This window comes from Amblyraja radiata, chromosome 1 (assembly GCF_010909765.2).
Source record: "Amblyraja radiata isolate CabotCenter1 chromosome 1, sAmbRad1.1.pri, whole genome shotgun sequence".
Lineage (NCBI taxonomy): Eukaryota > Metazoa > Chordata > Chondrichthyes > Rajiformes > Rajidae > Amblyraja > Amblyraja radiata.
In genome coordinates this window covers 82,296,926-82,357,873 of record NC_045956.1, presented here as the reverse complement: position 1 = coordinate 82,357,873, position 60,948 = coordinate 82,296,926, and the positions used below count along the sequence as shown (strand labels likewise).

Genomic DNA, 60,948 nt, shown 5'->3' with positions numbered 1-60,948 from the left:
CCAAAGCTGAAACTGTGACTTGGGTAACAACAATAACCTTTACCATACAGACTGTGGTTCAAGAGGTGACTCATCATCCCTTTTCCAAAGGCTATTGCAAAAAAGGGCAACTTCATCAGTACATGAATAAAAAAGAAAACTTGCAGAAGAAGCATCAATGAACAAAATAATCAGATCATTAGTAAAGCTGAATTACAGAGGCTGGCTCATCACTGGATTCATTGGATGAATTTAAAATAGAGTTAGATAGAGCTCTAGGGGCTAGTAGCATCATGGGATATGGGGATAAGGCAGGCATGGGTTACTGATTGTGGATGATCAGCCATGATCACAATGAATGGTGGTGCTGGGTCAAAGGGCTGAATGGCCTCCTCCTGCACCTATTTTCTGTTTCTATGTTTCTATGGTGAAAATAGTTGAGGTAGAAACATTAGCCAAAATAAATGGGAGATTTCCCTTCTCAATAATGCTAGGGTAAATTTAAGATACACTGAAAGAGTGCACACGACTTCTCATTAATACCCAAAAATAAACATACTGCAGTACCTCTGATTGTAGAGCCCTCCCTCAGTCCTGCATTGAAATGTTATTCTAGATTAAATTCTTGTGTTTGCTATTGACTATGAACCCACAACCTAATAAGTAGAGTGCCATCATTAAGCTAAATCTAACCCATGAAACATAGAAACATAGAAAGTAGGTGCGAGAGTAGACCACCAGGTCCGTCGAGCCCGCACCGCCATTCGCTCATGGCTGAACACTAAACAGACACACTTACCCACAAACAGTAGACACAAGACACAGAACACAAGACACTACCCTCCCCTTCATACCGCTATCACCCCTCTCCACCCCAAGAACCGCGTGATCTCCTGGGGGAGGCAAAAAACCGGATAAAAACCCAGGTCCAATTCGGGAAAAAAAATCCGGGAAATTCCTCTCCGACCCCAATCCAGGCGATCGACACTTGTCCAGGAGATCACTCAGGTCTTACTATACTAACCATACTTAGGTCCATATCCCTGCCCTCTCCCCGTAGCCCCTTATCCCCTTGGCAGCTAAAAAAACATCTATTCTAGACTTAAATATATTTAACGTTTCTGCTTCCACTGCTCCCTGGGGCAGTGAATTCCATAAATTAACCACCCTCTTGGTGAAGAAGTTCTTCCTCATCTCAGTTTTAAAAGAGCCCCCCCTTATTCTGCAACTATGTCCCCTAGTTCTAGTTTCCCCGATCATTGGGAACATCCTCGGTGCATCCACCCGATCAAGGCCCCTCACGATCTTATATGTTTCAATGAGATCGCCTCTCATTCTCCTAAACTCCAAAGAGTAGAGCTCCAGCTTACTTAACCTTTCCTCATATGTCAATCCCCTCATTGCAGGAATTAATCTTGTAAACCTTCGCTGCACTGCCTCCAGGGCTAGTACATCCTTCCTTAAGTATGGACCCCAGAACTGTACACAGTATTCCAAATGTGGTCTCACTAATACTGTGTACAGCTGCAGCAAGACCTCCGTGTTTTTATACTCAATCCCCCTAGCAATAAAGGCCAAAACTCCATTGGCCTTCCTGATTGCTTGCTGCACCTGCATACTGACCTTTAGTGATTCATGTACTAATACCCCTAGATCCCTTTGCGTTGCATTACAACGCAGCTCCTCCTCATTTAGAAAATAACTTGCCCTATCATTTTTTTTCCCAAAGTGAATGACTTCACATTTATTAGTATTAAATTTCATCTGCCAAGTTGTTGCCCACTCACCTAGCTTATCTATATCCATTTGCAGACTCTTCCTATCCTCCTCATCCCCAACTTTTCCTCCCATTTTTGTATCGTCCGCAAATTTTGATATATTACACTTGGTTCCCTCCTCCAAATCATTTATATAAATTGTGAACAACTGGGGTCCCAGCACCGACCCTTGCGGAACCCCGCTAGTTACCGGTTGCCATCCCGAGTATGAACCATTTATCCCCACTCTCTGCTTCCTATTTGTCAGCCAATCCTCTACCCATGCTAATATATTACCCCCAATCCCATAATTTTTTATTTTGAAGGAGGAGATAATTCCTCTTTTCACATAATATTACAAATATTTTCATGGTAACATATATTCTTAAAGATTACATTTTATTTGCAATTATTCAAATGTGGAAAATCCATTCTCTCATTTATCATTGAAGACTTGATTCCACGATTGAATAATAATTCTGAAAAAACCCACTTTAGTTTAGAGATACAACGCGGAAACAGGCCCTTCGGCCCACTGATTCCTTGAATAAATCATACCAGTCCTAGCTAGTCCTAGCTGCCAAAGGAAGTTTGCATGTAGAGCAAGAATGTCAGAGAATCAGCAGGACACCTATTTCACATCTGAGTGCACTGCTCCATTGTGAATCATGGTTCAGGGAATTTACTATCCTGCAACAAGCTGTCTTCTCAAGGTAAATGAAAAATTCCAAGCTATCAGTTCAAGAGATCTTAATTTGGATTTATCACCAGATTGTAAACTATCAAATCAGTTAAACAATGTCCCAGGAGGCACAAAATACTGCTCATGCTCATTTAAAAAAAAGACACAATATGTCAGGCAGCATCTCTGGAGGACATGGATAGTTGACTATAGGAGAAAATGTCTCATTGCACTCCAATGAAGTTGAGCAATGTCCCAGGCTTGAAGTTCTTCTGCAAGTTCTTCTTGAATGATGTCTACTGCTTAGATAGCAAAGACAATTTTTTAACCATGGCTTCAACAAGCTTTCTTGTGCACTGTGTAGGAAGGAATTGCAGATGCTGGTTTCAATTGATGATACGCAAAAAGCTGGAGTAACTCAGTGGGTCAGACAGCATCTCTGGAGAAAAAGAATAGGTGATGTTTCGGGTCAAGATCCTTCTTCAGACTGAGAGTCAGGGGAAAGGGAAACGAGACATATAGTCGGTGATGTGGAGAGATGTAGAGCAAATGAATGAAAAATCTGCAAAAAAGGCCATTGTTAGCAGTTTGCTAGGTGAGAACGAGCACAGATAATGCGGCTCAACAAGATGCATTGAAGCTGGTACAACTTGGGAGGTGGGGGGGGGATAGAGAGAGTGGGAATGCAGGGGTTACTTGAACGTAGAGAAATTAATATTCATACCACTTGGTTCTAAGCTGCCCAAACAAAATATGAGATGTTCTTCCTCCTATTTGCGTTTACCCTCATTCTGACAATGGATGAGGCCTAGGACAAAAAGGTCAGTGTTTGGCAATCTGGAGATCAGGTTGGTCCAGGTGGACTGAGCGAAGGTGTTCAGTGAAATGATCGCCCAATATGGGAGTCTGCATCTTGAACAAAGGATACAGTAGATGAGGTTGGAGGAGGTGCAAGTGAACCTCTGCCTAACCTGAAAAAAAACTGTCGTGGTCCCTGGACAGAGTCGAGGGAGGAGGTATAGAGACAGGTGTTGCACCACCTGCGGTTGTAGGGGAAGGTACCTGGGCAGGGGGTGGTTTGAGTGGGAAGGGATGAATTAACCAGAGAGTCATGGAAGGAACAGTCTCTGCGGAAGGCGGAAAAGGGTGGAGATGGGAAGATTTGACTAATGGTGGGATCCTGTTGGAGGTGGCGAAAATGTCGGAGGATTATGTGCTGTATGTGGCAGCTGATGGGGCAAAAGGTAAGGACTAGGAGGACTCTGTCCCTGTTGCAACTAGAGGGAGGTGCAGCAAGTGCGGAGCTGCGGGGTACTGAGGATACACATGTGAGGGCATCATCTATGATGGAAGAGGGGATCCCACATTATCTAAAGAATGAGGACATTCTTGTGCACTGTTTCCTTTTATCAAACTAAATTAGGTAAAAGGCAACAGTGCACAATGATCACCATGAACATTTCAGATAACAGTGCTGGATCACTCTAGTTTAAAAATATAGTGTATTTAATTATCAAAGACATCTGCTGTCATAAAGAATGTTGTATTCCTTCATGTTTGCAGAAAAACACAGTTAAACCTTTGTGCCTTTGCCTTTGGTGTTATGAACAGAACAATCACTGGCATTATGTACATTAGATTGAAAACACAGTTGCCAACTTTTCTGTGATGTTGTTTTATAAAACACAGATTTGCATAAAATATAACATAATTTACTTCCAAAAAAACTGTTCTATTATCAAATTAACAATGACATTAGGTCAAGTCATGGTACGTATCTGTTGGGAAAAATTAAGTTAATGACGTGGTTTTATATTTAAAGAAAAGCAAATGAAATGTTTGCAACCTCAATCGTTAGAGATTTTGCCAAATCGGCTGCAATTAAAAGAGATTAGCTGCTCCAATTATTTTTGCAGTGCAGTCCTTAAATCATAATAACAACATTCAAATAATAATAATCAACATATGTAAAATATAGTTTCCATGGAATGATATTTTAAATTTTGATTGTAACCATCATATCAGGGATGTTCACATTGACCTTGAATAGATCTGAGCTGTTCTTTTTCATTAGCCTCACTTATATTAGACACATTATATAGAAAACCCAGTTGCCAACATTTCTGTGGTATTGTTTTATAAAAATCTGGGTTGCATAAAATATAACATAATTTACTTTAAATACTAAGCAGTTCTATGCTAATATATCCTGTAGTTTTGAACTGAAGAGGTGAAGTGTCATTATCAAGTTTGATCCCAAATATGTCACTTCTAATTAAATCTACTAGTAAATGAAGGCAGATTAAAACTAATCCTAAAATCGGGTAATATTTGGTACACGGATTACATTTTAATTCCAAGATGGAATAGTCAGTCAGAACAATTTCATGTAATTCAAACAGGCCTAAATTTTACCATTAAATATTTAACGAATATCTTGACAAAAAGACTTGGAAATCAAACAAAAATATCCAATCCTTTTTGTGCTATAGTTCATCTTCTGCCAAAGCATCCAGATAGTCCGCATCAGCGTAAAGCAAGAATCCAGAAAATAAACTGTCAGTCCAGTTAGGATCAGAAAACAGACCATTTTGTTCATACTCAAAGATCTCCAGCCACACTTCATCTTCTGGCTTCAGGTACATAACAGTAGATCCTGAAGCTACGTCGTGATTCCCAGTATTGGCATCAAATGTTTTTATGCGATATTCTCCATTGTGCACCAGTGCAAGTGCAAGATGCTTATTAGCCAAGGTAATGTCATAAGAGAAGTAATAAATCCCTGGAATGGCACATATAAACTTTCCATTGGAAAGGGTGTAATGGCCACCCTCATTTAAAAGGATTTTATTGAATATAATGGGTGTTCTCTCTGTTGGGTAACTGGTGGTTATGCCAACAGAAAAGGCAGATTTGAGCACCAAACTCCCACATTTACAATAACCAGGTGGTCCAGGGTCTCCTTTCTGTCCTTTATTTCCTCTTGGTCCTGAAGATCCTATTGGTCCATTTTTCCCTTTCAAGCCACTCATTCCTTGAATTCCGGCTTTACCAGCTGGTCCTTTATCTCCTTTGTCACCCATGTCTCCGTAACTTCCAAGTTTTCCCCTTATCCCTGGAAGAAATCAGAGTGTTGAAGTTTTAGTTTGTTCACACTCTATGGAATCTATCACCAAACATGTGAAAAATCCCATACACCAACTAGTGTAAAAAGGAATTTATCTTCATTTTCTTTTTTATTTATTCCCATGGATACTCATGGGAAAAAAATATTTTGTTATTTAATCTGTTACCATAGCAGGTTTATTTACTGGAATGATTTTCAATGAAGTTCAGTTGATTTCCCATCTGTAATATATTGAGAGCTCCTTCAAGCAGGGAGTAAAACATAATCATTGGCACAAATTATCTTATTGGATTATGAATATGTCTTCAACAAATATATCCTTGTTTATTTTATTCTATTGGGCCAAGATATAAACATAAGATTACGTTAATTAAAAATTACTCCGGATACTGGAAACTTAAAACCAGAAAATGCAGGGGCAATGCAGCATACCAAGTAGCGCTTCTGGAGAGAGACCCCCCACCCCCACCACACCAGCAGATGAGGAATCACCAGCACTGTGTTTCTGTTTAGTTTTTATAACCACCTGGAATTATATTTACCATTGACCATATTTTCAGGTGCCATAGTTGAATATTTAGGGTGAAGATTTAGAAGACCAAATCTACCACGTCTTTGTAAGTGTTGAAGCAGCTTTGTGATTTTCAGAAGTCTTAAAAACTTTAATAACTGAAGACTTTTATTGTCTTAAAATCTTGAGTTTAATGGAAACCTGAAAAGGCCGTGCATTGTTTAGTTTAGTTTAGTTTAGAGATACAGAGTGGAAACAGGCCCTTCGGCCCACCGAGTCCTTACCGACCAGTGATCCCCATTCACTAACACAATCCTACACACATTAACACTATCCTACACACACTAGGGACATTTATAAATATACCAAACCAATTAACCTACAAACCTGCACGTCTTTGTAGTGTGGGAGAAAATTGAAGATCTCAGAGAAAAACCACGCAGGTCAGGGGAGAAAGTACAAACTCCATACAGACAGCACCCGTAGTCAGGATCGAACCCGAGTCTCTGGCACTATAAGGCTGTAGCTCTACCGCTTCTCCATCGTGGCTGCCATTGTCTCTTACATTTTTTGACTCATTTTCCTTAAGAGACATTGAAACAATTTTCCCCTGTCTCCTGAGGAAGTAGAGACATTGGTGTGCTTTTTAGTCTGTAGCTTCAATGTGGTTCGTCCAGCGGGTTATTATTTACACCAAGGAACTTGAAGCTCTCAACCGTCTCCACTTTGGTGCCAAAGATGTAGACAGGGGCATGTGTTCTACTATGCTTCCTGGGGTTGATAACGAGCTCCTTCCTCTTACTGACTTTAGATGGAGAGATTGGTGTCTTGACACCATGTTACTAAGCTCTTTATTTCCTTTCTGGTCTCGTCATTGTTCAAAATCTGGCCCATCACAATGGTGCTACCTGCAAACTTATTTAGAGCAGAGTTTGACTGTACTGTCGTAAGTATACAGGGAGCATGGTGGAGTATGGAAGGGGGCTGAAAATGCTTTCATACAGGAACTGGTGTTGAGAATTATTGTGCAGGATATGTGCAGTTCTGTTTAGTTTATTGTCACATTTACCAAAAAACAAAAGCTTTTTTGTTGCATGATAACCAATCAGCAGAAAGACATTACATGATTACAATCAATCCATTAACAGTGTATTGTAATCATGTAATATCTTTCTGCTGACTGGTTAGCACGCAATTTAAAAAAAAAGCTTTTCACTGTACCTCGGTACACGTGACAAACCAAACTGAACTGAACATATCCTCCACCATAATTTTCAATATGGATGCATTCTCAGCCCCCTACCATATGCTGTCGCCTATCCTTATTGATTGTGGTCTATGGGTCACAAAGTCAACGATCTAGTGAACGGGATTATGTTGTTGAAGGCTGAGCAAGAATCAATAAATTTGTTGACTATGTGATCTAGAGATGAGGTTAGGTCCAGGGAGATAGCGTCTGCTGTGAACCTGTTTGAAAGTTATTTGGACAGGTACATGCGTAGGAATGGATTTAGAGGAATATAGCCAAAATGCAGGCAAATGGGATTGGCATAGATAGACATCTTGGTTAACATGGACGAGTTGGGCTGAAGGGTGTGTTTCCATGCTGGTTAGCTAGGAATCTATGGTAAAGTGGTCTTCTTGAACCACTGCATTTCATCTGGTGAAGGTATTCTCAAAATGTTGGCAGATGGGGATTTCCGTGGTTCCAGCAATGAAAGTTCAACAATATATTTCGAAGTCATATTTCCCGGAAGATGACAGCGCGTTCAGACGCAGCGGCTTTGCGCTCCCAAGTCCGAGTCAATTCGGAGCAGCCCAGCACCGAACGCGGCTGTGGAAATAAGGTATTTAAAAACCTCAGAACCCCGAGAACCCCTAGAACCCCTAGAAATCCCAGTACCCCCAGAAATCACAGTAAGAAACAGTTCTTTTTACAAACCATGTTCTCGGGGTATCTAAGTCTAAATTTTATTAGTTATTTAAGTTATGACATCGGATGGAAGCTGCATACCAAATCTCGTTGCACTTATGGGCAATGACAATAAAATATATTATTATTATTATAATAATAATTATTATTATTATGTCATGTCAGTGCATGACTTGTAGCGGAACCTGGAGGTGGTGAGCTCCCTTTCCCCTTCCTGGTGATAAAAATTGTGGATCAGCAGGTTCTATTGGAGCAGCCTTGGTGAATAACTGCAGTGCATTTAGTGAACTGTATACTCCACAGTAATGGTGCCCTACTGGTGGAGGGATGAATATTTATGTGGTGGATAGCAATGTCAATGAAACGGGCAGGTGTGGCCGGTGTCCATCTTATAGATCATTATTGGAGCTGACTCAGCTGAAAAGTGAAGAGTATTACAAGACAATTCTGATGTATTGTGCAAATGACGCAGAAGTTTAGGGTACCAGGAGTTGAATCACTTTCTTTAGAATACTTAGAATCTGACTAGCAATGAAAAGGAGTAGAGGTCAGTATAGATAAGCTATAGCTGACTTGAAGGGCCCATGGCCTACTCCTACTTTCCTGTGTCTTGATCTTGCTGCATGGACTGATCTATTTGCTCAGGATTTGTGAATGGAATTGAACATTGTGCAATCAACAGTGAATGTCCTCATTTCTAATGTTATAACTGAAACTAAAGTCATTAATGTAGCAATTGAACATGGACTAAAGACACTCGAATTCCTGCAAGACATTCCTGGGTCTGGGGCAATGGCCACTCCTCTGCCCCATACCTTCTCATCAAGCCCCATCCCAAGAAGCACAACGATCTTCCTTTGTGCAAAATATGACTCCAGCCACTGGTGGGTTTAGCCTTGAATCCCATTGACTTGAGTTTTCCAATGGGTCCTGATGCCACTATCAGTCAAAGGCTACCTTGATGTCAAGGCAGTTAGTCTAATCTTCCTTCTGGAATTCAAATCTTTGGTCCACATTTGGGCCAAGGCTATCTTTGGTTTATACTCTCTAGAATTTAGGAGATTGAGAGGGGATCTTATAGAAACTTATAAAATTCTTAAGGGGTTGGACAGGCTAGATGCAGGAAGATTGCTCCCGATGTTGGGGAAGTCCAGGACAAGGGGTCACAGCTTAAGGATAAGGGGGAAATCCTTTAAAACCGAGATGAGAAGAACTTTTTTCACACAGAGAGTGGTGAATCTCTGGAACTCTCTGCCACAGAGGGTAGTCGAGGCCAGTTCATTGGCTATATTTAAGAGGGAGTTAGATGTGGCCCTTGTGGCTAAGGGGATCAGAGGGTATGGAGAGAAGGCAGGTACGGGATACTGAGTTGGATGATCAGCTATGATCATATTGAATGGCGGTGCAGGCTCGAAGGGCCGAATGGCCTACTCCTGCACCTAATTTCTATGTTTCTATCAAGAGGCTCATAAAAATTACTTTTTAGATGCATTAAAATACCTACTAATACAATTGAGTTAAATTAATTCTGTGTGACTTTACGGCTCAAGTGTTCATGCTTAATGAATATAATCCTTTACAAACTAAATCCTTCCTTGTAAATAGATTTATTTTCATTGGTGTTACATTATGAGCAATAATAGTTCTTCCCATTTTTGTTTTAAATGAACAACCTTAAAGGAGACGTTAGGAAGAAGCAGAGATAGATCATCCACTAGTACGTTTGAGTGAATATTACCATAAATGTTTTCCGGTGCAGCTGTCCTGCTAAAGTATAAATTATGTGAGTTAATGTACATCATAATTTTGCATTGCAATTTAATTTGGATTGCATAATTAGGATTGATTTTGGTTGTGAAATTGCATGTCTGAATGACATGTACTATTAATAAATTTCAAATTATCCAGATGCTTTGAATATTTTCAAGACAGAGGCAGATAGATACTTGTTAAACGAAAAGATGAGAAGTTACCATGGGTTGACAGAAATGTGGAGCTCAGCTTATAATCAGATGAGAATAGAGTTGGTTCATGAGGCTAAATTGCCTACTCTTGTTCATAAATTTGTATGTGTAAATGTTCTTATGTTGCTGAATAGTTTACTTTGCTGCTCTATTAGTTTTATAAAAATGGTATCTTGCATATGATGAAACCATGAGATAGACAATAGACAATAGGTGCAGGAGTAGGCCATTCGGCCCTTTGAGCCAACAATGTGATAGCAATTAATAGCAATTTGAGCCACATTCAATGTGATCATGGCTGATCATCCCCAATCAGTACACCGTTCCTGCCTCTCCCCATATCCCCTGACTCTGCTATCTTTAAGAGATTCACAATGACCTGTGTTTGCAGATTATTCCCCCCCCCCCCTTGAATAGAGGGAGTAAATCTAGGACACATTCATCATACTTGTGGGATCTCTCCATCTGCTGCACAGTAAAGGTGCCCCACTTTGATCAAGTTTGGTTTTGCTAAAATAAATGTAATAATAATTAATAATAGGTAATAATTTTGTTACTGTGCTTTTTTGGTAAAACACATTAACCATATTTCCTTATAACATAGAAGGAGGCCATTTCAGGCCTTCAAATCTTTACTCTCTCACAGAGCCACCTCATTTCCCACAAATCAATCAATCAGTTTTATTCATCACTAGACCAAGTGCAGACCTGTTGGGTCTGTTCCCCCAACATGCGGTTGTGGGGGGGGGGGGAGGCATGCAGCATCACACACACTAACTATCCCCCCCCCCCCCCCCCCCCCCGCACTCAAGCTAATTACCCCCCTTAATATTATATTAATATTATTAATTAGCTCCTTTTACCCCATAACCACCCTATCTACTGACTCATAGCCCCCAACTAGGGGGAGAGGGGGGGGAGAGGGGGGGGGGGAGAGAGGGGGGGAGAGAGAGGGTGTGCTGAGAGGGGGGTGAGGTGAGGGGAGGGGGAGAGGTAGGGAGCAGGGAGGGGGAGGGAGGGTGGAGGGAAGGGGGTAGGGGTGTGTGGAGGGGAGGGGGATTTATGGGAGGGACGCTGGGGGAGGGGATGGAGGGGAGGAGAAGGAGAAAAAGAGGGGAGAGAGAGAGAGAGAGAGGGGGGAGAGGAGAGGGGGGAGAGGAGAGGGGGAGGAGAGGGGGGAAGGAGAGGGGGGGATGAGGAGGAGGGGGTGGGAGAGGAGGGGGGGAGGAGAGAGGAGAGGCAGGGGGAGAGGAGAAGGAGGGAGAGGAGAGGGGGGAAGAGGAGAGGGGGGGAAGGGAGGGGGGGAGAGGAGGGGGGGAGAGGAGGGGGGAGGGGGGACGAGGGGGGAGAGGGGAGGGGGGGAGGAGAGAGGCGGGGAGAGAGAGGAGGGGGGGGAGAGGCGAGGGGGGGAGGAGAGGGACGAGAGGGTGGGAGAGGAGAGGGGGGGGGGAGGAGAGGGGGCTGAGAGAGGGGGGGAGGGGGGTATGGGAGAGGCGAGGGGGGGATGGGCGAGGAGAGGGGGTGGGGATGAGGAGAGGGGGGCGAGAGGGGGTGAGAGGAGAGGGGGTGAGAGGAGGGGGGTGAGAGGAGGGGTGGAGAGGAGAGGGGGACGAGGAGAGGGGGGGAGGGAGAGGGGGGGGGGGTAGAGGAGAGGGGGGGAGAGGAGAGGGGAGGTGATGGGGAGAGGGGAGGTGATGGGGAGAGGGGGGGATGGGGAGAGAGGTGGGGAGAGAGAGGAGGGGAGAGAGAGAGAGAAAGGGAGAGAGACAAGGGGAGAGAGAGAGAGAGAGAAAGAGAGAGGGATAGGGAGAAAGAGAGAGGGATAGGGAGAGAGAGGAGGGGAGAGAGAGAGAGAGGGTGCCTTTTTATGTCAACCCAAACCCCCCAAACAACCATTTGCAGGTGGTACTTTTTTCCCCTCAAACTAACCATATTTTCATTTTCAAGTGACTGAAGGACGGTATCCCCCTTACCGTACCCTCTTCCCCCATATTAAAACATTAAAAAAAACATAAAAAACACACTTCAACATAACAAAAAAAACAAAACATGTTTTATGTCTTGCTTTTTCTTTTCAACTTATACTTTGGTTCCAGGAATCTGAGCCTCATTACTCTGATTAACTTGGAAAGTTATAATGATTTTCTCTGTTACTGTTTCAATCACAAGAAGCTGTCGTGGTGGGAAGATCAACATTTGCTCCCGTCCCTAACTATTGTTGAGAAGGTGGTGATGAGCCCTTCTGGAGATAGTGCTCCCACAGTGTATTGAGAGGGAAGTTCCACGATTCAGAGCCAGCAACTCGGAATGAAAGCAACATATTATCGAGGATGCTGTATGACTTGGAGAGAAACCAAGAGTAGATTATGTGTCTGAGAAGTCTCCAGTCTGAAGAAGGATCCCATCCTGAAATGGCATTGGTCCATTCCCTCCACAAATGCTACCTGAACTAGCTGAGCTCGTTCAGCAATTTGTGTTTTGAGGTAGTTATGTTCCTTTGTGCTGGCTGCAGGGCCGGATTTAGATGAAGAGAGGCCTTAGGTTATTCCACTTGTGAGGCCCCTCCCAATCCCCCACCCCCACGACGAGAGGAAGATGGAAGAGTCCACCAGATTGACACCGATGTGCAGCCGAGCGTGGCCAATGAGATAAGGGGCTGGAATGCTGCGCTTTTTATTTATTGCCAGTGCTAGTATCGAGTTATCGGCTTAAAACACTATTATTCTGACATGGAGGGCAAGGTAAATTACTGAAGTGTTGTTTAGAGACTACAGTGCGTTGTGACATCATATGTAAGAAAGGCCTATGACAGTGTCCAAAATATTTTACACCAGGCCCGTAAGAAGCTTTTCAAAAAGTGGGGTGGTATGGCAGGATTACAAAAAATATACGTGAAATAAGTGCACGCAGCGCATATCACAAGTGCAAAGCTCAAAGACCCTTGCGGCCGGAGTCCAGAGCCCTTAAGCGGGCCCTGGAAGCTCTGGGGTTTTAGATGCTCTCTGGTGCATTCTAAGCCTTATTTTGGAACTTCTTGCACCAAATTTATGACCAATATTTCAGAAATAATTTTGGTTGAGTCAAGAGTAATGAGTGGTTGGAATGGGATGATTGGGGTGATTGTTGTATACATTTTTTTAAATCAAGAATTGAAGCTGTCCTTGTTTTAATAATCAAGTTGTACTGTACAATGTTATGTAAAATGTTATAAAGGAGCATGCAAACTGCAAAACAAACTAAGTTTTGGCAGTAAATAAATCCTTTTTTTAGAAAATGTTTTGTATGTTGATTTGATTGCCTGTTACTGTTCGACTGTGTTAGTGTGTGCACATTAAAAATATGATGCAAAATGAAAGTCGCAAACTATGGAATACATATTTTTCAGTATTGCTATCAAGGAAAAGAAAGCAGTTCCAATTGTTTGATATTATTCATATGGAGGAGAAAATATAATTGCTCTAAAACCTACCTTAATTTTGCAATTCTCAAAAAGAAATCAACCCTTTCCACCGCGACGCAACTACACGTCAACACTCCCCCGCCCCCATGCACCATCGATCTTCCCCTCTCCCCTCCACCTCCCTCTCTCCCCCTTTCTCTCTCTCCCCCTCCCTCACTCTCTCCCCCCTCTGTCTCAACCCCCCCTTTCCCCCTCTCACATCCCCCCTTCTCTCTCCCTCCCTCCCCCTCTCTCTCGCTCCCACACAGCGAGGCTCCGACTCCACGCTGCAGACACCGCAGCCCCCCCCCCCCCGGCCCGGCGAAACGAGCACTCCCGCAACGCAATATTCCACTACTTACATGGAGAGGACACCTAGGATCTTTGGTAGACACGAGGCATCGAGGTGATTGTGTGGAGTGCAAATGGAGATCTGAACCAGCCCGGGCCCACTGCGCACGCGCGGAGAGACAGCGTAATTTTGCGTCGCCACTGCGTCACCGGCTTCCCCCAACAGCGCAGGCGTGGATGGTCGCAATTTTATTTCCGAAAACTTCCAGCGGGCCGGAACCAGAATTTCGGGTCATTTCCGTCAAAGTGGAAACGCTGATAGCGCTCCAATTTTTTTTTTCTCTGGGATTTTTTTTACTCTGGAAGCCCCCTAGATTTTGAGCCCCTAGGCTTCAGCCTATGAAGCCTATAGGTAAATCCGGCCCTGCCGAGGCCCCCCTAGATCTCGAGGCCCTAAGCTTAAGCTTGTGAAGCTTATACATGAATCCGGCCCTGGCTGGCTGTAGTGGAGGTGGCAAGGTTGGGAGATGCCGTTGATGTAGTCCAGGTGAGTTCTGCGGTGCATTATGTAGATGGTGCACCATATTGCCAAGGTTTGCTAATGGTGAAGAGAGTAAGTGCTTATTGTGCCAATCAGATGGGCTGCTCTGACCTGAATGCTGCCAAACCTCATCCAGCCAAGTGGAATGTTTTCCAGTGTCTTTCAACTTGTGCTGTGGTGGAAAAGCTTAAGGAGTCAGGAAACATACAACTCACCACAGGATACCCAATCTTGGACCTACTGCTCTGGCTGCCTTCTTTACCACCCTCAGGGAGCTATAGACTTGCACACCATGAAGCCTCTGTACCTCAGTGTAGAAACAAAGAAGTGCAGATGCTGGTTATACCAAAGATGCAATGTGCTGGAGTAACTCAGCTTGTCAGGCTGCAACACTGGCGAAAAGGATAGTTGACGTTTCAGGTTGGGTCTGAAGAAGGTCCTGACCTGGAACATCATCTATCCTCTTCCTCCAGGAATGCTGCCTGACCCACTGAGTTACTCTAGCACTTTGTACCTAGCCTCTGCACCTCAGTGTGTCTAAGGATTCTGTAATTTATTGTATATCTTCCTCTTACATTTGACCTCCCAAAGTGCATTATCTCACATGTCCAGTTTACAATTACATTTCCGACGGTTTAGAGTAGCATCCCTGTGACAGATAGAACTTCCCAGAAGCCTACTGAGAACAATGCCTAAGTCCCATTACGATCAAATATTCAATCATGCACATAAAAAATGGCACATTTTATACCCTTGGCCTGCCCTACAAAAAGAGTGGGACAGCTCAATTATTTCAATTCCATGAGCCTCAGTTTCAGAGAAAATCTGTCAAATGTGTCTAGAAAACTTAATGTATATATTTTATTTTAAAATGCAATTAACATAAGATGCCTTAAAGAGCAAGTCGTATTAATGGCAAGTTCAGCAAGGTCTGTTGGCCTGAATGCAATCAGATCCGAATAAGACAAATTTGAATGGTTCTGTATAATTTCCCCCAGCTTTACTGAATAAAATAGAACTACAATACTTATTCTTGTTCAATAAAGGATTATGTGCTGACTTTAATCCAGATTTCAACGAAAACAAATACTTATGATGTTTGTCATCAGCTGGACACTAGCTGTCGGCAGTGCGGAGAAATCCCTTGCAGAGCCCCTGCCCGGGCTGTACATCTGGAAGGCGTGGAGTTAAAATCACTCCACGGCTCATTACATAAAGAGGATGAAGAGTTTAGACATGGGCTGTCGAACTTTGAGTCACTCTCCTAGTTTCAATGCTCAGCAGCCCTATTTGGGAAGCATACAGCTGAGAGAAGCAATTGGAGAAGAGGATGATTATCTCCCAGGATCCATTGTACTGGACAGTGTTCTTTCATTGAAAATGTCTGGCTATGTGTGCTACTTAGGACAAGAGGCCAGAGGATGCTGGAGACCAGATGGCTCATGGTGGGTGCCGTGCCAGAGGTCGGTCGAGGACAAGCTGCCGAAAGAACAAAATGGGACCCAGCGTTGGGGGGAGGGGGCACAGAACAAAGAGGGACCATTGATACTACATTGAACACTTTGTAACTTTGTTGCCGCCCTATACGTGGGGAATCAAGGGATATGGGGAAAATGCAGGAACGGGGTACTGATTTTAGATGATCAGCCATGGCCTACTCCTGCACCTATTTTTCTATATTTCTATGTTTCTATGACTCTTTGCATACTTTGTGCATGGTATGCAAAACAAAGAATTTCACTGTGACACGTCACATGCGATAATAAAGTATTAATCATTCATTCACTCACGAGAAAAGTGTAGACATTCAAAGGCAACCTAACACATTTGGAGATTTACCTGGTAACCTTCCACTAGGAGAGCCTGACTGTGGACCTGGAGGGTTTCAGTGTGCAATGAGCATGCTGCCTGTGGGCACTGCTTTGCAACAGTCAGAATAATTCCCTTTGAGCTCTGGGAGAATTAACTTAATAAACTCCATCTGCAGCAATGTATCCAGTTCTAGACATGGCATTTCCAGGAATGTATGTTGTACAGATTCACCAGAATGATGCTCACAAGGTTCGATTAGATAGCAGATTAACAGAGAAGCATATCCCCTTCAGTATGTAACTTTGGAGGTGGGGCTGATGTGGGTAAAGCTGGAGGGACCTAATGGAGGTGAAGAGGTTATCTCCACTCTGGGGGAGATAATCAGACGAGGCAGTGAGAGATGGGATGGCACAGTGGTGCAACAGTATATTTGCTGCCTTATAGCGTCAGAGACCTGGGTTCGATTCTGACTATGGATGCTGTCTGTATGGAGTTTGTACGTTCGTCCTGCGACCATGTGGGGTTTTCCCCGGGTGCTCTGGTTTCCTCCTGCACTCCAAAGATATACAGGTTAGTAGGTTATTTGGCTTCAGTAAAAATTTGAAAATTGTCCCTAGTGTGTAGGAGAGTGCTAGTGTACAGGGGTCGCTGGTTGGTGCGGACTTGGTGGGCCAAAGGGCCTGTTTCCGCAATTCATCTCTAAAGTCTAAAAGTCTAAAGGTCGGAACATTGGAACAATAGTGCTGGACCATTCAGGGCATTCTTCACACTGTAGGTAATAGAAGCCTATGGCTCTCATCAGGGCTGGATTTAGATAAAGAGAGGCCCTAAGCTGTTCCACTTGTGATGCCCCCTCCGCGTTGGTTTTCAGTGCTGGCGGCAAGGCAGCGACCGGACAGCAATGGCGGCCAAATCTCCCACAATTTAAAGCGAGGGAGAAAGTGCCCAGCGCCGACCAGTTGCCGTTGCAGTGCGCATGCGCAGGGCGGCCGATGATGTGCTGGCCGTGGTTGTGCGCATGTGCAGGGCGGCCGATGATGTGCTGGCCGTGGTTGTGCGCATGTGCAGGGGGGAGGACGTGCAGGCCGCAGCAATGCACATGTGCGAGCGAGCGGAGCCCGGCGGCCTGGACACGGATAGCGGGGGGAGATGGAGAGAGAGAGAGAGATAGAGAGGGGGGCCCGCCCAAAGTTGAACGGTAGGTGTCCTGCCTTGGCCGGAGGCCCCCCTAGACCTCGAGGCCCTAAGCTTAAGCTTGTCTAGTTTATAGGTAAATCCGGCCCTGGCTCTCATTCTTAATATCTCCAAATACTCAGTTAGTTTATCTTGTTACACGCATCCCAGATGCTGCACCCAAAGGATTATTTTGCAGTGCAGATTTCCAGTTAAGATGATGGCCTGTTTCCTCTTCTTATTATGCTTATTGGTTCCAGCTTGAGATACATTTATGACAAGTGAATTAAAATGTGCAATTTAGATGCATTCCCATCAAAGGAAAGAAAATGATCAAGTGCAAAGTGTAGAATGAAAAATGAAGTGGGTAAGCAATTTATTGCAGGCTAAATATATATTTGTGAGCAGACTGCTGAATAATAGACAGAGAGGAAAGGGAATTACAGTAAAAACATTAAAGAGAAGGATTGGGATGGACACAGAGCAAACACAAAGGGGAGGGATATGGTAAGAAAAGAACAAGAGAGGGAATGAGAGGAACACAGTGAGAACACCAGGGAGAGAGTAAAACATAAACTACTGGCGAAACTCAGTGGACCAGGCAGCATCAATGGAGGTGGAGGGATGGTCGCTGTTTTGAGTTGAGACCTTGCATAGGGACTGATTTGCTGATCTGCTGAGTTCCTCCAGCAATCTGTTTTTTTAACTTCTGTTTACAGCATATGCAGTCATTTCTATCTACACAAGGGAGATACACAGAGAGACATGGGGAGAACATCAGGAAAGGGGACAGAGTGTAATATTGAACAAATATCAGGGAGAGAGACAGAGGGATAAGGTGAGAACAGTGAGAGGGACAGACAGGGACAGGCAGGAGACCATGTTCAGGGAGAAAGATAGACAGAGGCACATGTTCAGATAGCCAGTGAGACGAAAGAAAGACACATATAAATCATTATTGATAAAAGACAGACGATGAATTGGAGCAATAACCAGAAAGGAACGGAGAGAATTAGTAGCAAAAAGCAATATAAAGAGAGGAGTATTAATCAAAGACATAAGGGAGCATATTGTTATAATCTTGACATACTGCTATAAAATAAAATTTGGGCATTGAACACATGTCTGAAAACATTTCTGGATGTAAATTGGCTGCCACTTTTATGTCACAACAGAGAGTACACTTCAAAAGTACTTCATCAATTGTAAAGTAGTTTGAAATGTCTGATGTTGCAACAGATGATATAAATGCATGGATTTTTCCACTTATTTCTTTAAAGTTTACAGATATTTGGATGTATCAGTGGAAACTCAGGAAGCGATGATTGCCAAATAGCCTGATGCAGCTGATGGGCTGGCGCAATGGGAAACCCAATTAAAATGGGGTGCATTTGTGGAAAATGTTAAAACGCATGTTGTTGTGGACATAGGTGTAATGGGTGTCATCAAATTGCATGTCAAAACTATCTGCTAATATCCCACAATAGTTTTGGGATGAATGAAACACAAACACAAAAATTGCATATTTCAATGCATTTAAAAATACGTATATTGAAGCTGATTACTAAATATACAAACTACTTATTTTAATCAATTGCATTGAATATGACAGCCTAAATTCACATTTTATTAATGGAAAATATAATTGAACATTCCAGAATTGCTGCCAGACTTAACTAAATAATCAGCAGAGTTCATCATTTTTTTCCTTTAAGTTTCCATTGATTCATTTCATTGACTCATTTCAATGCATCATAATCGGTAGCACCGATATTTATCATTATTTTTTTAATGCAGTTGATTTTTTAAAACAATGAAATTGTAGCAATACCTAATATAATAAGAAACTAAAGTGCCGTACCTGCTGTTCCCTTCTCACCCTTTTCGCCCGGTCTTCCATCTCTCCCATCTCTTCCAAGAAGGCCAATGCGCCCATGTGGCCCAGGAGATCCATTTGCCCCTGGTGGCCCTTGGGGTCCAGGAAAGCTGGGAGCACTACATATTAATTTGGGTGATTTATTGATATATCTTCGATCTCCTTTCAGTTTAATCAGAAAAGGTTGGCCAGTTATACAGTACATAAAAGTTGCCAGGTAAAGCACGACAAACATCTTGCAATCTGCAAAAAAAGTAACACGAGCAATTAATGTACTGCTTCAAAAACACTTGATAGTAGCACAACTTCATTTGCACCAGATAAAATTGTGCTCCAATTAAAATCAAGCGATAGAGATAGCTTGTGATAAAGTAATGAAGTCACAAGTAAAAAGTGAAAAATATGTTCCTCAAAGCATTCTGAAGAGAAAGCATTGGCCTTCTATTTCCCTAACTTTAAATCCAACTAGCTAATCCAAATAACTTTAAAGCTATTTTCATTTATTTTACTTTATATCGAACCAAAAAAGGGATATTTATAACAACAATAATATTAATAATAATAGTAATGATAACAATACTACTACTACTACTTCTACTACTACTACCACCACTACTACTACTGCTACTACTACTACCTGTACTACTATTAATAATAATAATAATAATTTAATTTTTAATATGCCTTGTTTTGATTTGTTTTAATCGTATTATTATTAATGGAGGAAGTGAGACCATCTACAAATTTACTGCAAATCCCTGTAGGCGATTTTTTTGTTGTAAAATCCTAGTAATTTTCTTCCAAGTCCATTTGAAACATGTGCTGGAAGAAGGAGAACCAGTGGAATACATAATCCTCCAAAATCTCCACCACCTCCAACGGGATCCCACCACTAGCCGCATTTTCCCATCTCCACCTCTTTCCGCCTTCTGCAGAGACCGTTCCCTCCGCAACTCCCTGGTTAACTCGTCCCTTCCCACCCAAACCACCACCCATGTACCTTTCCCTGCAACCACAGATGCAACACCTGTCCCTATACCAGGGACCCCAACAGTCCTTTCAGGTTAGGCAGAGGTTCACTTGCACCTCCTCCAATCTCATCTACTGTATCCATTGTTCAAGATGTGGATTCATACATCGGCTAAACCAAAGGCAGGCTGGGCAATTGTTTCGCGGAACACCTTCGTTCAGCCTGCCTGAACCGACCTGATCTCGCAGTTGCCAGATACTTTAATTCTCCTTTCCATTCCTATGCAGACTTTTTTGTTCTCGGTCTCCTCCATTGTCAGAGTGAGGCTAAACACAAATTGGAGCAACAGCATCTCATATTTTGCTTTGGCAGCTTACAGCCCAGTAGTATGAATATTGATTTCTCTCACTTCAGGTAGCCCCGGCATTCCCTCTCTCTATCACTCCCCCACCCAAGTCGCATTAGCTTCTCGTTTTCACCCGACAAACAGCTAACAATGGCCTGTTTCCTTTATCATCATTACTTTTTTGCATATCTTTCATTCATTGTTCTTTATCTCTCCACATCACCATCTATATATCTTGTTTCCCTTATCCCTAACCAGTCTGAAGAAGGGTCTCGGCCCGGAACATCCCACATTCCTTCTCTCCAGAGATGCTGCCTGTCCTGCTGCATTCTAGCTGTGAGAGGACAGTTCAGTTGCCTGATTACAGCTGGGAAGAAACTGTTCCTGAATCTGGAGGTTGCAGTTTCAAACTTCTGTAGCTCCTGCCTTATGGAAGAAGGGAGAAGAGGGAGTGACCGGGGCGTGACTGGCCCTTGATTGTGCTGGTAACCTTGCCGAGGCAACATGAAATGTAGATGGAGTGGATGGAAAGGAGGCTGGTTTATGTGATGGTCTGGGCTATGTCCACCACTCATCCACAACTATGTCCACAACCAGAAGCCCGTTAACGGAGGGGTAGAGTCTGGTGGCACACGCTTTCAAACGTATATACTTTCTGCCAGCCAGGAGCAGAGACAAGAAGAAGGAAGGACTGGGGTAGGGCAAGTGTTTGATTATGTTGGCTGCTTTTGTGAGGTAGCGTGAAGTGTATACAGAATCAATGGTGGAAAGTCTGGTCTGTGAGATGGACTGGGCTAGATCTACAGCTCTCTGCAATTTCTAGTGGTCTTGGGTAGAGCTGTTCCCAAACCAAGCTGTGATGCAACCCAACAGTATTCTTTCTATGTTGCGTCTGTAGTTTGTAGAAGTCACATGAGACATGTCGAATTTCCTCAGTCTCCTCAGGAAGTAGAGGCATTGGTGTGCCTTCTTGGCTGTCGTATTAATGTAGTTGGTTGACGACAGATCATTGGTAATATTATTGCCAAGGAACTTGAAGCTCTTAACCATTTCCACATTCGCACTATTGATGCTGATTGGAGCATACTTCCTGAAGTCAATTACTAGCTCCTTTGTCTTGCATTATCATGTCACTAAGTTCTCTATCACCTTCCTGTATTCTGTCGCATCATTGTTCCTGATTCGCCCCACCACAGTGGCTTTCCCTGGAAACTTGTAGATGGTATTAGAGCCGCATTTGGTCATACCATTCGGAGTGTAAAGGGAGTATAGAAGAGTCCAGGAGGAGCTGACTCTTAGGTTCAGGAGTTTGGAGATTAATTTGGATGGGATTATAGTGTTGAAGGCAGAGCTATAGTGGATAAGTAGTAGTCTAATGTTGGGGTCCTTGTTGTCCATGTGTTCCAGAGATGAATTTAGGGCTAGGGAGATGGTGTTTGCTGTGAACCTGTTGTGATGATAAGCAAACTGCTGTAGATAAAGGCTAGCTGGGAGGGAGTAAAAACTGTCCTACAAAGTAAAATTAGTCTTTCATAAACTCTATCTTTCTTAGAAACTCCACTGACATTTTGAGTGAAAGAAAAATTCAAATGACTTTAGTGGTACCAAATGTGTGGAGTCAAGTATAATATTCTCATGGGCAATCTTTCTTCGGACTGAAGAAGGGTCTCGACCCGAAATGTCAGTCATTCCCTCCCTCAGACGTTGCCTGTCCCGCAGTTATTCCAGAATTTTGTGTCTATCTTCGGTTTAAACAAGCATCTGCAGTTGCTTCCTACACATAATATTCTCATGCACATTTACTGACCAAGGACACATTTATCTCTCTTTGAGTCTTATGTTTTTTTATAACACATGATTTACTCAGCTTTGCACAAGTTATAGATTCTTGGCATATGCCAAGCTGTTCTGAAATTACTATTAATTCTTCAAAAATAATACTGACATGAAGAATAATTTAACACATCTGCTACTTCTGGGTCTACTCTGGGAAATACAATAATTTTAATCCTTTGTAATGATTCATATTGAAATCAGGTCCCAACATGAAGCAGTTGTGCAACGTTTTCACAGAGAGATTATCTCATGCTGAAACAAGAACCTGCAGATGCTAGTTTACAAAAAATAATACAAAGTGCTGGAGTAACTCAGTGGGCCAAGCAGCATCTTAGGAGAAATGTATAGGTGACGTTTTGTGTTGGTACCCTTTTTCAAATACACGCTGCTTGGTTTTGGCAAATATTAAGTTAGGACTGAGTATGTTCTCTGGGGTCTTGTAGACATTTTATAACTTAATGCTGAATCTAGTTCTAATATTTTGAGTAATTGTACTCTCAACCATACTTCTGAACTTCTTTAAAATTTCAATTTGAGTAGTGTGATTCTGTTTGTGTCCTTCACGACTCTCTGCAGGGACCAATATCAGACTACTAGCACAACGGCAACACAACAATAGTCATTTCCACCGACACCATATGTATAACAATGTGTCGATAGTCATCTTAACCTACATGTATAGAAACCCCTCAATCAAATTTCCGCTAACTACATACTGTAACTTTCCTTTGAGGCTCTGATGTTCGCTGATATTGGCAACAGCTTTCTTTCTTCTGGGACTGCCCTGTCCTCTTGAAATCTGCCCTCGCCAAGCTTCTCCTCACAAAAAAAACAACACTGGCGGCACGCTAGCACAACATTAGAGTTGCAGCCTTACAGCAGCAGAGACCCGGGTTTGATCCTGACTACGGGTGCTGTCTTTACGGAGTTTTTACGTTCTCCCCCTAGTGACCTGCGTTGGTTTTCTCCGTTTCATTATTGGTTTCATTCTTACCTACAGGGTCACAGCCAGAGAATTACCAAAAATGGCTACTCTTCCCAAAGCAACACAATGACGATAGGGTTTCCTATTTCTCACCAATTTACTGTCTCTTATCAACATCCTCTGAATATGCATTGATCACACCCAATCCTACATTCACATATCTTGTCCACTCCACTATCTCTAAATTGCCATACTGTTTATCTAAAAAACTTTATGTCTCAGCAGAAATTTCCTTCCATTAAATATTGGGAGTATCAAAGTTGTCATGGTACATAGAACATAGAAAAATACAGCACAAGAACAAACCTTTTGGTCCACAATGTCTGTGCTTAAATGATGTCAAGCTAAACGAATGCCATCTGGCCTCACATGAATCATACCCTTCCATTCTCTGCATAGCGATGTGCCTATCAAGAAGCCTCTTAAATGGCAAAATCGTATCTGCCTCCTCCACCATCCCAAGCTGTACGTTTGAGGCACCTACCACATTCTGTTTAGAAAACATGCTCTGCACATCTCTTTTAAACTTTGCCCATAAAGCGATACCCTCTAGTTTTTGACATTCCCACCCTGGGAAAAAGGTTCTGACTGTATGTCTATGCTATCTGTGCCTCTCATAATTTTCTAAACCTCAATCAGGTATCTCCTCAGCCTCTGACCTTCCAGAGAAAATAATCTAAGTTTGTCCAACCTTTCCATATTGCTATTACCCTCTAATTCAGGTAAACCTGCTGCACACTCTTCAGCTCCTGTCAAAAGCCTTTCTCTAGCTACTGACTATGCCAAAGCTGTTTGGTCTACTTCACTCCACTTCTCATTGACATCAAGTCACCCAAAACTCCATTGCTTGTGTCCTAATTCACATCAAGTACAGTTCACCTGCTCCCCCTGCTTGTTGACGTATACGATCTGTTCACCTCATCATCACCGATATTGACCACTCTATTGTCCCTGAATTACCATGCAGTTTATCTGACATACATTATTTTGCCATCTTAAATAATGCCTCATATTTAAATTTGTCACCCAGATTCCTAAATTTCCCCAGGTGTCACAGCTTCCTAATTCTGTAACTCCTCTTATTCTATAACTGTTTTTATTCTTTTATAACAATTCCAGACAGATGGAGAGAACACTCTAGAAACATAGAAACATAGAAAATAGGTGCAGGAGTAGGCCATTCGGCCCTTCGAGCCTGCACCGCCATTCAATATGATCATGGCTGATCATCCAACTCAGTATCCCGTACCTGCCTTCTCTCCATACCCCCTGATCCCTTTAGCCACAAGGGCCACATCTAACTCCCTCTTAAATATAGCCAATGAACTGGCCTCAACTACCTTCTGTGGCAGAGTTCCAGATCAGTTAACTCTACATTGTTGAGTTGACTGATTATAAAGACGAACAATATAGAAAACATTTAGCACACAATCTTTTATCCACTGATGCACTTTGTTACTGTTTTCTGTTCTTTAATGATTCATTTGTATTTTGCATTTTTTTTTCCAGAGGATAAAATAAACTAAATGCACAAGGTTCATGTGGAATTTGTACAGTCCATGTGTAATGGTCCTTAGACCACAGGGAAAAGAGCATAGGGATGGGTTAATCAGGCCCTCTTATTTTGGACACAAAGTATTGGCTGACTTGCTGAGTTACTCCAGTTTACTCTATTTTGTAAACCAGCACCTGTAGGTCCTTGTGATACCTCTTGTTTTTTGATTTTAGTTCAGTTTAAAAATCCATTATGGAAACAAGCCCTCGACCTTCCGAGTCCACGCTAACTATCAATCGCCTGTTCGCACAAGTTACGAGTAATTCCACTGTCTTATTCACTGCCTATACAGTGGGGGCTTTTACAGAGCCTAATTAACCTATAAACCCACACGTCGTTTTGCGATGTAGGAGGAAACCGGAGCATTGGGAGAAAAACCATAAGGTCACAGGGAGAATGTGGAAACTCCATGCAGGTAGCACACAAGGAGGTCAGGATCAAACCTGGGTATCTAGAACTGTGAGGCAGCAGCTCTACCAGCTGCACCACTGTACCACCTGTATTCATATTACAGGCAAGAGCTTTCCCAGTGAGTTGATGATGCTTTTCCAATAAGCAGCTGAACTACTGGATATGCACCAAGAGATTTAAGCCAAATCGGAGGTATTATTTAAGCTGGCAAAATAATGTGTGCCTAATAAATAGCCCCATAATTTACAGACAATAGAGTGGTCAATATCAGTGATCAGAATCAGAATCACACTTTATTCGCCAAGTATGTTTTGCAACCTACGAGGAATTTCATTGGCCAGGTCAGTCATGCGACTAAAAGCAACAGATCACTCAAAACACATTTTAACATGAACATCCACCACAGTGACTCCTACACATTCCTCACTGTGATGGAAGGTGAAATAAAGTTCAAGTCTCTTCCTTTTGTTCTTCCTCGGTCGTGGGCCTCGATCCCCCATTGATGGGATGATCTTGACTCTCGTAACCGGCGGCGTTCGGGCCCTCCGCGTCAAGGCGATCAAACTCCCGCATCAAGGGGATGTCAGCTTCCCCGCGCCGGGCGATCGAAACTCGCATCAGGGCTGGTCGAACTTTCCGCGACGTTGGAGCTCCTGACTAGCCTCACCCGAGACTGCGAGCCCTTCATGGTGATTCTGCGGTGGTCACGGTGGGAGTGATCCCAGGCAAGGGATCAACTCCGATGTTAATGGGGCTTTTTCACGGGGCGAGTTGACGCAAGATGTCACCAGAGTGAAGTGGTCGTGGTCCAGCACGAGTTTCGCACGATATAATGGGGGGTAGATAAAGAGTTCCCACGGTACTCGGCATTTCTGTTATTTGTGCGAGTGACTTGTCCGTCTCCCGAGCTTTCCCGTTAATCTTGAATGAACATCGTGAACTGTAGTGTTGTTAATCACGTGGCACAAATGATGTTACTTTGTTTTCACACACTATATTGGTTTTTTTCACACACTATATTCCTCCCTTGGTTGAATTGGCTCAGTTGGAGACATGCCTATACTAACTATGTGCATCGAAAACGCTTGCGTGAAGGCAGAAGGGTGAGATTAATTAAAAAGAGAATTAAGAGGAAGTCTCACTGGGTGAAGCCCATCTTTCAACGGAGACCTCAATTTGGACAATATGATCAGCTGCTTAATGTGCTGTGCGAAGAGGATAAAAGTGCATTCACAAACTTTGTCAGAATTTCACCCGAGCTCTTTAATGAGCTGAAGAATAATCTGTTTTTTTTAGACAAATGTTGTTTGGTGTGATGCACCTTCTCTCAATATGTGCCAGAAGTCGTCTTTTTATTTTGTCAAATAGGAATAAAGACTTTGTCTCACATTGACCGTGATGGTTGTCCTATTTTATTATCTACTGAGAGGTGAAACTTTCAAACGTTTAACCAGTCAGTAGACAGACAATAAATAGTAACAATCGAGCCATAAATGGTGTATACATGGTGAAGGGAACAACGCTGTGTGCAAGATAATGTTTAAAATCATGCGAGGAATCGATCGGGTAGATGCACAGTCTCTTGCCCAGAGTAGGCGAATCGAGGACCAGATTACATAGGTTTAAGGTGAAGGGGAAATGATTTAATATGGATCTGATTACATACTGTCAGTAGTAAACCCGATCAAAAACAACATCAGGACGTCTATTAAACACCAGAGATCCCAGTAAACACCCAGCCGAGACTTATTACAGGTCTAGTGGAAAGACACAAAGCACTGGAGCAACTCAGCGGGTCAGGCAGCATCGCTAGACAACATGGATAGATGATGTTTCGGGTCGGGACTCTTCTTCAGCGCTGAGTTACTCCCGCATATTATGTCTTTCCAATGCAGATTAGCGTCTGCGATTCTTTGATCCTGCATTACGGGGTCTATCTCGATTCCCGATAAAGTCTAAAACCCATCCTCCAGAGTTCTCAGCCCAGGGCGCCCATAAACAAGCCCTTAACTCCACACTGGGGACAGAGGCTGAGAGGTGTACAAAACCATGAGACGAACAGGCAGGGAAATAGACAGAGTCCAGGGTAATATATGTCCTTTGCCCACAGAGGGGATTCGAGGACCAGAGGGCATAGGTTCAAGGTGAGGGGGGAAGATCTAATAGGAATCTGAGTGAGGGGTAACATTTTCGCACAAAGGGTGGTGGGTGTATGGAACAAGCTGCCAGAGGAGGTAGTTGAGGCTGGGTCCATCCATACATTTAAGAAACATTTAGACAGGTACATGGATAAGACAGGTTGGGAGGGATATGGACCAGACGCAGGCAGACGGGACTAGTTTCGATGGGACATTTTGGCCGGTATGGGCAAGTTGAGCCGAAGGGCCGGTTTCCACACTGTAACTCGATAACGCCAGTGAGTATACGATCTAAGATAGTCCGAGGGTCTCGAATGAGGTAGGTAGTAGTTCAGGAATGGTCTGTGGTTGGTGTTAGGATGGTTCAGTTACATAAGTGCTCAAATGTAGGCACCGTTTTCGCAGTGGAAGCTCCGAGACTGCAGCGGGCGATTGACGTGTTGGCTGGGACTCCTGTTATCCATTGACCTCAGTCTGAAGAAGGCTCTCGACCCGAAACGCCACCAGTTCCTTCTCTCCAGAGTTGCTGCCTGTCCGGCTGAGTTGCTCCAAGCAACTGGTGTCTATCTTCAAAGGACTGACCACCGGGCTGGATGTCGGGGTTGGCGTGTTGCGTTTCACAGACCGAACTGTCCAATTAATGGTAACAGATGGGCACTGAGGGAAGTCCCCCCCCCCTCTCTGTTTATCTGCCCTTTCTTTAACTTTTGTGCCTCCATGCAAGTATCTCGCGAGCCATCCCAGACTGCCCATTTCTGCTCCCCCTCGTCTTTAATAACTACATTTCCCTAACAATTACTATCTTTGTTAGTTATAGGAGCAAAATTAGGCCATTCGGTCCATTAAGTCCACTCCGCCATTCAATCGCGGCTGATCTATCTCTCCCTCTCAACCACATTCTCTTGCCTTCTCCCCATAACCTCCTGACAGCCGCACTAATCAGGAATGTATCTATCTCTGCCCCTATTCTTCACCCTTTTGACAGTAGTTTTGTTTTATTGGAGACGCGGGAGACAGCGGATGCTGGAATACTGAACAAAACACGAAATGCTGGAGGAACTCGGTGCATTTGTGGTTAAGAAGGAACTGCAGATGCTGGAAAATCGAAGGTACACAATAATGCTGGAGAAACTCAACTGGTGCAGCAGCATCTATGGAGCGAAGGAAGTAGGCAACGTTGCCTATTTCCTTCGTTCCATAGATGCTGCTGCACCCGCTAAGTTTCTCCCGCTGAGGTTGGGCAGGCGAGGATTATGTTACTTGGAGTGCAGGAGGCTGAAGGGTGATCTAATGGAGGTGTATAACCGAGGGGAAATGCACAGACTTTTACTCAGGGTCGGGGCATCAAAAAGTAGAGAACACGGGTTTAAGGTGAGAGGGCAAGATTTAATAGAAAGCTGAGGAGCAGCTTCTTTACACAGAGGGTAGTAGGCAACGTTGCCTATTTCCTTCGTTCCATAGATGCTGCTGCACCCTCTGAGTTTCTCCAGCATTTGTGTGTGTGGGTGGGAGTAGGGGGGAGGGGGTGGGGGGGGGAGAGAGATAAGGCAGCCTGAAGAAAGGGTCGCCTGTCCATTTCCCTCCGTAGATGCTGCCTGGCCCGCGGAGTTCCTACAGTCTTAGAAACTGCTTTAGACAAAAAGAGACACAAACTGCTGGAGTAAAATAGCTCAGCAAGTGAGGTACCTGAACACTCAAAAATGAAAAAGAATGAAAATGTGATTATTTCACCTCCCTTCAACTATTTTGTGTTTCAGCATGAGAGGGATTATAACATTAGAAACATTCATCTTGTAGTGATGTGTTAATGAAGAATTGCAGACATCAATCTGATAGTAAAAAAGATATTTATTTAACAATGAGGTAAAACAAGCACTGACAATCAAACTGCTCAGTTACTCACCGTTCGCAGGAGTTCCCACGGTACCCGCAAGAGTTATTACGGATATCGCACGGATATCGCACTGGCCACTTGTTCATACAATGTTGCACTTGGAGAAATTCAAACTTTCTTGAATTTTCTCCCGAGTGACCAAGTTACACGATTACCTGCCATTAGCGCCACGGTGGTCCACGGTGGTCCATGAATGCCGTACTGTTATCGCACGAGGTTCCCACGATGTTAAACTCTGGTTCACTCTTGCGTCAAGTCGCCCCGTGAAAAAGCCACTTAAGTCCGCGGGGCTCACGACAGTCCGAGGAGGCTTCCATCTCCATCGATGGTAGGCTGTAGAGCCCAGAGAATGTGATCCGAAAATTGATCACATCTCCGGGAAGGTAAGAAAAAAGGATTCCCCCGATCCCTTCCCCCCTCCCCCACATAAAACAAACTGAAGAACATTAAAATAAACTTTTAACGTACTAAAAATAATAAAAAGAAAGAAAAAAGGAACAGACTGCCAGCAGGGCAGCCATCTCCACGGTGCCCCTGATGATGAGGTAAACTGTGATCAGTTTGTATCAAATTTACTAAACTTAACTTTGGAAAACACGAGGAACATTGAAATTGAACTAGCAGATTCAGAAAGAGGAACGCCTCCATACTTCATACATCTGACCACTCTCCGTGTTACTCTTCATATAATTCATCACTGTAAATCTGCATAACACTCCAAATGTAGACCAATGATGCACAATAAAGGCATTAGTGATATGAGCCCAGATTTTTCTACAGTCCAAAATATTTGAAAAAATTAAAAGGTGTCCATTGAATTTCACTTGTTCCTAGGGCATTCCCAATTTCATGATTATAAGCTTCCATTTAATCTTCTTATACCATGTGCTATCATTTCTCCATTGTTGCCTTCAAGAAAGCCTTCGAGGGTGGCATGGTGGTGTAGAGATAGAGCTACTGCCATATAGCGCCAGAGACACAGATTCAATCCTGACTATGGGTGCTTGTCTGTACGGAGTTTGTACATTCTACCCATGACCTGCGTGGGTTTTCTCTGAGATCTTCGGTTTCTTCCGACACTCCAAAGACGTGCAGGTTTGTAGGTTAATAGGCGGTATAATTGTAAATCGTCCCTAGTGTGTGTAGGATAGTATTAGTGTGTGGAGATTGCCAGTCAATGCGGACTCAGTGTGCCAAAGAGCCTGTTTCTGCGCTGTATCTCTAAACTAAACTAATCTAAAAAAAAGCATAACGATGTGAATGGTTTGAAGATTGGTAACTGTGCTCACTCGATTGCTTTATCTCTATCTGTCTGTGCCACGACCAGTTTGAAGCATTTTGTGTTTGAGGCCAAAGTTAGTGTTCCATCAAATTCAGAATCTAGCAGTTATATTTATGCCGTCGGAATATTGTACCTTGAGTCACTTATGTACTTCTTCGTTTAGGCAATCCATGAGAAGTTATCAATCAACTACGAGCTAAGATGATTTGGGTGCACTGCATGATTAAACTCATCTGCAATGATTATGAATGTGGCCATCAGAATCTTTTCAAATTTATTTATTGACAATTAAATTCACGAATCTGAATATCTCGTGGAAAGTGGGAGAAGTCAAGTATATCCAAGACTTGAAAGGCTTCTCCATGATGCTTGCTTTTGAAATAGAAATTATTGCATTTTGTGTCAAGTGGCATCAATTATATGCAAGTGACCTTGAAGGTACCACTGGAGAAGGGGCAATACTGGATCTAATCATAAGGTGTAGCTGGGTTAGTAGTTAAAGTGTCAGAGAGAGAGAATTTTGGAGAAAATTACTGTAGCTGTGTAAATCCCCTAGATAATTAGTTTAGTTTATTGTCACGTGTATCGAGGTACAGTGTAAAGATTTGTTGTGTGCTAACTTGTCAGCGGAAAGTCAATACATGATTAGAATCAAACCATCCACAGTAGACAGGTACATGATGAAGGGAATAGCATGCATGATGTTTAGTGCAAAATAAAGTCCAGCAATATCTGATTAAAGGTAGTCAGAGGAGTAACTATATGATATAAATTAATATATATATATACATTTATCTTTTTTATGTTATATATATAATTATGGAAATGGATGAAGATGGCTGCAAATAAATGTTCTAATTGGAGAAAGGCCAATCTCAATATTATAGGACAGGACCTGGTAAAAGCACTTTGGGAGCAGCTGCTTGCAGGTAGTCTTCCTTCTTCTACCTTCTTGCCACCTACAATATTGGTCATATCTTGCCACCTACAATATTGCATACAGCTGAGGTGCAGGAGGAAGAGGAGAAGACAGAACAGCGGGAAGGCAGAAAGCAGACTGCAACTCATTTCTCAAATAACAACTTATACCACTGTGCTACCAGCAAACACACACAATCTCAATTCCCATTCAGCAACAATCTTGTGCCTTAACTCCACCTCCAGCCATTGCTACCTGTTCTGTAAACACTCTGCATCATTGACTCTTCAAGTAAACACCATCAAAAAAGCAAAAAAAGAAAAGCAGATTTAATAATCAAAAAATCCCCAATATTTCAGAATTGTCCTGATGCATTCCCTTGGCCTGTTCCTGTCAGTCTTTGCCTCTTGCACAGTGCCTGCCCATGAGCTGCAGCAAGGGAAAGTAAGCCATTGGTTTCTCACTGCACGAGAATATTGATGATCAGGGACCTTGACCATGAGCAGATCTAGGCCTAAAAAGCTCAACTTTGGAATACAACCACTCACCCTGAGAGGCAGCCACCTTGGCAGCAGCAAGGGTATTGCTAGCAATGCGGTGATGAGCACTAATGCCGTCCTCTTGACAATAAACAGTTGATATACCACCATCCAGCAGTAAATCTCAACAAGCCTTGTTGTAGTTGATATTGTACTCGGTAGTAGTTGCTGGGGTGCCATTATACCCTCTGCCATCTAGAACTGCTTTTGAGGCTATTTGACCTTTCGTCAGATACAAAATTTGGCGGTCACTCTGGTACACACAAACAGCTGGAGTAACTCGGCGGGACAGGCAGCATCTCAGGAGAGATGGAATGGGTGATGTTTCGGGTGGAGACCCTTCTTTACTCTGGTAGTTTTCTTTTGCACAACCTGCTGCACTTGCATATGGCTTGATTGTCCTCACAGCCAGTATTATCTGATTTGATTGGATATCATTTAAACAAAAGCTTTACTCTGTACCTCGGAACACATGACATTAATATACAAATATCAGAGCTAAACCTTTAAACTCTCATCTGAATCCTCACAACAGAACTCATGTTTGTGTGCACCTGTGCCATCCTTCACTACTAACCTGGCTTTGGGATTGTTATTAGCAAATACAAATCCCATCTCTAATTTACCTTATGATTATGGCAACTCTGTTTCTGAAGTAGTGGTATCAATTGTAAGATCGATCAATTGTTAGATCAATCCATTGATATCTTTGTTTTCTTGCTGCTGACCTGACCAGAACTCAATGGAAAGAGAATCTCACAGGGATAAAGGTTGGAAGCAGAAGGTCGATAAAGTGAGTAGAACATGCTCGTACCATTTGCAATTTGGAAATCAGAAAAGATTACAGAAATATAATGTGTGAAAGGGGATTGAATATGAGACATTGTTATTCCATGCCCTTATCTCCACAGTTACACACATACTCTAAAATGGTTGCCTCAATTATCTCAGTACTCTTTCCTCTCTGTAGTCATGCCTGGCTCTAGTATTAGGGGCCTGTCCCACTTGGGCGTCATTTGCGCGTCACACAGGTCTCACCACGTCATGCGCGCATCACGTGCGCGTCACGACACGTAAATGATGTTGCGTAAATGACGCCAAGTGGGACAGGCCGTTTAGGATCACTTTTTGGCAACATGTGCTGTGCGAGAGAGGGAAGTCTTTTGATGGACCTGCCATAATTAATTTGCTGGGTATCTGTATAAGCTGTGAGGTGTGATGGTACGGTTCAGATAAGTGATAGGTATGCGAGTGTGTGGTGGTGGTTGTAGGTTAACATTTCTGACTAAGAGCATGGATCTGAGCAGTAATTTAAAATTGACTGCCTTTGTAGGGGCACGTGCACACATCCTCAACATGTTTTACGTGTCCAGTGCATTTTTAACTACACGGAGCACTTTTTATCTGATTAATAATGAGATTGTTCTTCTCCATGACCCAGTCACCCATGTCCTTGGCTGATAGAGATTATCAGCAGTGAGGGTCGTGGATGTGGTGCACTGTACAATATCTGTAGCTCATAGTAGAATGTGGAATTTGGAGGAGCATTTGCTAATTGTGTGGCATCATGGAACTTAAAGTACTGGACGAATTCCAGTCAGGTGAGGCAGCATCTTTAGACTTTAGACACTGCCTGCTGTACCTGCATGCTTACTTTCAGTGACTGATGAACAAGGACCCCGAGATCCCATTGTACATTCCCTTTTCCCAATTTGACACCATTCAGATAATAATCTGCCTTCCTGTTTTTGCCACCAAAGTAGATAACCTCACATTTATCCACATTAAACCGCATCTGTCATGCATCTGCCCACTCATCCAACCTGTCCAAGTCACCCTGCATCCTCATAGTATCCTCTTCACAGTTCACACTGCCACCCAGCTTTGTGTCATCTGCAAATTTGCTAATGTTACTATTAATCCCTTCATCTAGATCATTAATGTATATTGTAAATAGCTGCGGTCCCAGCACCGAGCTTTGCGGTATCCCACTAGTCACTGCCTGCCATTCTGAAAGGGAACTGTTAATCCCTACTCTTTGTTTCCTGTCTGCCAATCAAATTTCTATCCATGTCAGCACTCTACCTCCAATACCATGTGCTCTAATTTGGCCCACTAATCTCCTATGTGGGACCTTAGAAAAAGCTTTCTGAAAGTCCAGGTACACTACATCCACTGGCTCTCCCTTGCCATTTTCCTAGGTACATTCTCAAAAAATTACAGAAGATTAGTCAAGCATAATTTCCCCTTCATAAATCCATGCTGACGCGGACCGATCCTGCTACTGCTATCCAAATGTGCCGCTATTTCATCTAGAATTGATTCCAGCATCTTCCCACCACCGATATCAGGCTAACTGGTCTATAATTCCCTGTTTTTTTCTCTCCCCCTTTCTTAAAACATGGGATAACATTAGCTACCCTCCAATCCACAGGAACTGATCCTGAATCTATAGAACATTGGAAAACGGTTCCAAAGTGCCTGTTCAACTCCTCTGCCATTTGCTTGTTCCCCATAATAAACTCACCTTTTTCAGTCTTCAAGGTTCAACTTCAGTCTTAACTAATTTTTTCCTCTTCACATATCTAAAGAAACGTTTATTATTCTCCTTTATATTCTTGGCTAGCTTACCTTCATACCTCATCTTTTCTCCCCGTATTGCCTTTTTAGTTATCTTCTGTTTCTCTTTAAAAATTACCCAATCCTCTGGCTTCCCGCTCATCATTGCTATGTTATACTTCTCTTTTATTTTTATACTGTCCCTGACTTCCCTTGTCAGCCACGGTCTTTAGACTTTAGAGATACAGCACGAAACAGGCCCTTTGGCCCACTGAGACCACACTGGCCAGCGATCACCCCGTACACTAGCACTATCCTACGCACTCGCGATGCTGTAACCATAGCCAATTAACCTACAAACCTATACCTCTTTGGAGTGTGGGAGGAAACCGGAGAAAACCCATGTGGTCACAGAAAGGACAATACAAACTCCATACTGACAGCACCCGTAGTCAGGATCAAATCAGCTCTCTGGCGCTGCAAGGTCGCAACTCCACCACTGCACCACTGTGCCGCCCCAATCAGTGGAGGGAATGGATAGGTGATGATATGGGTTGGGATTCTTCTTCAGTCTGACTCTGAAGAAGGGTCCCGACCCGTGTCACCTATCCATTCCCTCCACAGATGCTGCTCCCCCTGCTGAGTTACTCCACTGCTTTATGTTTTGCTCAAGATTTCAGCATCTGCAATTCCTTGCGTCATCATTGAACATTTTCCAGATTAACATGCAGATACTCAGAAGCACATTCCTTTCATTCAACTTCACATTTGTCCCCTGTCCCACAGTGTCCGTGTGTACACAGAGAGCTTTTGGACTCTCTTCTGGTAACAGATCCCTTTCCTCCATACTAACACATCAACCCAGGACACTGAAGTGGGATGCTCACCCTTACCTGTGATCTACTTTGACTTTCAACAAATTGCAAGACCCGCTGGAATAATCTCCAGCTACAAAGCAACTTCTAAAAGGGAAGACTGTTTTTAATGAGCCAGCTAGAACTGGTGATAATCAGTCCTGTAGTTACTAAGGCAATCACTTAAATTGCAAAGTCAAACAGGCAGCATGAATTTCCATGCATGGCCTGCACTGGATCAAATAGGCACTGGGTTGTTACACACTGTGATCCCAGAACAACTTTCCTCCTACTATTCAATGTGTATTCCATGTGTATATTGCTGTCCCTTGTTCACAGCCAAGAAACAGAAATCAATTCTGGTATCCTTGTGGAATCTGCTCACCATTTTTGTTTTGTAAAGTTGTTGAAACCTTTTCAGCATCTTAATTAACTTCAATTGTTTGAAGAGAAACAGATTTTCTGAGATGGAACAATGCCTAAGATTTTAAACTCCTCGGAACTTACTTAAATTGCTCAACAATTCACTGTGTATACAAGGTATAATTGACAGATGCCAGTAACCATCACATTAATGCTCAAGCTGGAATCTAGAATAAAAAGCTTACAGAAATGCAAGATGCATTGAATATTGCTGCTGCCTATAGAGCAGATTATTTCTGCATTGGTTCCTACTTGTATGCAGCTGCACATTCGCAACATAAATGTTCATTTCTAGCAAGTAAATTCCAAAGATCAAGCATCAAGATGTTGGAAAGTGAACAATGTACAATTCAAAGGAAATAAAATGTTGCCTTGCCAAGTTAATTGCTGCCATAAGAAGTTGAAGTATTGTTTCAATTGCTGAAGTTTCAAAAATAGCATTCAGTGATTCCTCAAATTAAAGATATGACAGATAATGTCTCCAATAAAAATAATATTAAGTAGGTTAAAACTATTTTCTGGAATGTGTAAATACCTTTTTATTGATTTAATCTTATTAGATCAGACATATAATGGTGGATCTTTGCTATATTTGAGTATCACAGGAAAGGGTATACAGTACAGTATAAGGCTATTTGGCACAACAGTAGCTGTTTACGTGGCATCATTCATGTGAGAGTAAATTGGAGTAAATTTTAGAAACTAATTAAATTTAAATCCAACTGAATCTGAACTCCCTCATTTCTTTATGATAGTTTTCAACAACAGAGTAAGATTTGAAACAACATGGAGAAAAACAAGCATGAAGAAAACAACATATATTGAGAGGTGAAACTCTTTGTGAAGTTTGCTCAATGTTAATCTTTCTGTAAAGGGTGACTACTGAACAAAAGTTTCATTAGTGGGTCAAAAACGGAAAGTTTATTTTGTTGTGCCACTTGGTCAAGATGGAGACAAACTTTTCTTCGATAGAGGGGCATTTTTCTGTGTCAGAAAAATATCCTGCAGTTGAAGAAAAAGTTGTCGCTGGAGCCTGCCAATATGGCTCAACATGTATTGCGACCAGCAATGAAAGAAAGAATTTCCATTCAAAAATTGCCTTCCATGACCTTATGGTTCCTAAAGCATTCATCAGTTTTGATGAAGGGTCACAGACCTGAAATGCTCACTGTTCCTCTTTCTGCTCAATTTCTTTTCCAGCGATTTCTGTTTTTGGCCCAGTTAGTGACTACTTTTGTTCCGTTGTCACCCTTTATAGAAAGATTAGCATTGAGCTAAGTCTGAGATTAAAGTATAAATTGGGGGGGAACCTGTCAGAAGTGGCTGCAAAGATTTTCCTAGGAAGCACCAGGGAACATGCACAATGTTCAGGGAAATTATATCATAATCCTTTATCTGCTTCTAAGCCGAATTCCACCATAGCCTCCTTTATGACGTTTCAGATAACTGTACAGGACAACTTTCTAAAGTTAATGTCAGATGTTTTTCTCCAAATGTCATGGCTTCTGTTCTTGAACACATTATCTTCCAAAAGTGCTGCTTTTGTTGCTTCCAGAAATGTAATTTAGTCTCAATGGTATTTTCCCCACACGGATATTTCAAACAATAAAGCGAGTGACATATGAACATATGAACTAAGATCAGGAATAGTCCACTCAAACCATTGACCCAGCTCGGCTGATCTGTTTATGACCATAATTCCACATTTTTGCCTACCATGGTAACCTTTCATTGCCTTGCTTATCAAGAATGTATCTACTTGTGCCTTTAGTACAATGTATCATGTCAACGGGTTGAAAGGTACAGCAGGAATGGCTGCTCCTTTATTTAAGGAAGATATTGTTCTTCAGTTGCCTATCACTACTCCTCAAAGAAACTGCACAGCCTTTGATGGGACATGCTTCAACAAATGATCTCTCCTTACAATGACGGGCAGAACAGGAGTAAATAAATCTGTGCTGGAAACCATTGCTCCAAATATTGGCGGCTTCTTTAATCTATGCTCAACTTTCAATTTCATTAGCTGCTAGAGTATTTGAACAGGACATTTTGGGGATAAATTCAGATTCAGATTCAGATTCAATTTTAATTGTCATTGTCAGTGTACAGTACAGAGACAACGAAAATTGAGCATAACTTGCCAGGATTCCATCAGCACTCCTTTCAACACTTGCTTCAAACAATCTTCTGAGGGCTTCACCTGAAGTTGGTGGGTGTGGCACCAGTCCATCTTAACAGTTATCTCATAGTGGTCACCATTGTCCTCACACGCAACTCTGTTGCTCTCTGCCAAGGGGGAGGGAGGTAAATTGTGTAATTTTGCAATAAAGGGTGCCATGAGCTCCCTGGACCAGTACAATGCTGTAGATCATAAGATGTTCCAGATCTCCAGCCTGAAGAGATTGAGGTCTGCGCCGTTTCTGGCCCCCTGGATCTGGGCCTACTCTTTGGCAGCAGTACAAGGCATATTTCTGTGAGGGAAGTGGAAGCACCTGCGAGATTTGCACCTAAGGTCAAAGATAGACACAAAGTGCTGGAGTAACTCAACGGGTCAGGCAGCATCTCTGGGGAAAAAGGATGAGTGAGGTTTCAGGTCGGTACTCTTCTTCAGGCTCGCTTTACTCTGCTGTTCTCCACCAAGGGGGCACAAGGTGAATTCTGAAATCCTGCATTAAAGAGTGCCTTGACCTACTTGGGCCCGCACTATGTTGCAGACAGTGAGATGTTCCAGATCTCCAGCCTGAAAGGATTAGATAAGGTCACATGGGGATGACCTTTCTTCCCTACCTCTATTTCCATGTCATGTATGCCTTATTCACTTGACCATGGAACTCTCCTGGGAAAATTAACCAGAACTAATATATCTGTGTCTAACTGGGTTTTTATATGGTTGAAGCTTTAAAGCAAAGACACATCCTTCCTTCTGCCACAACACTTCTCTTCAAACTTCACAAAATGCCTCAGGGCCCAGAAACATTAAACAGTGCCTTAGTCCAATAAACTCTCTGTAATTTATTTGGCAACTAGCCCAAAAAATAATGGATGATCCTTTTTAAACAGCTTAGTTGAAGGCAGGAGAGAGTGTTGTTGCTGCCAAATGCTCGGTCCTCTCTATATATTGAACACATGGCATTCACTGCATTATTGAGGTCTAATTTGGGTGGACTAGTGATCAAACAACATTGCAAGCTGATCGATGCCCTGACCAGTGCATGTAAGTGCCATGAAATAGTGGCCTTGTTGATTGGAGCTGCAACTTAATGTGAGATATTGAAACCAAACCTGCACCCACATCAGCCAAGTAGCAGGGGCTGCTGAGCGATTTTGTGCCAGAGACTTTGTAATTTTCAAATTCCATAGAAAAGCTTCATTTAGTAATTATGCGTGCTGATCAATAAAAAACTTTCTCCAACTTTATGGAGCTCACCCCCTCCTCTCATTTGAAAAGTAATGAAATCATTGACAGAAAGGAGGCAAATTAAATAATTCACGTGGTGTGGTTTCAACATTTCTCAATGCATGCAAACATGGTGAAAGGTACATTAAACTTCAATCATGGAAGTCTATTTCACTGCCTGTGGCACACACAGAGTATATTCCTTGTGCCTGAATGGTGAGCCCCAAGGTTCTCTGCAATATGTTCTCTGACTTTATTTCAACAGAGCCAGCGTGGAAAAAGCTGTCAAATACACAGAATAATCCAAAACATTGCTGTGACCCTCGGGCAAAGGGGGACTGCTGATTGAGTGATTGCGAGTGGGGAGAGGGAATGGGGTTGGAAGAAGGGAAGTTGAAGGGTTACAGATAGGATGAGGATTTAAGGCTTGATTGTGGATAATAATGTTAAATGGGACTGAGCAAACTAGAATCACAATTTTTACACTGAGGAACAAAACCAGAGAATATGAGGGCCATTCAGCAAATCAGATCACATCTATGGAAAGAGAAAAACAGAGAAAACATATCAAGTCCATGACCCTTCATCAGAACTAGGAAAGTAAGTGGCAACTGTTTGAGAAGGTTTACTGATGATCAAAAATATTATTTTCCATTCACAATTCTTCAGTAGGTATCTGCATGCAAGCAGTCCTGGATAGTCAGTATTGGACTAATATCCGGTAAACAAACTGCCTCCTGCAATGAAAGTGCCAAGCAATGAATATCTTAAACAAAAGAGAATCCAACAGTTTCCTTAGCATCAAATGATAATATTATCACTGATTCCATCATCTACATTCTGGGAAAAAATATATAACTGGACAACAAAATCATATGGCATGAATCAGACCCTTCCAACTCAGCAATGCCGACCAAGGTGCTCATCCAACTATTCCCATTTGCCTGCATTTGACCCATCTAAAGATCCCCTATGGTGCAGTAAAGAATGCAGGGAGTATGCCTAGTATATCTGAAAACGAAATACCAACTTGGTGAACACAGGACTACATGAATGCAAAACAGTAAAAACAGCATGCAGTAAACCTAAGCATTGTCACAACCCATATATCAGATCAAAGCTGTGCAGTTCTACCACATCTAATAGTGAAAGGGTGGATAACAAAATACCCAACAGAAGGAGTTTCCAAGAATTTCCCTAACCCACTGTTGCAGAAGACAGTCATAAATTACTTTGCTTCACTGAACATACTGTTGGCTGAGAGCACTGGATGCAGCAATAGCTATGGCACAAGATAGCAATCTGGCTCTTGGAGATCTATGTTCCTCTAAACAAATCCAAACCAAATAATCACTGCCGAATCAACCTCTCTCAACCTGCTGCACCATGATGGAAGGTGTCGTTGCTAACGCTATCAGGTAGCATTAACTCACCAATAACATGATCACTAATGCCCAGTTTAAGCTTCACCAGGATTGGGTCTACCTCATGGAAACCTACTGAATAGTGAGAGGCATGGATAGAGTTGATGTGGAGAGGATGTTTCCACTAGTGGGAAAGTCCAGGACCAGAGGCCATAACCTCAGAATTAAAGGGTGTACGTTTAGAAGGAACATGAGGACTATTTTTTTTCGTTAGAGAGTGGTGAATCTGTGGAATTCATTGCCACAGAAGGCTGCGGAGGCCAAGTCAATAGATATTTTTAAGGTGGAGTTTGATAGGTTTTTGATTAGTAAGGGTGTCAGGGTTTATGGGGAGAAGGCAAGAGAATGGGGTTAGGAGGTGTAGATGGTTTATGCATGCAACCTATAATGTAGCTACCTCATCACCACTAACCACGCCCCATCATATTAGCATAACTGTAGTATCCTCCCTTTGTTCCTCCCACTAGGTCCCAGTACGCCTGAAGGCTGGATGCAGTCAGTGCTGGGACGTGTGTGCCATGTGCTATATTAAACTCCTAGTAAAGGTTACAGTGTGTCAGCCATCACTCCTTTACAGGAGGGAAAGTTAGATCAGCCATGATTGAATAGTGGAGTAGGCTCGATGGGCCGAATGGCCTAATTCTGCTCCTATGAACTTATGATATGCCATCATAATCATGATCCAATCATGGACAAAGGAGCTGAATTGCAGGTGAAATGAGTGATTCCACTTGACATAAAGGAAATCTGATAACATTGAAGTCACTTGACATCAAGGGAAAATTCCAATGGTTGGAATCACAGTTCTCAGAAAGGTAGGTAAAAAAAAATGCTGGAGAAACTCAGCGGGTGAGGCAGCATCTACGGAGCGATGGAATAGGTGACGTTTCGGGTTGAGACCCTTCTTCGGTTCAATTTTTACAGCATCTGCAGTTCTTTCTTAAACAGTTCCCAGAAAGGAAGATGGTTGTGATTGTTTGATGGTGATCTTTCTGATCCCCAGACATCATTGCAGAGGTTCCTTATGCCATGTCCGAGGGCCAATCATCTCCAGTTGTATTAACCAGTAACTGCAGATGCTGGTTTACACAAAAGGCCCCAAAGTGCTGGAGTAACTCAATTGGTCAGACAGCATCTCTGGAGAACATGGATGGGCAATTTTTCGGATCAGAACTCTTCTTCAGACGGATTGTGAAGGGGGTGTTGGGGGGGGTGGTGGGAGAAAGCTGGGAGAGAAGAGATGCTGGATAAAGTGTGGCAGGTGGAGAGGAGTGGGGATGGGTAGATGTGACTGATGGTGAACATGATGTTGAAGGTGGTGGAAATGCCTAACAATGATGTGGCGGATATGGAGGACAGTGGGGTAAAAGGTGAGGACCAGGGGTACTCTACCCGTTCCTTCTGGGGGGAGGTGGGAAGCAAGAGTAGAAGTGCAGTACACAGAGGAGACATGGGTAAGGACTCCATCCAAAATAGCAGAGGGGTAGCCATGTTTACTGAAGAAAAAAGGACATCTTGGATGTGCTGGAGTAGAGATTCTCATCTTGGGAGTAGATGTAAAAAATTGAGAGTGGGGATGGCATTGTTGCAAGAGGCAGGGTGTGAGGACGTGTAGTCCAAATATATGTGTGAGTCTGTAGGTTTATAGTAGACATCAAGCGTTAGTCTGTCCCCGATGGAGACAGAGAGATCAAGATGGGGCAGAGAGGTGACAGAGATAGTCTAAATGAATTTCAGGGTAGGGTGAGAGTTAGTAGTAAAGTTATGGGAAAAAAAGTGTTCTGGTGCAGGTGTAATCAATGTAACGGAAGAATTAGGGACTGGTGCTGGGGAACATTTGCACCAAGGAGTGTTCAACATGACCAATGAAGAGAAGACATAACTGGGGCCCATGTGACTGCCAGTGGCTTATCCTTTGACTTGAAGAAATGAAAGGAGTCAGAAGAAAAGTTGTTAAGCAACTCAACGTTATTCCCTTTCTCGTGTACTCTATCTGTACATGTCTTTAATTTATTTTTATTAGAAGCAATTGTACAAGGATAAAACGATCGGCATCACAATTAAACAATTATTGTACAGCTTCATTTTTAACCATAACCTAAATTTTTAAAAAAGAAAAAAGAAAAAAAAAGGAAAACAAGGAAAGAAGAAAAGAAAAAATGAAGTGATAAAGTAGAAAAGAACAAGAAAAAGACCGCTAAGCTACCAGAGCAGTGCAGAGGAAAGAAAAAGAAATAATAAAAAAAAAGATGGAGATATACCTTCCTACATTTACAATACCCTTTTAACTGCACGCATCCCATCTTTGCACAGACTGTAATAGAGTCTGTGCAGTATTTAAAATTGTATCAGGGAGTGCCTAACATTAAGAGAGCAGTAATGTATGTATAATAGGCTTTCCTCCCAACTATCCTTTGAGATTAGTAAACCCAATTCATCTTCCCATGCTCACCTAATAATTTCAAAAGATGGGATGTGTGCAGTTAAAAGGGTAGTGTAAATGTAGGATATTAACTTACTTGTATCCGCCTTTCTATTCATGCATTCGTCTAATAAAGACAGGCCATCTCGGCACGGACTCGAAGGGCCGCGATGGCCTGTCTCCGTGCTGTAATTGTTATATGGTTATATCTGGGCCCATATAATGACAGTCTTGTGTGTGTTTTCACATAGTCTCGGATTTGAAGGTATCTAAACAAATTACTAGATTTCAAATGATATTTCTCCTGTAATTCTTCAAACGAGAGGAAGATCCCCTTCTCGTAAAGATCTCCCAGCGTTTTGATTCCTGAGTTTTCCCATTGTGAAAACGCCTTGTCTAAGATAGACGGTTTAAACAAGGGATTGTTGGCGATTCATAAAAGGAGAGAGAAATTTCTCAATTTGAGAGTTGATTTCATCTGTTTCCAAATTCGTAGGGTGCTATGAATTATCGGATTTTTCTCATACGTTGATTTATTCACATGTATTGGAGAAAGAAGAATCGTACATGTGAGTGGCTCGATTGTAATCATGTATTGTCTTTCCACTGACTGGTTAGCACACAATAAATGCTTTTCAGTGTACCACGGCACATGTGACAATAAACTAAACTGTACTGGACTGAACTGAGCATGAGGACAAATCTCCCAGGTGAAGAAAACTATTAGTTGCAGGGTGTGCCATAGGGATTGGTGCTAGATACATTGATGTTTGTTATTTATATCATTATTTGGATGTAGGGACCATGTTTGGTAAGTATGCAGATGATAGTAAAATTGATAGTATTGTGGACAGTGTCGAAGATTATCTATGATTACAATGGGATCTTGATCAACTGGTCCAATCAGCCGAGAATGAGGAGCCGAGAAGTTTAATTTAGCTAAATGTGAGGCAATTTGTTAAGTCAAATCAGGTTAGGCTTATACAGCAAATGTACAGCGAGACCTAGGGATGCAAATACATAGATCCATGAAACTGGCAACATAGTAACCGGGTGTTGCAGAAGATGCTTGGTACACTTACGCTTCATCGGTCGGTGTATTGATTACAAGAGTTTGGATGTTATGCTGAAGATGTTGGTGAAGCCACATTTGGAGTGTTGTGTGCATTTCTGATTGCCTTGTTATAGGAAGGATGTCATTAAACTTGTAAGGGTGCAGAGGACATTTACAACAATGTTGCTGGGTCTGAAAGGTTGAATCAGATTGTTTTTTTTCCCAGAAGCTTCCCTGAGGCATGGGAAATTGAGGGGTGATCCTATAGAATTGCACAAAATTATGAGGTGAATAGCCATAGTCTTTTCCAAAGGGCAGAATGCTCTAAAAATAGTGGGGATAGATTTAAGGTGAAAGGGACCTGAGGAACAACGTTTTCCCCGCAGACTATCACCAAATTGTTATATCCACATGATAGCTTATTTGTTAATTTTCCTGAATTTTGAACATATATTAAAGATTGAATAGTTTGATTTCTTAATTGTTGTGTATAGTTCAAGATTTGGTAGCTTCATTATTGATTTTTGATGAAGAGTGACGTAATGTAGAGATATTGCCTGTGTCCTATACTTTCCTCAGGGCCTGTTTGTAACACTGATCTTTGCATGTTTATGCCAATTTTACATTCCTGGAAAGGATAATAGCTTTTTTTGGAAAACTTGTAGGTAAGCACATCATGCCTGGTCTGTGTCTGATATCACCATCCTAATAGACCGTCTCCGGTACGGGCTTGGTATTGATGGCTCTGCGCTGAGCAGGTTCACCTTTGAGGTAGGAGTTTCTCTACTAACATAGGCAACTCTTTCTCCTCCCCAGCTAGCCTCTGCTGTGGGGTTCCATAAGGTTCCATCCTTGGCCCCATTCTCTTCTCCCTGTATATGCTCCCCTTAGGCCAAGTCATTCAAAGGCTCGGCATTTCCTTCCATTGCTATACAGACGATACGCAACTCTATCTCCCCCTGAAGCCCAAAAAACGATCAAATCTACTTAACCTTATCCAATGCCTCGAGGATATAAAGTGTTGGATGGCCCAGAACTTCCTCCAACTAAATGAGAATAAGTCCGAGGACATCCTTCTCGGCCCCTCGGACTCAATCAAAACGATAGCAGGCAGCCTTGGAAGCCTTACCCCATTACTGAAACCTCACGTCAAAAACCTTGGCGTGATATTTGACTCAGCATTGAAATTTGACAAACAAGTCAATGCCGTGGTAAAAGCTAGCTTCTTCCAGCTTCGGACGATAACTAAAACAAAACAATTCCTCCAGTTTGATGGTCGAAAAGATCATCCACACATTTATCTCCTCCCCCCTCGATTACTGCAACTCCCTTTACACTGGCATCAGCCAATCATCCCTATCCCGCCTGCAACTGGTCCAAAACGCCGCAGCGAGACTCCTGACAGGCACCCGAAAAAGGGACCACATCACCCCGATTCTGGCCTCTCTCCACTGGCTCCCTGTGCGGTTCCGAATAACTTTCAAGATCCTTCTTTATGTTTACAAAGCCTTTTACGGGCTTGCCCCCACCTACATCAAAAGTCTGCTTACCCACCACACCACCTCCAGGTCCCTCAGATCGGCTGACTTGGGGTTACTGAACATCCCGCGGTCTAGGCATAAGCTCAGGGGCGACCGCGCATTTGCGGTTGCAACTCCTAGACTGTGGAACAGCATCCCTCTTCCCTTCAGAACTGCCCCCTCCATCGACTCTTTTAAGTCGAGACTTAAAACTCATCTTTACTCTCAAGCCTTTCATGACATCCTCTGAGGGAGGGCTATATGTATGTATTTATGTATTTACTTAATCTATGAACCAATGTTGTATAACGTTAGTACCTCCACCAATGTACTAACGAGAGTTGTTTTTTAAATGTGCTATAGAAATAAAAAGGACTTGACTTGACTTGACATCTGGAGACAGTCACAATTCATCCAGTCTTTTCTATCCTCTTTGCTTCTGGTATTCTCCCCAAATGGTCAGGTCCAAGGGTGGCTTTGGAGTGTCAAAATATACTCCCTCCAGAGATGACGTGATTCCCATCAGGAACAGATACAGGAGTGGTTTGCAGCACAATGGCAGCAACATTTTAATCAGATGGGCAGACAAAATGATCAAGTGATATCTTCATTGTCAAACATATGAGCAATTACACTGCATAGATTTGATTGTTTTTCCAGATTAATAGGCTTGTTGTGTATAACGTTGTGCTAATAAGAGTTCAGCCTTCATCGCCGCTGGGGTAGCCTGATTTCCATTGATTTCATGAAGAATGTTCCATATTTGTGGATTAGCTGGAGGAGGTCTTGTGAACAGATAAGCTTCAAGCTTGTTAAAGGAATATAAATCACATGTAAATGAATCATCAATCCTTCATCTTTGCTTGGCTTCAATCCTGAAACTCCCTGAGTAAATGCAAAGAGGAAATGCTTTCACCAGGCAGTCTGCAATGGATCAAGAAGGCATTTCAGTTTCAACCATAAATTCTGGCCCAGTTGCAATGCCCAAATCTCAAGAATGAATGAATAAATGGACAGATTCTTGATTAGTAAGGGTGTCAGGGATTATGGGGAGAAGGCAGGAGAATGAGATTGAGAGGGGAAGTTAGATCAGCCATGATTGAATGGCAGAGTAGACTCAATGGGCCAAATGGCCTAATTCTGCTCCTGGAACATATGAACTTATGAAATAATCCATTTTATGATTTCACATCTTGCAGCCTGTCCTTCCAAACTGAAAGGGCCAAATATAAATGGGTTATTCCTAAAGGAAGATGAAATGGGCACCTATTTTACCTTATTTTAATTATCTATATTACTAAAAGTCTGATCTTGACCACTTCCTGTTGTTCTGTATATTGATTTTAGAAAAAATGCTGCCACTTACGGCTGTGATTTTTGGCCATCTTACTCAGAGTCCCCCTCCACTGCGCGGGACAAGAGGATTTTTCCCATCGACTAAAAATAAAAGAGTTATTAGTGTTTAAAAATGTTGAGATTCTCTCTCCTGAAGGCCCGCCCCTTCCGGAGGGACTATAAAACCCGGAAGTGTGGAGGTGCCTCAGTTCTCTGCAAGATGGGGGAGGGAGAGGTTGCAATTCTCAGTCTGAATAACACTGAACACGTGTCTACTAAACTGTGAGTGGTTTTACTGGCCTGTCAGTGCCCTTAATGTGGTTTGAAAATGTAGTTTGAAAATGCAAAAGTGTGTTTTGATTTGAAAGTGTTAAAGCTGCGTTGTCTTTGGTTTTGAAAGTGCTAAAGCAAGCTGTGTTGCCTTTGGTTTTGAAAGTGCTAAAGCAAGCTGTGTTGCCTTTGGTTTTGAAATTGCTAAAGCAAGCTGTGTTGCCTTTCGTTTTGAAAGTGCTAAAGCAAGCTGCGTTGCCTTTGGTTTTGAAAGTGCTAAAGTGAGCTGCCTTGCCTAATTAGAGCTGCCTTGCCTAATAAGAGCTGCCTTGCCTAATTAGAGCTGCCTTGCCTAATTAGAGCTGCCTTGCCTTCTATATAATTAAAAGCACTTTATATTGATTTTAGAAAAAAAAGCTACCACATACAGCTGTGATTTTTGGCCATCTTACTCAGAGTCCTGTTCCGCTCATCAGGTGCCGATGAATTTTTCCCATCGATGAAAAATAATGTTTTGATGCTCTCTCATGTCAATCACGCCATGAAGGCCACGCCCTTTCTGGTGGGAGGGGGAGGGACTATAAAACCCGGAAGTGTGGGCGTGGCTCAGTCTCTGCAAGATGGAGGACAGAGAGGTCACGACTCGCTGTCTTGAGTGGCTTTGCATCCTGCTTGAAATGGCATGAAACTGCACTTGAATTTGATGCCCTTGCACCCTGCTTGAAATGGAATTTCAAGGAATAGCCGTGAGTCAACTACGAGCCCACCAGCCGTGAATGAGTGAGCTGCCAGCACAACAGGCTTGAGTGACTGAGCCGCCACCCCAACAATCCATTCGGCCCACAATGTCCATACTAGCCTTCTGGAAACCAGTCCATTCAGCGCACAACACCCGTACTAGCGCTCCAGAAATCCCCCCGCTCCCTCTGGCCACCAATATTGGAATTGGTGGAGAGGTGGAATATTGCGTTGGGGGGACCAGCCCTCCCGTGTGATGCTGGGACCCAACGGGTCCCACTTAGTCTAGTAATATCATACAAATTGTGGACACAAACATTCTGCCCTGACAGAAGAAAACAGGAGAGGAGTTAGAGACATAGCTCAAGATTCTTCCCCAGGGACGAGGGGCAGAGATCCAATTCTACCATTGCACTCAGTAGCTGCATGTTGGTATATCTCATTTAGATCATTACTAACAAGGTTGCAGATTTGCCCTGCCCACATCAGGTTTTTTCCCAGAGCTTCCAAAATTAGAAGGAAAATGGCATGGAAATTTATTTGCACTTTGCCCAAACTGGAATAAAAATAGTTTTAACCATTGCTTCACTGAAGTGTGTAGGGAGGAACTGCAGCTGCTGGTTTAAATCGAAGTTAGACACAAAATTCTGGAGTAACTCAGCATTCAGGTCGAGACCCTTCTTCAGAATGAAGCGGTGACGTCTCAACCCAAAAAATCACCCCTTCCTCCTTACTCCAGCATTTTGTGTCTAGCTTCACGAAAGTGGCTGTCTTTTTTCACCTGCTTCCCAAGACACGGGACACACACAACCCAACCTTAACAAATCACAATTGGCTGCAAGCTGAATATAATTGTTAACGCATTAAATATACTCCGTTACTTTCAGTTCAATAACCTTGTGTCTATTCTCAAGAGGATTATATCTCAGGGCCTCACATTCATGGGGCTTCACTCTAGTGTTGTAAGTGCAATGAAATAATCTCAGGTCAATTAGGCCGGGTATAAGTTTAGTTTCTTGTCACGTGTGCCGAGATACAGTGAAAAGCTTTTTGAAGCGTGCTAACCAGTCGGCAGAAAGACTATACATGATTACCATGTTAAAGAAGGAACTGCAGATGCTGGAAGTTCGAAGGTACACAAAATTGCTGGAGAAACTCAGCGGGTGCAGCAGCATCTATGGAGTGAAGGAAATAGGCGACGTTTCGGGCCGAAACCCTTCTTCAGACTGATGGGGGGTGGGGGGAGAAGGAAGGAAAAAGGGGAGGAGGAGGAGCCCGAGGGCGGGCGGATGGGAGGGTGGGAGGAGACAGCGATTACCATTGAGCCATCCACAGTGTAAAGAAACATGATAAAGAAAATAATGTTTAGTGCAGGATAAAGTCCAGTAAAGTAGAATTAAAGATAGTCTGGGTGTTTCCAATGAGGTAGATAGTGGCTCAGGACTGTTCTCTAGTCAATGATAGGATGGTTCAGTTGCCTGATAACACCTGGGAATAAAGTGACTGACTCTGGAGGTGTGCATTTTCACGCTTCTGTGCCTCTTGCCCCATGGAAGAGGTAGAAGACAGAACGACCGGGGTGAGACTTGTCCTTGATTATAAGGTAATAAGATTATAAGGTAATAAGGTCATAAATGATAGGAGCAGAATTAGGCCATTCAGCCCATCAAGTCTACTCTGCCATTCAATCCTGGCTGATTTATCAGTTCCTCCTAGCCCCATTCCCCTGCCTTCTCCCCATAATCCTTGGTACCCGTGTTAATAAGGACTATATACCCTCGTCCTTGCGTATAAGCAGGAGACCATGCTATAGCACAGAGAAGGAAATCTCTTGAAGAACTGAGTGTATTGCACTGCACTAGTAAGGGTACATATAAGGTTGTGCACTAATTAAAACATGATCAATTAGCCATTTTAATCATGACTGGGTTGAAGAGAAAGTTTCCTGTTACTACTTGCTCTAAAATCTTGTCTGGATTAATCCTTTCTGGAATTTAATGATCAATGTTAATCAGGAGGAATTTAATGATCAATGCTAATCTGGAATCAAGAGAATCCAGGTTTCCTGTCAATCAGGAAACCTGGATTCTGCCACAAATTTCTGCCTTTGCTAACTGGAGATCATGCTTATTGCTGTCCCTGAGCATGGAAATTAGAGACCTTCGTACTTTGCATTTCCCAACTGAATAACTGGCTTTAACCATGGTACTAGTTGCAAGGGTCAGTTGGAAGTAAAGTTACCATGTCTTGTAACTGAGGGATAAAAATCACAAGGTCATAAGGTCATAAGAATATGAGCAGAATTAGGTCATTCGGCCCATCAAGTCTACTCAACCATTCAATCATGGCTGAACTATTTCTCCCTCCTGACCCCATTCTTCTGTCTTCTCCCCATAACCCATGACACCCTTCAATCATTCAATGCTTCCATAAACTCCAGAGATGCGCAGCCAGGAATCCAATGCCTTCTAAAACACATTTGAATACAAACCACAGTGGAATTGTTACCCATGCTTTTTCTCAGCATGTTGTAAGTCTGAGCTTGTGGGAAGGATGGTGGAAGCATGTGAAGGGAGAATCGGAGAATTGGAGAAGATCAGAAGGAAGAAAAAAATCAAGGCTGATGTAAATGAAGTAGGAAGGAATGAGATTAAGGGATGGCAGAGGACTGCGGCTGACAGGAAAGATGAGGATGGGTTGGGGAAGAGGTGGGTGGAGGTGGGAATGGAAATGGTTGGGAAATAGAAATAGGAAGATGCCAAGGAGAAAAAAAAGTAGGAGTACCAGGGAGGAGATTTTGGAGAAGGTGTGTGGAAATAATGGCTGGGATGCAGGTAGGTAGAAGAAAAAGCAGGTGAGATACATATAAGTACATGAGTTAAATTGAGTTACGAATTGGTATTTCCAGGTCTTATAGTCTCATACGTTTGATTGCTTTGTTGATTCACAGATGCTGCTGGACCTGCTGAGGTTCTGTTTATATTCCATTCTCTGATATTTGCATTCTGCGGTGAGATCAGTAACTGTAATTTGGAACTAGACGTTTTTAAACCCATTGACCCAACACATTGGGAAACAAGTAGAACTTTGTTATGAAAAGCCTTCGAAAACTAATTTTTCATGCATCTGTACAATTTCCAAACATGCAGGGACATGCAGCATCTGGTTAGCTCACTGTAGTGTTAGCTAGGGGTGGATTGCAGCTTAGTTTAACAACTGCTCTGCCCAAGATTGCAAGAAATTGTAGAGAGTTTGGAACAAGCTACACACTCCAGCCTCACCTCTATCTATTGACTCCATTTATACTTCATGATGCCTCAGGAAGGCAGCCACTGTAATTAAGGTCTACTCACAACCCAGTCAGTCTCTCTTCTCTCCTCTCCCATCAGGCAGAAGATACAAAAGCTTCAAAGCACATACCACCAGGTTCAAGAACAGCTTCTTCCCCGCTGTTATCAAATTCTTAAATAGAACTTCCATCTGTTAGAGATGAATTTCCCAATCTTCCAAACTACCTTGTTGTGGACTGTACACCTCTTTTTATCTGCACTTTCTCTGTAGCTGTAACACTCTACTCTCCACTTTGTTTATTTTGGATTACCCGATGTATGCCTGGATAGCATGCAAACAAAGTTTTTCACTGTAACTTGGTACTCATGACAATAATTAACCAGTACCAAAATTATGGAAGGATGGTAATCCACCTGATCAGAGTTAAAGAATGATCAACATAATCTCGCAATGTAACAACAGCAAATACATTTCCTGATCCTATTAGAAACAACGCTATTAGAAATGTAGTAGAATATGATGAAGAAGAATAAGATAAAGAAGAAACATGTTTGTCAATTTGGAACAATTTCTGATGATGCTTAAACTTTCATTTGGCCGTAAGCTGTATGTTTATGTGATGCAGGTGAAAAAAAGGCACGCGGTTAGCCTCAAGTTTGCACAAAATTTGTTGTGGGCTGTGGCAGTAACTAGTGCTTTGATGCAGCTCACCAGTTGACAAAACTTGGATAGGAAGTGTTGGGTGTGGAAATATCAGTTAGATCTTATGCATTGCAGACCTCTAGTTATTAGCCAATTTCAAATCAGGGATCTGGATCACTTGTGGTTCTCATTGGAAACATAGAAATAAAAACATAGTAACATAGAAAATAGAGAACATAAAAAACATAGAGAAGATTAGTCAAGCAAGATTCCCCCTCCATAAATCCATGCTGACTTTGACCCATCCTCTCACTGCTTTCCAAATGTGTCGTTATAAAATCTTTAATCATCGACTCAAGCACCTTCCCCACCACCGATGTAAGGCTAACGTCTATAATTCCCTGCTTTCTCTCTTCCTCCTTTCTTAATAAGTGGGGTTACATTGGCTATCTTCCAGTCCCCAGGAACTGATTCAGAGTCGAGAGAACATTGGAAAATGATCACCAATGCATCCACGATTTCTAGGGCCACCTCCTTGAGTACTCTGGGATGCAGACCATCAGGCCCTGGGGATTTATCTGCCATCAGTCCCAGCAGTTTGCCTAACACCATTTTCTGACTAATGTGGATTCCCTTCAGTTCCTCCCTCCCACTAGATCCTCGGTCCCCTAGTATTTCTGGGAGATTGTTTGAGTCTTCCATAGTGCAGCCAGAACCAAAGTACTCATTTAACTGTTCTGCCATTTCCTTATTTCCTATTATAAATTCACCTGTCTCTGACTGTAAGGGATCTACATTTGTCTTCACTAATCTTTTCCTTTTTACATATGAGATGTCGCCAAACGTCAAGCGGAGAATCTGATCCCAGCAGAGGAGAACTCCTGCTGTGTCCCAAACACACCGCCATCGCAACGCCCCCAGCTCCAGCCCCTTCCCCTCTGATCCCCCCTCGCTGGCTCCGGCCCCCCTCCCCCGTGATACCCCCCTCTCCTCCATGGCTCTTCCCCCGTATTTTCTCCGAGCTCTCCACTCCCCCACCCCCACCCTGGCGCGGCCGTAGCTGCTGGTGCTTCCGGGCTGAACCGAGGATCCGCGCCGATGGCTGATGCTCCTCCAGGGCACGCAAGAAGCGAGGGGAGCGGCAACCTCAAGATCCTGGGGAGGGAGAGTGGATAGAGGGAGAGGAGGGGAGTAGGGAGGGGAGAGGAGTTATGGAGGGAGGGAGGGAGGGAGTGACTGAGGGTAGGGGAAAGGAGAGGGAGAGAGAGGTGAGGGAGGGATTGGGGAGGGGAGGAGAAAAGGGGAAAGAAGAGGGAGGGTGAAGAGGAGGGGGAGACTGCTAGGGATGAGGGGAAATGAGCTGTGCCTGTGCAGTTGGGGGCTAAAGGGTGAATGGTGGAATATTGTGTTGGGGGACCAAGCCTCCTGTGTGACAGGGACCCAACGGGTCCCGCTTGTCTAGTCTGATCATAAAATCCAGGGACTGCTCACAACTGATATGAAGTAAGTTTTAGTCCTTTTCTTTTCCTTCATTCATAAATAACAGTGAAACTTTCATAATTCCAACCTATCCACAATTATAATTCCCAAACTAGATACATTTGGAAAGTTTTCTTTTGTAAAAGATTAGGCTTTGGAGATCATACGAAGTCTCATAATTTTCAACATTACCATTTTGAAATTAAAGTCCTCCAGGTGACCTTTTTAGATTTTCTTGGTAACTTGGAGACATGCTAGAAGTCAGACCAGCACCATAATGTTTTGAATTCCAACCCACTTGTCTTCAGATATCCTAATCCATAAAAACATTGAAGTAGTCTTTAAACTGAAAATTCATTATTAGATGGTGTTTAGTTTTTTCATTTTAGTTTAAGAGTTTTACTATCACAATGTTTAAGAAATATTTAGACAGGTACATGTATATGATAGGTTTAGAAGGATATGGGCCAAACACAGGAAGGTGGGACTAATATAGATGTGACATGTTGGAAACAGGCCTCTTGCCCCTCTGAGTCCACGTCAGTCACCCATTCACATTAGTTCTATGTTATCCTGCTTTCTCATCCACTCATTACCCACAAGAGACACATTTCAATGACCACTACACCTGCAAACCAGTGTGTCTTTGGGATGTGGGAGGAAACCAGAGCATCTGGAGGAAAACCACATAGTCACAGGAACAATGAACACCTGAGGTCAGCATCGAACCTGGGTCTCTAGAGCCGTGAAGAAGCAGCTCTACCAGCTGCGCCACTGTGTTCATCTGATCAACCCACTGTCCATATTTATTGGGGTGCACAGAGAAGTACCTTACAGGTAACAGCTAAAGGTGAGAAATATCGGAAGGTTGCAAGGGGGAAATAATCCAGTAAACACTTAACGAGAGGCAATTATATTGTTTTACATTACTGTCAATGTTTTTACTTTCTGTCATTAAAGGAAAGTGCAGTAAATTTAACTAATGGGAATAGATGTAGATGTGAAATGATGAAAATGGCCTGAGATTTTTACATGCCTTCCAGTGCAGCCCAGCGAGGGTTTCCACAGAAGGTCTGATTCACATCTTCTGGCTTCTGACAGTTTCCACCAGGTCTCATGTGCGTGGAGAAGGGACGGGCTGCGAGTGAGAACATCAGAGTGGGAATATTCTTGTTCCAACCTACGACTTGTTAACTGCCTTAATATCAAGGGAGGAAATCCAGCTTGCCAGCTGGTGAAGTGATGACATATGGGCTGGGGTAGAAAGATCTTACAATGCAGGGTATAGCAACCGCGTCGAAAAGAAAAGTCACAAAATACACGTGAAAATGTGTACTCTACAAGTCTGACTTTAACTGGTAGGAAATCTTCCAGTCGTTGCTATTCACTACGAGATCACACATCATATTTTACACGGGAATTGCTTAGCAGTTCCAAACATTCATTATTTCACAGAAGGCTAATCTGGTTTAGAGAAGTTATTATCTTGAAAGATAATGAGATTCTTCAAAGGCCTCTTGTTGCTGAATATTATTGTTCCAAAGAAAAAAAAGTAAATAGCAAAGCAGTTAAATCAAATTTGCTCATAAACTTAAATGGGGCATTTGGCCTCATTTCATCACAAATACATTTAATGTTAAACTACTAGAACAATTCACCAAGTGATTTTGTGCTAGTCATAATTTTTGATTCAAAAATGGTTTTCTTCAAAAGGTGTAGAAATGCATTAAAGATTAAATAATTTCCATCACTTTGGCTGATTTGCATTGTCACTGGAGGATCCAGTACATACACAACGTTAAAAACATACTGATTGGATTGGCATATATAACAGGTCCACAAATATATTGAGGATCTATTCTTAATATTTATAAATTGTAATCAATCTCCTTAATGCCGTCAATTCTTTAGATTGGATTTTACAATGTCTGCCCAGCAATATTCAGCAAAGCTTTATTCTAGAATTAACATTAACAATTAAGGGTTATGTTTAAATCATTGCACTTTCTTTGTCCCTCTGCAGACCTCTTGTAAGAATTCCAAACAATATTACTTGCCTTACGTCTTCTTGGTGAAAGCACATTCTCCTGCAGACATGCATTGACTAATCATCGGAAGTATTAAGAACTCCAGGAATTACTATCACCGATAATTACTTCATTTCTGTCAGAAATGTATAAATTATTCATCAAAACAAGAAAACAGCCCAGCTGTGGTATGTACACCGAGAAGTCGCATCTGGACTTTTTTCATTTTGCAGCTTGCCAAGAAACTCGAGCATTAAAACATGAATTTATCAGATTTCTTTAAAGATTTTATATTGAAATGGAATATATGTTTTGTTTGCTAGACTCCTTAAAATCACTTACCACCTTTAGGCAGCTGCCCAGCTGCCGCTTGCAAACGCAATCACAGCAAACTCCTGGTAGATTGTTCACGAGTTTCGCTTAATAATAAAGATCATATCGAATACTTCCTTACTCATTTCCAAACATGCTTGTAAAAGAACATGATTTGTTGCAGGTTGTAAAGAACTAATGAAAACGACAGACTATGCACACCTACTGTCTAAAATGACCACATGCATTACTCACAGCGGCTACAACCAGACTATCCTTTCTCCTTCCCTTCCAGCATCTCCACCCACCCTCTGCTTCAAACTAAAAACATTTCCACAACCATTCTTGGCAGATTATTCGGTTGCATAGTTTAAGAATAACATAATGGGCCAGATAATTTTATCAAAGGATAGCATGTCATGTCAGAAGAAATTAGGGTTGCCTGAAATAGTACAAATAAACCATAACAATGGGATAAAATTGCAGACACTGTTTAGTTCACAGCCATAATCAAAGTTTATATGCAGAACACTGAAGATTTTATTACTTTTTTCCAATATGCTCAAGAGAAAACGTATTCTTCTGTAAACTAGTTATGCTGATCCATGTGTGCAAAAGTGACAGGTTAATCAAATTTACCAGCTCCAACATGTAACACATATTCCCCTGAAATAGACACAAAAAGCTGGAGTAACTCAACGGGTCAGACAGCAAATCTGAGGAAAAGGAATAGGTGACGTTTTGGATCGAGCCCTTCTTCAGACTGAGAATCAGGAGAAAGGGAAACGAGAGATATAGTCGGTGATGTGGAGAGATGTAGAGCAAATGAATGAAAAATTATTGCTTGGTGGGAATTCAAACGTGCAAGGAGCAATTAAATAACAAGTTACAACCCAAAGTCTGTCATGCTTGTCTTTAAAAACATGACATCAAATCATGACAGAATTATTGGGGCCCAAATGTCCTAAAGTGCTGGAATTAAACTGTAAATTCAAGGACAAAACACAACTTTCAGCAAAAAATCTGACATTTTTTATTACTTGTAATAACTAGACTAAGTGCAGACCCATTGGGTCTGTTTCCCCTACGCAATATTTCACCATGCAATCCGTTCCCCCAACACAACCCGTTCCCCCAACGCAATATTCCACTGTTCATGCATAGCCCTCAACTGCGCAGGCACTGCTCATTTCCCCTCATCCCCCAGCACCCTCCCCTCCTCTTCATCCTCCCTCTTCTTTCCCTTCTCCTCCTCCCCTCCCACAATCCCTACTTCACCTCTCCCTCCCTCTCCTTTCCCCTACCCCCAGTGACTCACTCCCTCCATTAATCCCATCCCCTCTCTACCCTCTCCTATCCCCCTCCCCCACTCCTCACCTCCCCTATCCCTCCTCCCCTCACCCACTACCTTCCTCTCCCTCTATTCCCCCTCCTCCCCCACTCTCCCTCCCCACCTCTCCCACTCCCCCTCTCTCTCCCTACCCCTTCCTCTCCCTCAATCCCCCCACTCTTCCTCCTCACCTCCCCAGGATCTTTCCCTTCTCCTCCTCCCCTCCCCATTCCTCCCTCAACTCTCCCTCCCTCTCCTTTCCCCTCCCTCCATAACTCCTCTCCCCTCCCTACCCCCATCCTATCGCTCCATCCCCCAACTCCCCACACTTCACCTTCCCCTATCCTTCCCAAGATCCCCCCTCACCTCCCCCACTGCCCTCCTCTCCCTCTATTCCCCTTCCTCCTCCGCCATACATGAGACAGGAAAAAAATGAAAAAAGAGAAAGAGATAGATTTCTCCACGGATTTTGAAATCTGGCAAGGCCCCACAACTGCCGCAAGGACCCACCACCACCGTGGTTCCAATGCCACGATGTCTCACCGCCGCTGTCTCGATGCCTCCTGGATCACCACGTAGAATCCTGGCCGGGTCAGATAAAGGGTAGAAGTCCGGGTCGTATAAAGCGGCGCCGGCGCCGTGGAGGCCGTGAAGTGGGCTCGGCCAATCGCCCACTTAGCACCACGGGGGCGCCCGCAGAGGCAGCTCCAGCCGGCGGAGCGTCAGTGATTCTCACTCCGCTCCTTCAGCTTTGTATTCTCCTCGACGGGCGAGGCGGGTGCCACTCATGACTGACAGTGCACCCGGCCAATTAGTGCGGTGATGGTGCAGGAAGGGGTGTCGCCGTTCCGGCAACTGACAGGAGAGGAGAGCAATCTGCGTATGCGCGTTTTTTAAGATTTTTAAACCTTCACAACTTTTAAAATATACCATCGATTGGAACAAAACTTGTTGCTCTTGTAGCACAGTAGAATGGTGAGTTAAGCCCCTTTCCCACTTTCACGACCTAATTGGCGACCTCTGCATAGTTTGCCTTTGACTCATACTCGTAGCATGGTCGCCACGAGGTCGTAGAAGGTCTTTGTAACTTCTTCATGCTTGTGAGTGGTCTCCGCATACTTGTGGCCTCAAGTAGGTCATGGCGTTTTTTCCAGCCTGATAAAAAAATGTCCACAAGTAAAAAAAAGGTTGGCATGGAAAAAAATGATACTCTTTACTCGTAGGTAGATTTTAGGTAGGTCGTAGTAGGTTGTGATGGTCCTCGTGGTTAGTTGTAGGTAGTCGTGGGTAGTCGTAGGTGGCCGTAGGTCGGTAACTAGCCCGAGAAAAATATTGCAAACATGACATGATTTTATCATGTGATCATTTTCCACTCGTAGTTGGTCTTAGGTGTGGAATACTGATGTCGAGGGGGGTCGTAAGAGGTCATAGACATAGTGGTAGGAGGTTGTAGACATAGTTGCAGGAGGTCTTTTAGTTTGGAAAGTCAACACAACCTTGACATTTTTTTCATCTCGTCTAGGGTCTTCTAAACTCGTGGATTAGGTCATCCAAGTGGGACAGAACCTTAAGATGGCAAAAAATTCGTAACGCTATCGTGTACCATTGTTGCGCAAATAGAAAAATTGCAAACAGGAAGAGCACAAGATCGGAGTTTTAGTTATGTACTAGACTAAGTGGGACCCGTTGGGTCCCATGTTCACACGGGAGGGCTGGTCCCCAACGCAATATTCCACCTCTCCACCAATTCCAATATTGGTGGCCAGTGGAGGGGGGGGGGGGAGGCGGGGCTTTCTGGAGTGCTAGTATGGGTGTTGTGGGCTGAAGGGACTGGTTTCCAGAGGGCTAGTATGGACAATGTGGGTCAAATGGATTCTTGGGGAGGCAGCTCACTCACTCAAGCCTGATGTGCTGGCAGCTCACTCACGGCTGGTGGGCTGGCAGTTGAATCACGGCTATTCCTTGAAATTCCATTTCAAGCAGGGTACAAGGCCACCAAATTCAAGTGCAGTTTCCTACAACTTCAAGCAGGGTGCAAGGCAACCAAATTTAAGTGCAGTTTCCTACAACTTCAAGCAGGGTGCAAGGCCACCAACCTCAAGTGCAGTTTCCTACCACTTCAAGCAGGGTGCAGGGCCACCAAACTCAAGTGCACTTTCCTACCACTTCAAGAAGGGTGCAAGGCCACCAAAGTCAAGTGCAGTTTCATGCCACTTCAAGCAGGGTGCAAGGCCACCAAATTCAAGTGCAGTTTCATGCCATTTAAAGCAGGGTGAAAGGCCACCAAATTCAAATGCAGTTTCATGCCACTTCAAGCAGGGTGCAAGGCCACCAAATTCAAGTGCAGTTTCATTCCACTTCAAGCAGAGTGCAAGGCCACCAAATTCAAGTGCAATTTCATGCCATTTCAAGCAGGGCACAAGACAACCAAATTCAAGTGCAGTTTCATACCATTTCAAGCAAGGTGCATGGCCACCAAATTCAAGTGCAGTTTCATACCATTTCAAGCAGGGTGCAAAGGCCACCACCTTGCTCTTCTTTGACACTGGTATTGAGAATGTTCTTTTAAAGCAAGTGGAGATCTTGGATAGTCGTAGTGACAGGCTGAAGATGTCTGCGAAAAACCAGCCAGTTGGTCTGCAGAGGTTTTAAGAACATGGTCAGGTACAACATCAAGGTGGGACAAGTGGTTCGTCTGCAAATCGACAAGGGCCACGCACGACTGGGGCACATTCACGGCCCTGCCAAGGAGCCACGCTCATACCTGGTCGAAGTGAACAAAGTCATCTACAGACGCAACCGTCAACACATTCTTCCAGTGAAGGAACCTCGTCCTGTGACTCCATTTCCTGATGCCCCGTGTCTTGTGTTTGCTCCTAGTCGGTCCAGCTTCCCTGCCCTTGTGTTCGCACCTAGTCGGTCCAGCTTCCCCATCTCCAACCGTCGTTCCTGCCGCGGTCTCCCCGCATCGTTTGATGCCTGGCTTCCCTATGTCGTCTCCCACCAGGCCTGTCGGGTCGCCGGTTGTTTCCCCATTCCCCTCCCCAGTCTGTTCTCCTGCGAAAGGAGGTGAGGCGGTCTCTTACCGCATGAGTGCCGGATGGGTTTGTAGGCCACCTGTAAGATATGGCGATTTTGTATAACTTTGTTAGTATGTTCTTAACATTCCCTCTACATTGCTTAGCCACCGATGTTTCTTTATTTCTACAAGCTATTGCATGTGAGCCAATCATAGTGCTTGTTAGTAGTAGTAGCTCCGCCTGGTACGTGCTTTATAATATCAAGAACTCGCCTGCAATATCAAGAACATGTGTTGTACCTTAACATGTGGTTGGGTCACCTTGTTACCCCAAATGACTCCCAGTCTCAGCTCAACTGCTGCTAAAATTGCCGTAGCCATTATTGTGTCTGGGTTCAGCCATTTCAAAATGCTCCTAACTAATTCTTGATTAGTATGGGTATCAGATGTTATGGGGAGGGCAGGAGAATGGGGTTAGGAGGGAGAGATAGATCAGCCATTATTAAATGGTGTCGACTTGATGTGCCGAATGGCCTAATTCTTCTTCTATCACTTATGACCTCCCCACAACTTCTATTCTCCACAAACAATCTATGATCCATTTCCTTTCATCTATCCATTGACTGATCTTGTCCAGTGAATTGTAACTTTTACAAATGTTACAGTTGCTTCCAAATCCCTCCATGCCCTCACCAATGTACCTTCATGTACCCTCAATAGTGCTGTAACCTACCAGGATCTTTCTAATCCTCCAGTTCTGACTACTAGCGCATTCCCTACTTTAATGGTCCCATAATTTGTCAGTTGTGTTGCCCCGTTAAGGATCAATGGTGGTCCCTTTCCCAGCTCGCTCATAATAGTTCATTCAGCACCTGAAGAGGCAGTACAAAAA

The 60,948-nt window shown here is 43.1% G+C and overlaps 1 protein-coding gene across 1 annotated transcript; it reads right to left on the bottom strand.

Moving 5' to 3' along the window:
• Positions 1–3,940: 3,940 nt before the first annotated feature.
• On the bottom strand, positions 3,941–56,009 carry c1qtnf7 (C1q and TNF related 7). The gene is made up of 3 exons (XM_033025721.1): positions 55,738–56,009; positions 19,071–19,328; positions 3,941–5,533 (listed from the first exon to the last, which is right to left on the bottom strand). Exons 2-3 carry the CDS (start codon positions 19,318–19,320, stop codon positions 4,905–4,907), a joined length of 879 nt encoding a protein of 292 aa, XP_032881612.1. The 5' UTR covers positions 19,321–19,328; positions 55,738–56,009; the 3' UTR covers positions 3,941–4,904.
• Between the last annotated feature and the right edge of the window lie 4,939 nt (positions 56,010–60,948).

Excerpts from the sequence above, each read along its gene's own strand:
- c1qtnf7 (XM_033025721.1), bottom strand. The coding sequence starts at position 19,320 with ATGTTTGTCGTGCTTTACCTGGCAACTTTTATGTACTGTATAACTGGC. Across the intron at positions 5,534-19,070 it reads GGGTGAGAAGGGAACAGCAG|GGATAAGGGGAAAACTTGGA; the intron begins GTACGGCACTTT and ends GATTTCTTCCAG.